This window comes from Heptranchias perlo, chromosome 19, assembly GCF_035084215.1.
Source record: "Heptranchias perlo isolate sHepPer1 chromosome 19, sHepPer1.hap1, whole genome shotgun sequence".
Lineage (NCBI taxonomy): Eukaryota > Metazoa > Chordata > Chondrichthyes > Hexanchiformes > Hexanchidae > Heptranchias > Heptranchias perlo.
The window spans coordinates 40,030,670-40,102,758 of record NC_090343.1 but is presented as its reverse complement, the minus strand read 5'-3'; positions in this window follow the sequence as shown (position 1 = coordinate 40,102,758).

The following is a 72,089-nucleotide window of genomic DNA, read 5'->3' as shown; positions in this document are numbered from 1 at the left end:
AATTGAGGAGCAAATATGTAAGGAGATTACAGACAGCTGCAAGAAAATTAGGGTGGTAATAGTAGGGGACTTTAACTTTCCCAACATTGACTGGGACAGCCATAGCATTAGGGGCTTGGATGGAGAGAAATTTGTTGAGTGTATTCAGAAGGAATTTCTCATTCAGTATGTGGATGGCCCGACTAGAGAGGGGGCAAAACTTGACCTCCTCTTGGGAAATAAGGAAGGGCAGGTGACAGAAGTGTTAGTGAGGGATCACTTTGGGACCAGTGATCATAATTCCATTAGTTTTAAGATAGCTATGGAGAATGATAGGTCTGGCCCAAAAGTTAAAATTCTAAATTGGGGAAAGGCCAATTTTGATGGTATTAGACAGGAACTTTCAGAAGTTGATTGGGAGAGTCTGTTGGCAGGCAAAGGGTTGTCTGGTAAGTGGGAGGCTTTCAAAAGTGTGTTAACCAGAGTTCAGGGTAAGCACATTCCTTATAAAGTGAAGGGCAAGGCTGGTAGAAGTAGGGAACCTTGGATGACTCGGGAGATTGAGGCCCTAGTCAAAAAGAAGAAGGAGGCATATGACATGCATAGGCAGCTGGGATCAAGTGGATCCCTTGAAGAGTCTAGAGATTGCCGGAGTGGAGTTAAGAGAGAAATCAGGAGGGCAAAAAGGGGACATGAGATTGCTTTGGCAGATAAGGCAAAGGTGAATCCAAAGAGCTTCTACAAATACATAAAGGGCAAAAGAGTAACTAGGGAGAGAGTAGGATCAACAAGGTCATCTATGTGCGGAACCACTAGAGATGGGTGAGATCCTAAATGACTATTTCGCATCGGTATTTACAGTTGAGAAAGGCATGGATGTTAGGGAACTTGGGGAAATAAATAGTGATGTCTTGAGGAGTGTACATATTACAGAGAGGGAGGTGCTGGAAGTCTTAACGCGCATCAAGGTAGATAAATCTCCGGGACCTGATGAAATGTATCCCAGGACGTTATGGGGGGTTAGGGAGGAAATTGCGGGTCCCCTAGCAGAGATTTTTGAATCATCGACAGCTACAGGTGAGGTGCCTGAAGATTGGAGGGTAGCAAATGTTGTGCCGTTGTTTAAGAAGGGCGGCAGGGAAAAGCCTGGGAACTATAGACCGGTGAGCCTGACATCTGTAGTGGGTAAGTTGTTGGAGGGTATTCTGAGGGACAGGATCTACAGGCATTTGGAGAGACAGGGACTGATTAGGAACAGTCAGCATGGTTTTGTGAGAGGAAAATCATGTCTCACGAATTTGATTGAGTTTTTTGAAGGGGTAACCAAGAAGATAGATGAGGGCTGTGCAGTAGACGTGGTCTACATGGACTTCAGCAAAGCCTTTGACAAGGTACCGCATGGTAGGTTGTTACATAAGGTTAAATCTCACGGGATCCAAGGTGAGGTAGCCAATTGGATACAAAATTGGCTTGACGACAGAAGACAGAGGGTGGTTGTAGAGGGTTGTTTTTCAAACTGGAGGTCTGTGACCAGCAGTGTGCCTCAGGGATCGGTGCTGGGTCCGCTGTTATTTGTTATTTATATTAATGATTTGGATGAGAATTTAGGAGGCATGGTTAGTAAGTTTGCAGATGACACCAAGATTGGTGGCATTGTGGACAGTGAAGAAGGTTATCTAGGATTGCAACGGGATCTTGATCAATTGGGCCAGTGGGCCGATGAATGGCAGATGGAGTTTAATTTAGATAAATGTGAGGTGATGCATTTTGGTAGATCGAATCGGGCCAGGACCTACTCCGTTAATGGTAGGGCGTTGGGGAGAGTTATAGAACAAAGAGATCTAGGAGTACAGGTTCATAGCACCTTGAAAGTGGAGTCACAGGTGGATAGGGTGGTGAAGAAGGCATTCAGCATGCTTGATTTCATTGGTCAGGACATTGAATACAGGAGTTGGGATGTTTTGTTGAAGTTGTACAAGACATTAGTTAGGCCACACTTGGAATACTGTGTACAGTTCTGGTCACCCTATTATAGAAAGGATATTATTAAACTAGAAAGAGTGCAGAAAAGATTTACTAGGATGCTACCGGGACTTGATGGTTTGACTTATAGGGAGAGGTTAGATAGACTGGGACTTTTTTCCCTGGAGAGTAGGAGGTTAAGGGGTGATCTTATAGAAGTCTATAAAATAATGAGGGGCATAGATAAGGTAGATAGTCAAAATCTTTTCCCAAAGGTAGAGGAGTCTATAACAAGGGGGCATAGATTTAAGGTGGGAGGGGAGAGATACAAAAGGGTCCAGAGGGGCAATTTTTTCACTCAAAGGGTGGTGAGTGTCTGGAACGAGCTGCCAGAGGCAGTAGTAGAGGCGGGTACAATTTTGTCTTTTAAAAAGCATTTGGACAGTTATATGGGTAAGATGGGTATAGAGGGATATGGGCCAAGTGCAGGCAATTGGGACTAGCTTAGTGGTATAAACTGGGCGACATGGACATGTTGGGCCGAAGGGCCTGTTTCCATGTTGTAAACTTCTATGACTCTATGACTATCATTCCCAGGTGATTGTTTTGTATACCAAGTAGTCTTGTTTATCAGGTCAACATATATGATCAAATTATCAAGTCCACATTGTAGTATAAGAAATGGCAGAAAGGACTGAAAATAGCAACCAACAATTACACCATCTGGAATTTGATTGGCAACAGTTAAAATGGCATTAAGCTGAACAAATAGAAAGCAACACTGCCTTAGATGCTTCTTGGTAAAGTACTGAAATATTACTTCTAAAATGCTTGCGATATAAATTTTTAAAAATGCACATCTCAGCAATCTCAGATATCATTCCTTTTCTTCAGCACAAAATTATTGATCTTTTTGAAAATAAATGGATTACAGTTTTGAATCTTAAAAGGAAATGGTATTACCAAATTTTTGCATATCATCTATTTTTTCTAAACCATAGTTTTTTCTAATACAAAGTGCCCATTGAAAGACTAGGCTACAAATCTGGTGTAAAGGATAGATTACACACACAATGCTTTGAGAGTGTACAAGGATTTAACTAAGATTGTTTTGGGAAGTCCCTCCATTCCCTTATTTTCGCCTGCAAGATGCTTTTGGAATCAATGACTTTTGCAATTTCTGATTCGAATTTTCTGTATTACAATCCCCTCTAGCTAATGATCATGGTGCACAAAAACCATCGGTGAATTTATAAACTAAACGTTCCAGTCCATCCAACGGAAGGTGAAGTCTACAGACTAGTTCCAAAAAGTAGAAGTCATTGCATGATTTGTACTAATGTTTTGGTTACATGATGAAATGAGGCACCTAAACTCTTTAGAGGGAATGGATGCCAAATGATAAAGACAACTTTTCAATGTTTCACTTTTTGCTACATTGTATGCTGTACCTGGAAAGGTGGTGCAAAAATTAATATGAAAGAGATTAGATACCTTTCATATCCATGAATACAAGATGCTAACTGAATGAGAGACAAAGAGAAAACCCTAAACAAGTTATATCCATGACTCCTAGTTAGCGGTGCAGTTGATGATTTATCCTTTGACACCCCCCTCCCCTATTAATTCAGAGATTTCTCAGAGCGCTCTCTCTCTCTCTCACACTCTATTCTTTCTTTGCATTAATGACCTCTTCCACTTACCACCTTACCACTCTTTTGCTGATTCTCCTCGACATTCATCAACTTCCTTCAGATTGCACCACCTCAATGCACACAATCTCAATTTGCCTCACAGTACACTGGCTGAATCACCACATGTTGATCTCCATACTCTTCATTGGAGGACTCAAAATCGTTTCTTTTATTTCTTCAAAGATATCTTCAAATAATTAGATATCTAATACACAATGCCTCTCTCACCTCCAGCCTCTGTTGCAATCTTTTCTGTCTCTATCTTTATTTTTTTTTGAGGAATCTTACAACACCAGGTTATAGTCCAACAATTTTATTTTAAAATCACAAGCTTTCGGAGATTATCTCCTTCTTTATTTTTTTTATTCATGGGATGTGGGCATCGCTGGCAAGGCCAGCATTTGTTGCCCATCCCTAATTTCCCTTGAGAAGGTGGTGATGAGCCTCCTTCCTGAACTGCTGCAGTCCATATGGTGAAGGTTCTCCCACAGTGCTGTTAGTTAGGGAGTTCCACGATTTTGACCTAGTGACGATGAAGGAACAGTGATATATTTCCAAGTCGGGATGGTGTGTGATTTGGAGGGGAACGTGCAGGTGGTGTTGTTCCCACATGCCTGCTGCCCATGTCCTTCTAGGTGGTGGAGGTCGCGTGTTTGGGAGGTGCTGTTGAAGAAGCCTTGGCGAGTTGCTGCAGTGCATCTTGTAGACGGTACACAATGGTGTGCCGGTGGTGAAGGGCGTGAATGTTTCGGGTGGTGGATGGGATGCCAATCAAGCAGACTGCTTTGTCCTGGATGGTATCGAGCTTCTTGAGTATTGTTGGAGCTGCACTCATCCAGGCAAGTGGAGAATATTCCATCACACTCCTGACTTGTACTTTGTAGATGGTGGAAAGGCTCTGGGGAGTCAGGAGGTGAGTCACTCGCCGCAGAATTATTGATACAACTATGGTCAGCACTTTTCTGAACCATCCTCTCTTGTTCCTTCCAAGGTCCAAATTTTTCATCCTATGCACTGTGCTGTAACCATTCTATGATTCTATTACATTATGGAACTAGTGGTTCATTGCCACAAATGCTGCCATTTTCTATATCCAACTGTGCACAAGTTAAGCACTAAGGAGAAGCTGGGATTGTTCTCCTTCGAGCAGAGAAGGTTGAGAGGAGATTTGATAGAGGTGTTCAAAATCATGAGGGATCTAGACAGAGTAGACGGAGAGAAACTGTTCCCATTGGCAGAAGGGTCGAGAACCAAAGGACACAGATTTAAGGTAATTGTCAAAAGAACCAAGGACGACATGAGGAAAAACTTTTTTTTACACAGCGAGTGGTTGTGATCTGGAATGCACTGCCCAAAAGGGTGTTGGAGGCGGATTCAATAGTGGCTTTCAAAAGGGAATTGGATAAGTACTTGAAAGAAAATATTTGCAGGGCTACAGAGAAAGGGTGGGACAGTGAGACTAGCTGGATTGCTGTTGCAGAGACAGGCTGAATCACCTTCATCTGTGCTGTCACCATTCTATGTTTCTATGATATTATGGAACTAGTGGTTCATTGCCACAAATGCTGCGATTTTCTATACCCAACTGTGCACAAGTTAAGCACTATCTGCCTATATGTAGAGTAAGCAGCATATATCTTCAACAATATGTCAACGACATATATAAGCGATGAAAACTGAGAATAATACAAGTAAAAAAGGTTCAAGAACTTTGCAGCAAAACAAATGCCTAGTCAGTGGGAGTGAGGCTGGACCTAATTATGCCAACAATATTTTGTGTAGAAATAAAACAACTTTTCTTTCACACTAACTAAAATTTAAAAAATATTGAGTGGAGAAAAAAAAGAAACAAAATCTGCTCAGTTAAACTACCCAAGAGTGAAATCTTATTACACTACCCACATTATGTTTTAATAGCAATAGGAAAACTAAATCAATAAATTTTGTTGCAGTAACATTTCCTAGCAGATCAATCCTAAATGCATATAGTATTGAATCAATCATCAAGTCGCAAGTCCAGATGTGGATTAAATACAATTATGGACAATTAAGCAAAACAGGTTATGTTAGGTAGAAGATTAATCTGCATTGTACCCACAATTATCCTTAAGTACATTCAGGTGCACTGTTGGCAATTCACTAATGAAGATAAACATTTAAGTTGCGGTCAAATTTTTTATAATTAATGTCCAACCCAGGCTAAAACTCCAAAACAGATTGCCTACTTATTACAATATTACACATCATAGCAATCACATTATATTGAAGTTAATAACATTAACACCAACCCCCTCCCACCAACCCAACATACAATCTTTTTTGCTTAATTGTTGTAAATCAGTCCATAATTGCATCGGAGCAGGCTATGCCAAGTGCCTATCAGCATACAGTAGAACAATCTTCTCTCTGTGCGTAAGACAGAGTTCAAAAGACAAGTAGATGTTAATTCAGGTCATTCAAACTAGGCCATATTACACCCTGAATTCACTTCTAATGTGGCACTTCATTTATTACACAAAAAGAGAAAGATCCCAATCTTTGGAGAACTGCAGTCTCATTTTCACACCAAACTAATGACTAAAGAAATGAACTGAATAAATACCGTGACTGAAGGCTTACACATCTTTCTCCAATTTTACAGCTTTCAAGATTCAGCAGGAGACAAAAAAATCCAATTTTAGACTTACATTTTGAACAGCAGTTTAAGAAATACTTGAAGAGTAAACATGCTATGGCATCCAAGGAGACATTTCACTTAGCAATAGTGAACATTCCATTTTCACCACACCAGAGATCATTTTGATGTAACGAAACACACACACCCATTTGAGATCAACAAATTCATTGCTGTCCAACTCAACTTCACCACAACAACTTTCTGATAGAAAAGAGACTGAGACAAAGTGTGAATGTGTTTATTGAACATCTTACAGGGATTCTTTGCCACTTTCTTGGCCACAATTACATTCAGGTTTTATTTGACTCTCGGCACCTCCTTCTTCACCCATTTCATGGGGTTCTAAGTAGGGGAGGGGCATTTTGATAAAATGTATCTTGTTCATTAATAAGTTCGAATCTATACAAATGTCCCTGGATACAAAGAGGTAATAAACAGTGGTAGTAGATCAGTTACGAAATAAGGGTACATTTTTTGGGTTTGTTGGAGAATTAACTTTTGAGTGCCGTAATCTTGTAAGAACATTAGAAATAGGAGCAGGAGTAGGCCATCCGGCCTCTCGAGCCTGCTCCACCATTCAACAAGATCATGGCTGATCTTCCACCTCAACGCTGTTTTCCTGCACTATCCCCATATCCCTTGATGCCTTTAATATCTGGAAATCTATCAATCTCTATTTTGAATGTACTCAATGACTGAGCCTCCACAGCCCTCTGGGGTAGCCAAATCCAAAGATTCACCACCCTCTGAGTGCAGAAATTTCTCCTCATCTCAGTCCTAAATGGCCTTCCCTTTATTCTGAGACTGAGTCCCCTAGTTCTAGATTCCCCAGCCAGGGGAAATTCATGATGCTGGGAAGAGTTGCCATATGGTCTCCAAGAACAAGCTTCCATTAAGGACCACAATTTCAACAACTGAAGCAATATTCAATTTGATTTTATCAGACCACTATCAACTCTTCAAATCTGTTACTATTGAGAGATAAGAGCAGAGTCACCCTCTGTCAGCAGCATGGATGGAGATTATGTAGAATTTTACTCCCTTTGTTTTGTGGTCAGAAGTCTGTTCCACCCAATGGATCGAATCATGGGTGAAAAGGTTAATGGACATGTTAATTTTCTCGCAAAAGAAACTGCATTTCACTTTTATCCTAGCAAAATGCTAATTAATGTGGATGAGGATACACAAATGCTGGTCTTATTAAATATTTGAAACTACATTTTTAAATCAGTTTTCACATTAGATCTCTCAGGTGCCTCCCATGGCCAAGTTTCTCATTCAGCAGACAGGTCAGTATTGCTTATTGTGGGCTTCTCCAGGGCTTGAATAAATCTAAATGAGGACACAATGGCAAGGTAAATCATCAATGAACTGGGTTTGGCTGAGTTTTCCTTGTGCCTGAGATGGAGAAATGCACTATTATAAAGTGGGCCAGTCAGTGAAGGGTCAGAGCCGTTAGTTGAGCAGGTGTGGCATTCAAAATAGAACATCTGCTTCTCTAAAAAGGATTTGAACTGTTGACCCCAAGGATTATGGGCTGTTTTCCCACGAGATTGAAAGTTCAATGTATAGAATGGCAAATAAACTAAGTGTGAATGAGATCAATGGGTTCAGTATATCAGTGTAATCTCAATCTAGCCCGTGAGCACATTCCAGCCTATTGTTATTCCTTATAATATACACAGATTTTATATTTTTTTTATTCGTTCATGGGATGTGGGCGTCGCTGGCGAGGCCGGCATTTATTGCCCATCCCTAATTGCCCTTGAGAAGGTGGTGGTGAGCTGCCTTCTTGAACCGCTGCAGTCCGTGTGGTGACGGTTCTCCCACTGTGCTGTTAGGAAGGGAGTTCCAGGATTTTGACCCAGCGACGATGAAGGAACGGCGATATATTTCCAAGTCAGGATGGTGTGTGACTTGGAGGGGAACGTGCAGGTGGTGTTGTTCCCATGTGCCTGCTGCTCTTGTCCTTCTAGGTGGTAGAGGTCACGGGTTTGGGAGGTGCTTATGAGCCACTTATGAGCCCAAGCCTGGATGTTGTCCAGGTCTTGCTGCATGCGGGCTCGGACTGCTTCATTATTTGAGGGGTTGCGAATGGAACTCAACACTGTGCAATCATCAGCAAACATCCCCATTTCTGACCTTATGATGGAGGGAAGGTCATTGATGAAGCAGCTGAAGATGGTTGGGCCTAGGACACTGCCCTGAGGAACTCCTGCAGCAATGCCCTGGGCTGAGATGATTGGCCTCCAACAACCACTACCATCTTCCTTTGTGCTAGGTACAACTCCAGCCATTGGAGAGTTTTCCCTCTGATTCCCATTAACTTCAATTTTATTAGGGCTCCTTGGTGCCACACTCGGTCAAATGCTGCCTTGATGTCAAGGGCAGTCACTCTCACCTCACCTCTGGAATTCAGCTCTTTTGTCCATGTTTGGACCAAGGCTGTAATGAGGTCTGGAGCCGAGTGGTCCTGGCGGAACCCAAACTGAGCATCGGTGAGCAGGTTATTGGTGAGTAAGTGCCGCTTCATAGCACTGTCGACGACACCTTCCATCACTTTGCTGATGATTGAGAGTAGACTGATGGGGCGGTAATTGGCCGGATTGGATTTGTCCTGCTTTTTGTGGACAGGACATACCTGGGCAATTTTCCACTTTGTCGGGTAGATGCCAGTGTTGTAGCTGTACTGAAACAGCTTGGCTAGAGGCACAGCTAGTTCTGGAGCACAAGTCTTCAGCACTACAGCTGGGATGTTGTCGGGGCCCATAGCCTTTGCTGTATCCAGTGCACTCAGCCGTTTCTTGATATCACGTGGAGTGAATCGAATTGGCTGAAGACTGTGTGCAGGTGTTTCGGGAGTGCGGGAGTGAGGGCGCGGCGGGGGGTAATGCTTTTTCATTTTTGAGAAGGTATCTTTTGTCAACATCGAGTGCCATGACAGAGGGTAAGAAACAGCAGCCTCTCATAATAGAATCATGCAATTTGACCACAGATATTATACCATGTAATTTGGCCAACAGCACAGAGCTTTTAATTTGTTTGTTACAGGAGGAATTTCACACAAGTCAGAGAAAATGTATTGAGATTTTACGCCTTTTCCAAGTCATATTTTGAAGCATTGAACCATTAGTAAAACACATTACAATAGAAAAGATGTACATTTTAAAAGTTCTACAGCATTTGGTTATTTTTACTGCAGTTGAAAATACAACAGAAGCATAGGAGCTGACTAACTCATTAAACAGGGCACCCGTCATTGCTTCCTTTGTGACACTTTAGAACTTGTATCCATGGTGTTTAATATTAGCCAGCAGCCCTTTCAAAATAGTCTATAAGGATTCTTTTAAATCCTCCAAAGATTTATTCCATCTTTCCCTGAGCATATTGCACTGGTGTGTCAGCCACAGCTGCTGGTTATTCAACAGAATGTTGTCCTTGTCATTTTAAGACAGTTGACAAGCTATATCAGTGGCCAAAATAACAAGAATATCTCATCCATAACTAGATAAAATAGTAGAAAATGGTTGCCAGCACATCACCCTTAGCAGCTAGACAGTTGGACTGGGAATTATACCAATGATTTTTCAATTTACCTGGGGCTTGGAATCAATCCTTAAGAATAAGTTAGCGAAATGATATTAAAGGAGTATGCAAGATTTTGCTAGGTTACTCATTAAAAAGATGCTCTTTCAAGCATTGTGCGGAATAGAATTTCAGCTGATACAATCAGTGTTGAGCCACTATTGTTTCTCCTTCATCCAGCACACACCAACCTTATGATTACGTAGAATCGTGCACTGAGTTTTGGGTTAGATTTTAAAATTAAAACCAAAACTGAAATGTGTAATCTATTGAAATTACAAGTACATTTCAGCTCATCAAGATAACATATCTTCTTTGGGCTACTGAGCCGTTTTATTCACATTTTGATTTCTCCCGGTTGTTCAGATTTATTTGCATTTTGCCCAACAGCATTTTTGGTTCCAAATTTTTAGTGAATTGTGTGGTTTACACACGTGCTTGAGTCATGACACATTACATGTTACTTGCGTGTACACATACTGAGGATCTTGCACAGTCCTGTACACTGCCAGCGCACGTTTCATTCTCGACAGGCAATTTAAATCAATCATGAGGGTAGGTCAGAGTCGAGAGGAGGATATATAAGTAGGAAACATTTTCTCCTCAATTCTTCACCATTGAAAGGTCTTCCCTCTCCCAATACAGAGCAATTCATAAGTCTGGTGTTTGAGTGAGCTGTTCTGACAAGGATTCCAAGGCTTGAATCCTAACCTATGTTGATTTAGCTGATCTAAGTTAGGGTGCAGTAGGGGTTGCTATAATTGGTCCCAGTGCCCCTGGGTTAGGCAAGGGATGGGGGAAGAGGTATGGGGAAAAAATAAATCAGTTTCCCAGTCTTGATCTCGGTCCAGTAACCTTTGCTGGAAAGTACGCATCAGATGAGGACAGGATTGGCATCAATTGTGATATCACCTCTGGTTGAATAGCTGCTGACACTGTCTAGGGTCACAAACAAAGAGTGGCCACTTAAGCAATACACCATCAGCCAGCCAGCATCCATGTTAAAGTGCTACAAGCAGGTGGGTAAGGGAGAGAATTGGATGGAAATATCAACTGTAATCGATGTGTACCAGTAAAAGGCAGTGGTGTGGGATTATCTAGATTACCAGCAAACCTCTCATTTTAGTGAATTATTTTGCTCATTAAGGGAAAGAAGAAGAATACTAGTTTTACTTTTGCCACCAATTATAGACAAAGGCTCTTTATTTTGCTCCAGCGATGTGACATGCCCCAACCTCAGAAGAGAACCCTTTAGTGCCCCATTGTGATATTTCCATTTCTCATAGCAGTCATTCTTATGGCTTCTCAGAGTGTGACTGCAATTTAGTGATAAATTATGAGCAAATATACAGATAATAAGTCTGTATTATCTGTATATTTGATACGAACCGGATTTTTGCTCATTCACAGAATCCGTGCGGATTCTCGTTCATTCACATGCATTGCCGCAGAATCTGGGGTGGATTTATGCACCCATATTTCAGAAATGAAAGAGTGCTCCATCCCTTTATATCATTGAGTCTTAAAAGTATTTGGCCATTAATTACTTATGCAGATCTCTGCTTTGAAACTTGTTATTTGGTACACAAGAACATGGAAACATTAAGCACTCTTTTAATGAAAGACGTATGCATGTGCAGAAGTTATCCTGGGAGAAGATAAAATGAACTGAAACCTTATGGACTACATATGGAAGAAAATAACTGAATTTTATCAAGTAAAAATCCAATCCTTAGCTCTGATTATATGGAAGCTTAAAAAAGTACAGTTTGCCCATCATTGCAGCTACTCAAGAGTACATTGGATGAATACAATGCAATGTTACATACAGTGTTTCTCCATATAGGTCACTTGGAAGAATGTACTAGTGAATAATCTAAATAACAGTCAGGTTACATTCCCCTTCATAGTTTTCAGGGGTGCCTTTGGGTTGGTAAAGATGGTACAAACATCCTCATACAGTACGCTGAGACTTATAAGGCTTTAGTTCTCGGCTCTACTTCTTACAAACATACCAAAATGACGGGCAGGAATAAACCAGCTGGCCCATCAAGCTTGCCCCACACTCCTGATGGCTGGAGCATGACTAAACACTACCAACACAACCCCTCCTCTCTCGCAGTTAGTTGTAGACCTTTTTGGGGGTCGGGGGGAGTAAGGAGAGAAGGAATGTATCATGGTCCAATGTCCCCAAATAATGAAGAGTTGAGAAGGGGATAGACCATCTTCATGGAAAACTTGATGGAATCACATAAATCATGCTGGGATTCATCACTCTGATAAAAATAATGAATTAAACTGGTCTCACCTCAAACTATATAAAAAAGGATTATCTAAAATTCTTTAATAAAGATGGTCTCTTTGTCAGTAGGATTTAGATTTAGCTTTATATAAAGACATGCAACTTTTATCTGTCAGGAATTTCACTGTTTTGACCTTTATATTTCCAGAATCTACATGATGGGGGAAGATTTTCATTGTGTTTATTGCGTGTAACAAAATCATAAACTGGTTCTTTATAAATAGGCTTACAATTCCATTATACATGGCGCACAAAGGAAATCTTTTCCAGTGAGCCAATTTCCTTCAAAGTAAATTGAAATCTTACAGGAAGAAATGTGAAGCGTGCAGTTTTGACACGTTATGGGTATCATAACTTCAAATGCATATTGTCGGCAGTGGGAGTCATTGCCTGAACTAATAACCTTGTAAGAGATAGAGGCCGGAGTTGATATTTGAAAGCGTACTTATATTGTTAATAGTGTTTCAGTTTCAACCTTGCAGGAGATTGTTTGCATGCCTGTCAGTATAGACTGTACCGTCAATCACAGTGTAAGAAATGGGAAAGTATCAAACACCAAGCAACACATTCACTGATACTTCAACTCAGTAATCACTAGACAACAAAAGGAAAAGTTCCAACATCAATAAACTAAATTCAGCCCAAATCCTTAGAAACCAATTTGTACACTGGAAGGAATTCGCAATTCAACAGAAAATAGTGGCCTCGAGTTGGGATAATTAGGACGCTGTCAAGCTTAATTCCCAGACAAATATGATTTTTTAAAAAAAATATATGGCAGGACTCCTGACCAGCTCAAGAGTCACAAGCAAAATTATTCTATTTTCCTCCATGCAATTCTTTCTCTATCCCAAGATTTTAAAAAAAAACTTTTATATAGCATAATGATCTAGTAATCTTATGGAAATGTCAACCCTGTTTCCCACACAGTAACAATCTCATAAAATGGCAACACATAGTGAAATGGAAATTAGATTCCAGTAGGAGTAACTACATAGCTCACATCAACTTTTAAGTATGTTTAGAGGATCAAAAGAAAATGAACAGCCTTGTTTGATCAAATGCTTCTTTGCCCTGGGTTACACCACCTTCCTAAGATTGAGTGAAAAAGCTCTAGCTTGAATTGCTTTATTCCAGTGTCCAACCAAATGTAAAGACAAATCACAACCACTGAAAGTGTTGGGCATTAGTCAATAGTATAAGTGGAGATTTGGCTCAGTTTTACACTAGATAAGATCATTTATTTTTTTCCAGAATCACCTCAGCTTATATTGACTCTTAAAGGCTTCTTGAGAATTAGGCAGCTGAACTTCAGCCTATGACTTTTCAACCAGGAACCACAGTTTCCTTTACTTCTTCCAGTGTTCAAACTGTACCAAGAAGTCCACTTAAACAGCACATTAACAGGAAAGTTTCATATTCCAATTATGCTATTTGGAGCCAACATTCCATTTGATACCAGACAGTTCAATCAATAACTTCTTTTTATAGATCATACAGTCATATCATGGACTTCAGTTTGTATTTTCCGAATGGCTGTTGGAGTTTGTCTTCTTTTTTGAAAAATAATTCAGTGAAGAGAATTAGGCACTAACAAATCGTCATCACTAATTTGCTTTGATGATACATCTCCTACCTGGTTTTGGAACTTCCACTGTAGTCAGGAGAGAATGGTCTCTGTACGCCGTTACTTCTGATGGTTCATTTCCATTAGAAACACTGCCTTCTTTCCTCGTCTCTGCAATATTACTTTGAGCCCATGCCACTTCATCCTCTCCACGGATAGAGGTAACCGTGAACCTCTTGCTCATCAAGAAAATGAACAAATGACACTGCAACAGAAAAGTATCTTAAAAACAAGAGCAAACCAGACCACTGAACACACAGCAGCAACTGTCTTCAGCACCTCCTCACCACTGAATGAATTACATGCTACTGGGCTTTATAATTACCCTGTCCTCTCTGGGTCTTAGTGCCCAACTGGTTCTTTTGAAGCCTGAGCAAATAATAACAGAGCAAATAATATCAGTGATTTAGTTCCAGAATCAGTTCGACAAAAAGTTCAGTCAAATTTTAATGATATTTAGTTATTTTGTTACCCGTTTTTTTTCCCTGAATGTTGTGCATAAAAATGAATAACAATTAAAGACTTCTCTGCCACAAACCATTGTTGAAGCAGAGGCTATGAATTCTGTTAAAGGGTATGGAGAGTGGGTTTGGACTAGGTGGTTAATGTGAAGGAAATAAATACTGGCATGGACGCAATGGGGTGAGTGGCCCATTTCTGTGTGTAAATGAATTTCAAATCATTGTAATCAAAAATCAAATAGAAAATATTAAGGATTTGCATTCAAAACATCATAACATGTCTTTTCTCTTTATTGGTGCTGACCGATGTGCTGAGTATTTCTGCCATTTTCTGTATTTATTTCAGATTTTCAGTTTTTCCTTTTTATTTTAACTGCAATCAACATTTTTGGGGGGAGGGATATACATGTATTTCTTAGGGGGGAAGAGAGGAATATACATGTATTTTTTGGGGGGGAGGGAGAGAGGGATATACGTATATTTTTGGGGGGAGCGAGAGAGGGATATACATGTATTTTTTGGGGGGAGGGAGCAAGGGATAAACATGTATTTTTGGGGGGAAGGCAGAGAAGAATATACATATATTTTTGGGTGGGAGGAAGGGAGGAATATACATGTATTTTTGGGGGAGAAGGAAGAGAGGGATATATGTGTACTTTTGGATGGGAGGAAGAGCGTGATATACAGGTATTTTGGGGGGAGGGGAGAGAGGGATATACATGTATTTTTGGGGGGAGGAGGAGAGGGATATACATAAATTTTTGGGGGAGGGAGAAAGGAATGTACATTATTTTTAGGGGGGGAGAGGGATGTAAGAGTATTTTTGGAGGGAGAGAGAGATATACATGTATTTTTAGATGGGGGGGGAGAAGGAGAGAGGGATATTCATGGATTTCATGTTATTGGATGTTGCTCGATGTCACATTATTTACTCCGGATTCAATGGTTACATGAACCACTTGATGAGCTGAGGGACTAATCAGATCCAGAGCTTTCTGCATATCAAATAAAAACAGAAAATGTTGAAAATGCACAGCTGGTCAACAACCACCTGCTGGATAAAGAGATTAAAGTTTTCTGTGCAACGTTAACCTATCTTCCTCTTTCAGATGCTGATCGAACAATTGTGCATTTCCAATTATTTTTATTTCAGATTTCCCGACATTCCCAGTTTTCCTTTTGCTTCAATACATAACCCGAATGTACAGAACAGCACCCCCTAGTGAGCCAGCATTATTTCTCCATTTTCCAAATTGCCACAATAGATGAGGGCAGATTTTCATGGCAGTTATCTCATAAATGGGTATGCATTGGGCATAACTGACTGGAATCATGGGCAGAGATTATTTATATTGGATCTCCTCCCACAAGATGTACAATGTCCAAAACTGGGGAGCAGGAGAGTGTGCATCTGGTGCAGAAAGTTCCCAGAAATAGGTGGGAGTTTCAGTTCAATATGTTCATGCAGAATAGTGACATCATTAGGACTTCAACATGACTTCTGTCTCCACTGACTGGAGGGTGTAATTACAGCATGACAGGGTTACATAGGCAATTTCCATTATCAAATGTGGACATAAAAGCATGACAGAAATGTGACAACAGGAAATAAGGTTTTGCAGATAGGAAGTATACAAAATTGTAAAATGTTTAATATATGATTGATTTACCCATCCCCACAGCTTCTCTATTCAACCTATGCCTGCTGCCTTCCAGCCAATATTCATGTCCAGCAGCAAAAGATCCATGTTTTCCCTGGAGCAGTAGGTCATCTCAGGCTGTTATAATCTTAAACTGTTTTACCGCAATTTGTGTTAAGTTGTGTCTGCTGTAAAACTGCTGAAAAGAGTCAGGGAGAAACAAAATGGAAGCATGTCCATATATGGGTTAAATGGGCCACAGTGTCACTGATTGGCTGAGGGTGGATGATGTCGTGGTCATGTGGATACCACGTGGCGTTGGGGGTATATAAAGAACTGCCTTAAGGGGGAAGGGCAGAACAGGAGCAAAGAATAAAGTAATAGATAGTATCAACATAGGACTGGGGTAAAATCCAGCTTTTGGACTTATTGCTGTGGAACTGCTTGTAGCTAATTGTACTGTAATCATTAAAGTTGTTGATTTCACTGTATTGGTTGTCTTGTTGAACTGATCTAGATAAAGTCTATCCCCAAAGCCAACAATCATGCTGATTAAACAATAATTACTTTTTTGGGGGTGGGAGAAGCAGCCACTTACACATAAACCTATCACCATTCTTAAGAATCTCCAAACCAAGCTCCTGAAAATCCACACAGGTAGTTTTTATTTGCCTCAATATAGATTGCTCACTCCCCCATTGGGACTTACTCAGCTCCAGGGATCTTAGGTACAGAAAGGCAAGATCTAAAGCTTTCACTCAGAGGATGGTGAACCTGTGGAATTCTCTACCACAGAAGGCAGTGAAGGCCAAGTCATTAAATATGTTCAAGACGGAGATAGATATATTTCTTAATGCTAAAGGGATCAAGGGATATGGGGAAAAAGCGGGAACAGGGTACTGAGTTAGACGATCAGCCATGATCATTTTGAATGGTAGAGCAGGGCCGAATGGCCTACTCTTGCTCCTATTTTCTATGATTCTATGAATGCTCAAATATATATAGGAGGACTGCTGGAACTTCAACCAGCTAAAACCATGTAGTTTACCATGCTGCTTGTCCACCTCATGCTTTAGGGCACTGCCCTGCAGAGTTATCTGGAACCGGGTGAGAAGAAACCAAAGCCTCAGTGACAGGTCCACCCCTCTGTGTTCCATTAATGGTGCAGGCTGGCTGATCAATTAGTGATTCAGATATTGGATTAGGGAGTTTGTCACTCAGTGTTGACTATTCTAATTTTCCATCACTTCATATGTCATCTTGACCCCAAAAAGACATGCTAGGAGGACAGTCACTTGCTGGACAAGTGCAGGTTAAACCCTTTCATACAAACAGACTTAAGAATGTTGACGAAAACAATTTAAGTGGGTTTTCCATGAGCTTTACATCATTAACAATAGCAACAACTAATGAATAAGTATGAATTTCCCAGTGACGTACCAAGCAAGCAACAGTATTGTAAAGAAGAAAACAAGTTAAGAAACAAGCTGATTTCATTATCACCTGTATTCTGATCATTGTGTGAATTAGGATTGGCAGAAAAACCATTAGTAAATCCGGATTCTGGTACCTAATGATCGATCACTATTACTTAGTGAAATGTTAACCATTTTTATTTCACAATGATAACCAACTCCAGACAAGAAAATGGTTAATTGATATATTGAGTCATGTTTGTTGTACACAAAAAAACAATTTTGTTAAAAATTAAATTCATCAAACCATTTCTCTGACATCAGTTTGAGCTTTTATGCATATGATGTTTTTGTTGACATGTAGTAATGGAAACAAAATACAGTCAATACGGCCCTGCTCCTCTGATAGATCATTGTCTTGTGAGGCAGTACAGTTATTGAGGAGCCTGGAAGGAGCAGTACCTTTACTGGAGTACTCCCAACACTGTTTTGGCAATTAAAACAAAACTATATTAATCACCAGTAAAATGACTGGATAATTTACCCTGGCAGCCTTGAGCTTCTATTATTATTGTGAGAATCTCATTTTCACAGACAAATCTGTACACCTTATCAAGCTTTGGAGTATAGACGGCACAACATGTATTGAATCTTTGCAACCTGTGCCATAAAATACTTCCAGGATTGTGGACAAGACTGAATTAATTGTAAGCCAATAATTAAACTGACTGGTGGAAATGACATCATTAAAACAAGTGAGTGAAATTCATTTAGAGATTATAGATTTTTACTTATATTATATTTTAAGTTTTGTTCGATTGATTATTGCATTGTGCCCTGGCTGTCAGTATGACGTGGGGTGTCTCTAACGTCATTTAAAGCTAAAATTGTCCCCTCTTATCAAAGGTACAATCAATTTAATGAGATATAGTAGCATATGCATCTATGTGTAATTGAGGTATAGTGGATCACATGAGAGAATCTACAGTATTGTAAGGTGATTTTTAACAGATTACAGAAAAGGTAACGTCATTTTCTAATGCTTATTAATTACTATAGAATATTTGTGACCATATTCTTTGTGTAATTTAGATTACCTATGTAAGTCATTGCACTGAAAGTAATTCATAGGATGCAAAGTGCTTTGAAATGTTTTGGAGAGGTCTGATAAGGTGCTTTCTAAAAATGGGTCTTCTGAGTTAGACTGTGCTGCAAATTGATATACATGTGCCACATCCTGATTCTCTCTGCCTTCAATTATCTCACAGGCATAGATACAGTGTCAGCCTTCGCAGTTTGATGGGCACCCCAATGTCAAGTGACGAATATAAAGCATCTGACTAACGACTTCTAAATCAAACAAAAAAATTCACATAGATTGTTTGCCTGGGATTATTGGTGGTTTTAGAATTCATCGAGACCCAAGCTCTCACCGTGTGACTGGATACTGTAGTCAGTCAGAGAGCTCTCACCGTGTGTCTGGATACTGTAGTCAGTCAGAGAGCTCTCACCGTGTGACTGGATACTGTAGTCAGTCAGAGAGTTCTCACCGTGTGACTGGATACTGTAGTCAGTCAGAGAGCTCTCACCGTGTGTCTGGATACTGTAGTCAGTCAGAGAGTTCTCACCGTGTGACTGGATACTGTAGTCAGTCAGAGAGCTCTCACCGTGTGACTGGATACTGTAGTCAGTCAGAGAGCTCTCACCGTGTGACTGGATACTGTAGTCAGTCAGAGAGTTCTCACCGTGTGACTGGATACTGTAGTCAGTCAGAGAGCTCTCATCGTGTGATTGGATACTGTAGTCAGTCAGAGAGCTCTCATCGTGTGATTGGATACTGTAGTCAGTCAGAGAGCTCGCACCGTGTGACTGAATACTGTAGTCAGTCAGAGATCTCTCACCGTGTGACTGGATACTGTAGTCAGTCAGAGAGCTCTCATCGTGTGATTGGATATTGTAGTCAGTCAGAGAGCTCTCATCGTGTGATTGGATACTGTAGTCAGTCAGAGAGCTCTCACCGTGTGTCTGGATACTGTAGTCAGTCAGAGAGCTCTCATCGTGTGATTGGATACTGTAGTCAGTCAGAGAGCTCTCACCGTGTGACTGGATACTGTAGTCAGTCAGAGAGCTCGCACCGTGTGACTGGATACTGTAGTCAGTCAGAGAGCTCTCACCGTGTGTCTGGATATTGTAGTCAGTCAGAGAGCTCGCACTGTGTGACTGGATATTGTAGTCAGTCAGAGAGCTCTCACCGTGTGACTGGATACTGTAGTCAGTCAGAGAGCTCTCATCGTGTGTCTGGATATTGTAGTCAGTCAGAGATCTCTCATCGTGTGACTGGATACTGTAGTCAGTCAGAGAGCTCGGACCATGTGACTGAATACTGTAGTCAGTCAGAGAGCTCGCACTGTGTGACTGGATATTGTAGTCAGTCAGAGAGCTCGGACCATGTGACTGGATACTGTAGTCAGTCTGTCAGAGATCTCTGAGCCACCACCAAAAAAGAAAGGAAAGGAAGGGATATTCAAGCCTTCACTCTGAACCACTATGTGTAAGATCCCCCCACCCTCACCTCAATGTCTTAATGTTACACCATACCAAAAGCTCTTTGGTTCAATCTCCGATCTGATTAGCAAACCACCCACCGGGTACATGGTTCATACTCCTGTGACTCGGCCAACATTGTCTACCTCATACGTTGCAGGAAAGGATGCCCCAGAGCATGGTACATTGGCGAGACCATGCAGACACTGCGACAACGGATGAACGGACACCATGCAACAATCGCCAGAGAGGAGGGTTCCCTCCCAGTCGGGGAACACTTCAGCAGTCAAGGACATTCAGCCACCGATCTTCGGGTAAGCGTTCTCCAAGGCGGCCTTCGAGACACAAGACAACGCAAAATCGTTGAGCAGGAATTGATAGCCAAGTTCCGCACCCATGAGGACGGCCTCAACTGGGATCTTGGGTTCATGTCGCGCTACACGTAACCCCACCAGGGGGAGAAAAAGTTATCTGTTTTTAATACAACTGGTCGTTCTCTCTCTTTCTCTTCCTTTCGGATGTTTCTCTCTCTCTCTCCCTCTCTTTCTTTGGTTCTGGCCGTTTGTATATTCAGTTGTCTGGGGTATCTAAGGTTTCTCTGTCTGAACACTATTCAATTCATTTGATGACCTTGATAACGGGCAGTTGGAAAGATTATCTGTAATCACCAGGCATTGTTCTATGACTATATATGCGGTAACTTTCAATGAATCTCGACACTCACCTGACGATTTTCAAATAAAACTGTTGGACTATAACCTGGTGTTGTAAGATTCCTTACATTTGTACAAAATAATAGATTAGCATATAGATTGTGACCATTTATTGGGTTTTTTCCACTCATGGAACTGGTTAGGATATTAACTGTAAATATAACAATACTACTGTTATACATTTGCTTATTGTCCAATAAACTGTTTGTTAAAAGCTGAAACAAGATCTAACGTTGCGATGTTCTACTGCTTTCGAAAGATATGAGACAAGGTACAATTGTAAACAATTTTACAACACCAAGTTATAGTCCAGCAATTTTATTTGAAATTCACAAGCTTTCGGAGGCTTCCTCCTTCCTCAGGTGAATGTGGAAATGAAATCCTCAAACCCTTCGCATTTATAAATCACAGAACAATACTTGGTGATTACAGACAGTCCTTTCAACTGCCCGTTGCCAAGGCAATCAGTGTGCAGACAGACAGGTGTTACCTACAAGGTCTCCGAATATACATGATGTGGAGATGCCGATGATGGACTGGGGTTGACAATTGTAAACAACTTTACAACACCAAGCCATAGTCCAACAAATCTACCCTAAACCTCACAAGCCCTCGGAGGCCCCCTCCCCCCCCAGGCGAATGCCGCGGAAAATCCACAACATTCACCTGAGGAAGGAGGAAGCCTCCGAAAGCCTGCGAAATCCAAAATAAACCTGCTGGACCACAACTTGATGTTGCAAAATTGCTCTGAATATACAAACCACCAACAAAAAAACACAGAGATAGAGAGGCAGAAACATAGAAAAGACAGCAAATGACCCGTTATATTAAAAACAGATAACATTTGTTCGCTGGTGGGGTAACGTGTAGCGTGACATGAACCCAAGATCCCGGTTGAGGCCGTCCTCATGGGTGCGGAACTTGGCTATCAATTTCAGCTCGACGATTTTGCGTTGTCGTGTGTCTCGAAGGCCGCCTTGGAGTACGCTTACCCGAAGGTCGGTGGCTGAATGTCCTTGACTGCTGAAGTGTTCCCCGACTGGAAGGGAACCCTCCTGTCTGGCGATTGTTGCGTGGTGTCCGTTCATCCGTTGTCGCAGTGTCTGCATGGTCTCGCCAATGTACCATGCTCTGGGGCATCCTTTCCTGCAACGTATGAGGTAGACAACGTTGGCCGAGTCACAGGAGTATGAACCATGCATCTGGTGGGTGGTGTCCTCTCGTGTGATGGTGGTATCTGTGTGGATGATCTGGCATGTCTTGCAGAGGTTACCGTGGCAGGGTTGTGTGGTGTCGTGGATGCTGTTCTCCTGAAAGCTGGGTAATTTGCTGCGAACATTGTCCACCTCATACGTTGCAGGAAAGGATGCCCCAGAGCATGGTACATTGGCGAGACCATGCAGACGCTGCGACAACGGATGAACGGACACCGCGCAACAATCGCCAGACAGGAGGGTTCCCTCCCAGTCGGGGAACACTTCAGCAGTCAAGGACATTCAGCCACCGACCTTCGGGTAAGCGTACTCCAAGGCGGCCTTCGAGACACACGACAACGCAAAATCGCCGAGCAGAAATTGATAGCCAAGTTCCGCACCCATGAGGACGGCCTCAACCGGGATCTTGGGTTCATGTCACGCTACACGTTACCCCACCAGCGAACAAATGTTATCTGTTTTTAATATAACGGGTCATTTGCTGTCTTTTCTATGTTTCTGCCTCTCTATCTCTGTGTTTTTTTGTTGGTGGTTTGTATATTCAGAGCAATTTTGCAACACCAAGTTGTGGTCCAGCAGGTTTATTTTGGATTTCGCAGGCTTTCGGAGGCTTCCTCCTTCCTCAGGTGAATGTTGTGGATTTTCCGCGGCATTCGCCTGGGGGGGGGGAGGGGGCCTCCGAGGGCTTGTGAGGTTTAGGGTAGATTTGTTGGACTATGGCTTGGTGTTGTAAAGTTGTTTACAATTGTCAACCCCAGTCCATCATCGGCATCTCCACATCATGTATATTCGGAGACCTTGTAGGTAACACCTGTCTGTCTGCACACTGATTGCCTTGGCAACGGGCAGTTGAAAGGACTGTCTGTAATCACCAAGTATTGTTCTGTGATTTATAAATGCGAAGGGTTCGAGGATTTCATTTCCACATTCACCTGAGGAAGGAGGAAGCCTCCGAAAGCTTGTGAATTTCAAATAAAATTGCTGGACTATAACTTGGTGTTGTAAAATTGTTTACAATTGTCAACCCCAGTCCATCATCGGCATCTCCACATCAAGACAAGGTACAGGGGAGGCACAGGATAGACACAGTAGCTAAAGCAATTTGCAGACGGGTTTTCTGTTCATTGTCCTAGACTTGCTAACCTAGATATCAGGGCTATTGAAAGTATACTCAAGACCATAGGGAGTTAAGAGTCACCCATGAGAATAACTGAAAATACAGAAGCCAAAGTATCTCGGATAAGGACTGAAATGACCAAAAATGAAACAGTAATCTATACCAAATGCTCTTCTAGTCACTGCCCACCTACTTATAGAAGCAGGAAGAGGAATGTTTCTAATGAAAATTCCTCCTTTTAAAGCAAGATTGTATTCTGCTAGTTACTGATTTATTGTCACTGTGCAATGTCATTTGCTTTTTTATTGAAAAGCTCATCAAATCCCTGTCTCCACCTCTATTGAGTCTTGACCTGGGTAGGTTTGTCTCAGCAAAGGAAGATGCTTTAGTAGTGAGGGAAGGATTGGTTAAACACTCAGCTGCACATGTTATGCAAGCACAGAACATGTTCATATGCATGAGGAAACTGGACAAATAGGCCTTGTACATGTTCTGTGACCATTTTTTCGTCCAGCTGCATTCTGCGTGCTAGAATGCCTGCACGCTCTTTATGCCAGATCCCCAGAACATGGAAAAATATTTAAATGATCATTTGGCACAATTTCCCAGCTTCTGTGCCAGGATTGTGCTTTTTGCCTTCAAAGCCCATTGTGAATGAATGCTTGGGAAGCTCCATGTGCGACCAAGCTCTTAAAGGGAACTGGGTATGGATGGATGTAATATTTACAATATGTTTAGTATTGTTTCTATTACAGATTTTTTCAATTTTTAATACATCTTTATTAATGATATGTAATTTGGAATTTTGAGGGGGCAAATCTTAACTTACTCATCGTGGTAAGTTTGTTTTTCAATGTCTCAAAAACAATGATTCATTATGGCCCACTAAATCGCTGGAAAGCAGACTTCAAATGATACATTTACAGAGCTTCAGCAGATTAGGAGCAGATGAAAAACAGGGAGCACCAAAAGGAGGTCTTCCATTACTAACTTTCATGAGCGCTCAGAGAGGCACAAGCCAAATAGGTACAAGCTACAGGGTCCTGTTACAGTCAGCAAGTGCAGGTAAAGTTAATGATGGGCATTGGTTTGGATAGATCCCATTCAGTATTTAATGGGTGAAGTGGAACATGATGATGTAGAGGACTATGTTAAAGATATTTTGGGCTCCTTTGTTGTGGACATGTGAATGGGAACATCCCTTAAAGGGGCAGCATAGTACCTAACTAAATGTATCTTGTATGAGTGCCCAACACACCAGTCTTCCTGGCTACACTGGTGTTCAGGAGCTACATCCTCATGGTTGATATCTGCCTCCTGGTTTGGCCTTGATTCAGGATTGTCCTCTCTTCCTCCATTATTAGACTTCTTCCTTTAACAAACTATGGAGCAGATGATGATGACCATAGAGACCCTGGGTGGGATCTACTATAAGCTGCCCCTGATTGTCCCAATATCTGAAGCACTGCTTCAAGTTGGAAATTGTATGCTTAATAAAGATTCTAATGGTTCCTTGTTCATATCCGCACTCTGCTTCTGTTCACGGCTATTGCATGGTGTCATTAGCCAACTGAAGAGGTGAATGTTGAGGAGCTTTCCTTCCAGTCTCCTTCGAATAAGCCTAGTAGAGATAAAAACAGATAACAAATAAACAGATTATTCGTAAAATCTAATCTAACCGATCTTTATAGCCATTCCATGCCTATTAAGGGGGTTAACAGGTGAGTTGGAACATTAGCAGCATTATTGCAGTGCACAAGACTGGCTCAGTTGTGCATTAGTTGTTATGTGCACATCCTCCAAGAAAGTTTGACGTTCCCCCGAGTGGGCTAAAGAGAGAAAAAATAAACTTTCCTTTAATGGATGCCCACTTCACCAGTGTGAAATCATTCCACTAGAATTCGCTATTTACTCCTATTTTTTTTAATTACATCCCCTAGTGTTTCAGTTCTTCATTAACAATCAAGTTGCATGGATCAATTTTATTGATCCCCTTCATAATTTTGAGGGCTTTCCTTGGGTCAGCTCAAAACGTCCCCTTTTTCAATGAGGAAGAGCCCAAACTCCTTAATATTTCCCCATAACTTAGATGCCTGAGACCTAGCATTATTCTTGTTGCCCCACACCAGACCCTCTCAAGGGTAATAATATATTTCCAATGACATGGTCTATACAGTACTACACATGGACTCTAAGTAATGCCTTATACACTTACCTCTTAAAACTTGTATGCTACTCCTTTGCTATTGCAATACATTTTTTGTACTTTTCACTGCTTTTCATTACAGCCAAACACTAGGCTGATGGTTTTGATGATTTGACAAATTATCCCTAAATCCTGTATATCAATTCACTGCCATTCAACAAATATGTTCTGACTACTGCTCCCATATGTTGTTTTACATTTGTATATCTTGAATTCCATTTACCATCCTGTTAAATTATTCAAATTCTTCTAAATCCGACCACTTTGTTCCTCATTACTTGCTTTGCTTCTAATTTTAGTATCATCTGCAAACTTATTGCATTTGATACCGTTATCCAAAACCCAACCCCTGGAAAATCACACTCACAATCCATTCAATGTATGAATCCTATAGACAACCCCTGGAATACCACACTCACAATTCATTCAATGTATGAATCCTATAGACAACCCCTGGAATACCACACTCACAATCCATTCAATGTATGAATCCTATAGACAACCCCTGGAATACCACACTCTCAATCCATTCAATGTATGGACCCTATAGACAACCCCTGGAATACCACACTCACAATTCATTCAATGTATGAATCCTATAGACAACCCCTGGAATACCACACTCACAATTCATTCAATGTATGAATCCTATAGACAACCCCTGGAATACCACACTCACAATTCATTCAATGTATGAATCCTATAGACAACCCCTGGAATACCACACTCACAATCCATTCAATGTATGAATCTTATGGACAACCCCTGGAATACCACACTCTCAATTCATTCAATGTATGGACCCTATAGACAACCCCTGGAATACCACTCTCTCAATTCATTCAATGTATGGACCCTATAGACAACCCCTGGAATACCACACTCTCAATTCATTCAATGTATGGACCCTATAGACAACCCCTGGAATACCACACTCTCAATTCATTCAATGTATGGACCCTATAGACAACCCCTGGAATACCACACTCACAATCCATTCAATGTATGAATCTTATAGACAACCCCTGGAATACCACACTCACAATCCATTCAATGTATGAATCCTATAGACAACCCCTGGAATACCACACTCTCAATCCATTCAATGTATGAATCCTATAGACAACCCCTGGAATACCACACTCACAATCCATTCAATGTATGAATCTTATAGACAACCCCTGGAATACCACACTCACAATTCATTCAATGTATGAATCCTATAGACAACCCCTGGAATACCACACTCACAATCCATTCAATGTATGGACCCTATAGACAACCCCTGGAATACCACACTCACAATTCATTCAATGTATGGACCCTATAGACAACCCCTGGAATACCACACTCACAATCCATTCAATATATGAATCCTATAGACAACCCCTGGAATACCACACTCACAATCCATTCAATGTATGAATCCTATAGACAACTCCTGGAATACCACACTCACAATCCATTCAATGTATGAATCTTATCGGCAACCCCTGGAATACCACACTCACAATCCATTCAATGTATGAATCCTATAGACAACCCCTGGAGTACCACAGTCACAATCTATTCAATGTATGGATCCTATAGTCAACTGCAGGAGTATCATACTCACAATCCATTCACTATATCAGCGTTTGAGTGAATTTGCTACCTAGTATCATAGTATCATATAGGTACAGCACAGAAGGAGGCTATTTGGCCCATCGTGCCTGAGCCGGCTCTTTGAAAGAGCTATCCAATTAGTCCCATTCCCCTGCTCTTTCCCTACAGCCCTATAAAGTTTTAAGAAAATAACAACATAAGAAATAGGAGCACGAGTAGGCCAAATGGCCCCTCAAGCCTGCTCCCCCATTCAATAAGATCTTGGCTGATTTACTACCTCAACGCCACTTCCCCATCCGATCCACATATCCCTTGATTCCCTTAGAGTCCAAAAATCTATCGATTTCAGTCTTGAATATATTCAATGACTGAGCATCCACAGCCCTCTGGGGTAGAGAATTCCAAAGATTCACAACCCTCTGAGTGAAGAAATTTTTCCTCATCTCAGTCCTCAATGGCCAACCCCATGTCCTGAGACTATGACTCTCCAGCCAGGGGAAACAGCCTCTCAGCATCTACCCTGTCAAGCCCTCCCAGAAACTTATATGTTTCAATGAGATCACCTCTCATTCTTCTAAGCTCCAGAGAATATAGGCCCAGTCTACTCATTCTCTCCTCATAAGACAACCCTCTCATCCCAGGAATCAATCTAGTGAACCTTTGTTGCACCCCCTCTAAGGCAAGTATATTCTTCCTTAGGTAAGGAGACCAAAACTGTACACCAGGTGTGGTCTCACCAGAAACCTTTATAATTACAGCAAGACCTTCTTACTCTTGTACTTCATTTTTCCAGAGTTTCCAATTTCAACCCCTGGGGGCTGAGATTCCCAGGCCTTCTCTTTTACGCCACGTGAAAGGAGGTGAGAAGGCCCGAAAGTAACAGTTTGGCATAGGTTGTGAGCCCAGAGGAGCAGGAGTGCTTCCCTCAGGCCCAACAAGCCTAACTACAGCGACCACCCAATGATTGCGGACCTCCCCCCCAATCTCCAACCCCCCCACCAACGATCACAGACCCCCAGGTATCCCTTCCGCAGTTTAACCCCTCCGCCCCCTTCCCAGCTCAGGGTCAAAATCATGCCCTTTGTGTCCTCCTCACAGCTTACTTTCCCACCCAGCTTTGTATCGTCAGCAAACTTAGGCACATTACACAAGGCTGAAGCATTTGCAACCATCGTCAGCCTGAAGTGCCGAGTGGATGATTCATTTTGGCCTCCTCCTGATATCCCCACCATCACAGAAGCCAGTCTTCAGCCAATTCGATTCACTCCACGTGATATCAAGAAACGGCTGAGTTCACTGGATACAGCAAAGGCTATGGGCCCCGACCACATCCCGGCTATAGTGCTGAAGACTTGTGCTCCAGAACTAGCTGCGCCTCTAGCCAAGCTGTTCCAGTACAGCTACAACACTGGCATCTACCCGACAATGTGGAAAATTGTCCAGGTATGTCCTGTCCGCAAAAAGCCGGACAAATCCAATCCGGCCAATTACCGCCCCATCAGTCTGCTCTCAATCATCAGCAAAGTGATGGAAGGTGTAGTCGACAGTGCAATGAAGCGGCACTTACTCACCAATAACCTGCTCACCGATGCTCAGTTTGGGTTCCGCCAGGACCACTCGGCTCCAGACCTCATTACAGTCTTGGTCCAAACATGGACAAAAGAGCTGAATTCCAGAGGTGAGGTAAGAGTGACTGCCCTTGACATCAAGGCAGCATTTGACCGAGTGTGGCACCAAGGAGCCCTAGTAAAATTGAAGTCAATGGGAATCAGGGGGAAAACTCTCCACTGGCTGGAGTCATACCTAGCACAAAGGAAGATGGTAGTGGTTGTTGAAGGCCAATCATCTCAGCCCAGGGCATTGCTGCAGGAGTTCCTCAGGGCAGTGTCCTAGGCCCAACCATCTTCAGTTGCTTCACCAAAGACCTTCCCTCCATCGAAAGGTCAGAAATGGGGATGTTCGCTGATGATTGCACAGTGTTCAGTTCCATTCGCAACCCCTCAAATAATGAAGCAGTCCGAGCCTGCATGCAGCAAGACCTGGACAACATCCAGGTTTGGGCTGATAAGTGGCAAATAACATTCGCGCCAGACAAGTGGCAGGCAATGACCATCTCCAACAAGAGAGAGTCTAACCACCTTCCCTTGACATTCAACGGCATTACCATCGCCGAATCCCCCACCATCAACATCCTGGGGATCACCATTGACCAGAAACTTAACTGGACCAGCCATATAAATACTGTGGCTACAAGAGCAGGTCAGTGGCTGAGTATTCTGTGGCGAGTGACTCACCTCCTCACTCCCCAAAGCCTTTCTACCATCTACAAGGCACAAGTCAGGAGTGTGATGGAATACTCTCCACTTGCCTGGATGAGTGCAGCTCCAACAACACTCAAGAAGCTCGACACCATCCAGGACAAAGCAGCCCGCTTGATTGGCACCCCATCCACCAACCTAAACATTCACTCCCTTCACCACTGGCGCATTGTGGCTGCAGTGTACACCATCCACAGGATGCACTGCAGCAACTCGCCAAGGCTTCTTCGACAGCACCTCCCAAACCCGCGACCTCTACCACCTAGAAGGACAAGAGCAACAGGTACATGGGAACAACACCACCTGCACGTTCCCCTCCAAGTCACACACCATCCCAACTTGGAAATATATCGCCGTTCCTTCATCGTCGCTGGGTCGAAATCCTGGAATTCCCTTCCGAACAGCGCTGTGGGAGAACCATCCCCACACGGACTGCAGCGGTTCAAGAAGGCGGCTCACCACCACCTTCTCAAGGGCAATTAGGGATGGGCAATAAATGCCAGCCTCGCCAGCGATGCCCACATCCCATGAACAAATAATTTTTAAAAAGTCCCCTCGTCTAAGTCATTGATATGTAATGTAAACAGCTGAGACCCAAGCACTGATCTTTGCGGCAGCCCACGAGTCACACCTGCCAACTGAAAATGACCCGTTTATTCCTTCTCTCTGCTTTCAAGTATTTATCCAATTCCCTTTTGAAAGATACTATTGAAACTGCTTCCACCACCCTTTCAGGCAATGCATTCCAGATCATTACAACTCCCTGCGTAAAAAAATGTTTCCTCACGTCACCTCTGGCTCTTTTGCCGATCACTTTAAATCTGTGTCCTCTGGTTACTGGCCCTTCTGCCACTGGAAACAGATTCTCCTTATTTACTGCTTCAAAACCGTTCATGATTGTGAACACCTCTATCAAATCTCCCCTTAACCCCTTGACCTGGCTCAAAAAAGGGCAGGATTGGGTACTAAATATTCCTGGATTTAAGGTGTTCAGGAAAGATAGGGAAGGAAAGAAAAGTGGGGGGGCGGTGTCGGCAGTATTGATTAAGGAGAATATTGCAGTGCTGGAGAGAGAGGATGTCCTGGAGGGGTCAAGGACAGGATCCATTTGGTTAGAGTTAAGGAATAAAAGAGGTGCCATTATACTATTGGGTATATTCTATAGGCCACTAACTAGTGGGAAGGATATAGAGGAGCAAATTTGCAGGGAAATTACAAAGAGGTGCAAAAGCTATAGAGTAGTGATAAATGGGGACTTCAACTGTCCTAATATTGACTGGGATAACAATAATAATATAAGGGGTACAGTGGAAGAGGAATTTTTGAAACGTGTTCGGGATAACTTTCTTAATCAGTACATTGCTGGCCCAACGAAGAAAGAGGCATTGCTGGACTTGGTTGTAGGGAATGAGGTGGGCCAAGTGGAGCAAGTGTCAGTGGGAGAGCATTTAGGGAACAGCGATCAGAGTATCATAAGGTTCGAATAGCTATGGAAAAGGACACGGACCACTCTAAAGTAAAAATACTCAATTGGAACATAGGAACATAGGAACAGGAGTAGGCCATTCAGCCCCTCGTGCCTCCTCCGCCATTTGATAAGATCATGGTTGATCTGTGATCTAACTCCATATACCTGCCTTTGGCCTATATCCCTTAATACCTTTGGTTGCCAAAAAGCTATCTATCTCAGATTTAAATTTAGCAATTGAGCTAGTATCAATTGCCGTTTGCGGAAGAGGGTTCCAAACTTCTACCACCCTTTGTGTGTAGAAATGTTTTCTAATCTTGCTCCTGAAAGGTCTGTCTCTAATTTTTAGACTGTGTCCCCTTCTCCTAAAATCCCCAACCAGCGGAAATAGTTTCTCTCTATCCACCCTATCTGTTCCCCTTAATAGCTTATAAACTTCGATCAGATCACCCCTTAACCTTCGAAACTCTAGAGAATACAACCCCAATTTGTGTAATCTCTCCTTGTAACTTAACCCTTGAAGTCCGGGTATCATTCTAGTAAACTTACGCTGCACTCCCTCCAAGGCCGATATGTCCTTCCGAAGGTGCGGTGCCCAGAACTGCTCACAGTATTCCAGGTGCGGTCTAACCAGGGAAGAGTGCCAATTTCTGGCCCAGGTAAATTGGAATCAAAGATTGGCAGGCAAAACTGTAATTGAACAGTGGGTGGCCTTTAAGGAGGAGATGGTTCAGGTACAGTCTAGGCAAATTGCCACGAGAAAAGGTAGGGCAACTAAAGCCAGATTTCCCTGGATGACAAAAGAGGTAGTGAGTAAGATGAAACGGGTAAAAAAGAGGCGTATGACAGATGTCAGGTTGATTACACAAATGAGAACCAGGCAGAAGATAGAAAGTTCAGAGGGGAAAAGTGAAAAAGGAAATAAGAGGGGCAAAGAGAGAGTATGAGACTAGACTGGCGGCCAACATAAAAGGGAATCCAAAAGTCTTCTACAGGCATTAAATAGTAAACAGACAGTAAAAGGAGGGATGGTGCCGATTAGGGGCCATAAAGGAGATCTACTCATGGAGGCAGACGGGATGGCTGAGGTACTAAATGAGTACTTTGCATCAGTCTTTACCAAGGAAGAAGATGCTGCCACATTCTCAGTAAAGGAAGATATAGTTGAGATACTGGATGGGCTAATAATTGATAAAGAAGAGGCACTTGAAAGGCTAGCTGTACTTAAAGTGGATAAGTCACCCAATCCGGATGGGATGCATCCTAGGTTGCTGAGGGAAGTAAGGGTGGAAATTGCAGAGGTACTGGCCATAATCTTCCAAACATCCTCAGATACGGGGGTGGTGCCAGAGGATTGGAGAATTACAAATGTTACACCCTTGTTCAAAAAAGGGTGTAAGAATAAACCCAGCAACTATCGGCCAGTCAGTTTAACCTCAGTGGTGGGGAAACTTTTAGAAACGATAATCCGGGACAGAATTAACAGTCACTTGGCTGAGGGTGGATTGATTAGGGAAAGCCAGCACGGATTTGTTAAAGGCAAAACGTGTTTAACTAACCTGATAGAGTTTTTTGATGAGGTAACAGAGAGGGTAGATGAGGGCAATGCAGTTGATGTGATGTATATGGACTTTCAAAAGGCATTTGATAAAGTGCGGCACGGTAGACTTATCATCAAGATTGGGGCCCGTGGAATAAAGGGGGCGGTAGCAACATGGATACAGAATGGGCTGAGGGACAGGAAACAGAGAGTAGTGGTGAACGGTTGTTTTTTGGACTGGAGGGAGGTGTACAGTGGTGTTCCCCAGGGGTCAGTGCTGGGACGACTGCTTTTCTTGATATATATTAATGACTTGGACTGGGTGTACAGGGCACAATTTCAAAATTTGCAGATGACACAAAACTTGAAGGATAGTAAACGGTGAGAAGGATAGTGATAGACTTCAAAAGAGTAAAGACAGGCTGGTGGTATGGATGGACACATGGAAGATGAAATTTAACGCAGAAAAATGCGAAGTGATACATTTCGGTAGGAAGAACGAGGAGAGGCAATATAAGCTGGAGGGCACAACTCTAAAAGGGGTACAGGAGCAGAGAGATCTGGGAGTATATGTGCACAAATCATTGAAAGAGGCAGGGCAGGTTGAGAAATTGGTAAGAAAAGCATATGGGATCCTGGGCTTTATAAATAGAGGCATAGAGTACAAAAGTATGGAAGTCTTGATGAACCTTAATAAAGCACTGGTTCGGCCACAACTGGAGTATTGTGTCCAGTTCTGGGCACCACACTTCAGGAAAGATGTGAAGGCCTTAGAAAGGGTGCAGAAGAGATTTACTAGAATGATTCTAGGAACGAGGGACTTTAGTTACGTGGATAGACTGGGGAAGCTGGGGTTGTTCTCCTTGGAACAGAGACGGTTGCGAGGAGATTTGATAGAGGTATACAAAATCATGAAGGGTCTAGACAGAGTAGATAGAGAGAAACTGTTCCCATTGGCAGAAGGGTCAAGAACCAGAGGACATAGATTTAAGGTGATTGGCAAAATAACAAAGGTGACATGAGGAAAAATGTTTTTTACACAGTAAGTGGTTAGGATCTGGAATGCACTGCCCGAGGGGGTGGTGGAGGCAGATTCAATCATGGCTTTCAAAAGGGAACTGGATAAGTACTTGAAAGGAAAAGATTTGAAAGAGTTGGGGACCCAGCACCGACCCCTGCGGAACACCACTGGCTACTGGTTGCCAGTCCGAGAATGTACCATTTATCCCAACTCTCTGCTTCCTGTTAGATAACCAATCCTCCACCCATGCCAGAATATTACCCCCAATCCAGTGATTCTTTATCTTGAGCAATAATCTTTTATGTGGCACCTTGTCGAATGCCTTCTGGAAGCCCAAATACAGTACGTCCACTGGTTCCCCTTTATCCACCCTGTACGTTATATCCTCAAAGAACTCAAGCAAATTTGTCAGACATGACTTCCCCTTCGTAAAGCCATGCTGACTTTGTCCTATTAAATTATGTTTATCCAAATGTTCCGCTACTGTCTCCTTAATAATAGACTCCAAAATTTTACCCACCACAGATGTTAGGCTAACTGGTCTATAATTTCCAGCCTTCTGCCTACTACCCTTTTTAAATAAGGGTGTTACATTAGCAGTTTTCCAATCTGCCGGGACCTTTGCCGAGTCCAGAGAATTTTGGAAAATTATTACCAAAGCATCCACAATCCCTACTGCCACTTGCCTCAAGACCCTAGGATGTAAGCCATCAGGTCCAGGGGATTTATCCGCCTTGAGTCCCATTAATTTACTGAGTACCAATTCCTTAGTGATTTTAATCATATTTAGCTCCTCCCCCCCTAGAGCCCCCTGTTTATCCAGTGTTGGGATATTCTTAGTGTCCTCTACCGTAAAGACTGAAACAAAATATTTGTTCAGCATTTTTGCCATCTCCATGTTTCCCACCATTAATTTCCCGGTCTCATCCTCTAAAGGACCTACGTTTGCCTCAGCCACCCTTTTTCTTTTTATATAACTGTAGAAACTCTTGCTATCTGTTTTTATATTTTTTGCTAATTTATTTTCATAATCTATCTTCCCTTTCTTAATCAATCCTTTCGTTACTTTTTGAAGACTTCCCAATCTTCTATCCTCCCACTAAGTTTGGCTACCTTATATTTCCTTGTTTTTAGTCGGATACTATCCTTAATTTCTTTACTTAGCCACGGATGGCTGTCATTTCTTTTACACCCTTTTTTCCTCAGTGGAATATATATTTTTTGAAAGTTGTAAAATAACTCCTTAAATGAACACCACTGTTCATGTACCGTCTTACCCTTTAAACTATTTTCCCAGTCCACTTTAATCAATTCCGCTCTCATACCATCATAGTCTCCTTTATTCAAGCTCAGTACGCTTGTTTGAGAACCAACCTTCTCACCCTCTAATTGGATATGGAATGTAATCATGTTATGGTCACTCATTCCAAGGGGATCTTTAACTAGGACATTATTAATTAATCCTGGCTCATTACACAGGACCAGGTCCAAGGTTGCTTGCCCCCTTGTAGGTTCAGTTACATACTGCTCAAGAAATCCATCCCTAATACACTCAATAAACTCTTCCTCAAGGCTACCCTGCCCAATTTGATTTGTCCAGTTAATATGATAGTTAAAATCCCCCATAATTATAGCTGTTCCCTTATTACATGCCCCGACTATTTCCTGATTAATACTTCTTCCAGCAGAGTTGCAACTATTAGGAGGCCTATATACTACGTCCACGAGTGTTTTTTGCCCCTTATTATTGCTTATCTCTACCCAAACTGTTTCATTATCCTGATCCTTTGTCCAAATATCTTTTCCCTGTATTACAGTGATTCCTTCCCTTATTAACATAGCCATCCCACCTCCCCTTCCTTCCTGCCTGTCCTTCCTGATTGTTAAATACCCTGGCATATTTAATTTCCAGTCGTTGTCACCCTGCAGCCATGTTTCTGTAATGGCCACAAGATCATACCCATACGTCGTTATTTGTTCCGTTAACTCGTCCATCTTGTTACGAATGCTACGTGCATTCAGATAAAGAACTTTCAAATATGTTTTGTGACACTTAGTTCCTGATTTTTCCTTTTTTAACACTTTACCTTTTACTCCATACCTTCTGTCCCTTCCTAATACACTTTCCTCTGTCTCCCTGCTCAGGTTCCCAACCCCCTGCCACAGCTTTGATGCTGGGTTAATCGCCTTACGCCTTCTAGTTTTCATTTTATCTGTTGTGCCTAAAGTACCTAAAGTGCCTAAAGTACACTTTCTTTCCGCTGCTCTATGCTTTTCCCTTTCACTTGTTCTTGAACAACTGTTTGTACTATTTGTATTGTAGATTTCCCCTGGGTCTTCCCCTCTCTTGCTGCTCTCAATTTTATTCCCTTCTGACTCCCCGCTCAGGTTCCCATCCCCCTGCCACTCTAGTTTAAACCTTCCCCAACAGCACTAGCAAACACCCCCTTGAGGACATTTGTCCCGGTCCTGCTCGGGTGTAACCCGTCACGCTTGTACAGGTCCCACCTTCCCCAGAACCGGTCCCAATGTCCCAGGAATCTAAATCCCTCCCTCCTACACCATCCCTGCAGCCACGCATTCATCCTGTCTATTCTCCTGTTCCTATACTCACTAGCACGTGGCACCGGTAGTAATCCTGAGATCACTACCTTTGAAGTCCTGCTTTTTAATTTATCTCCAAACTCCTTGAATTCACCTTGCAGGACCTCATCCCTTTTTCTACCTATGTCGTTGGTACCAATATGGACCACGACTACTGGCTGTTCACCCTCCCCCTCCAGAATGCCCTGTAGCCGCTCCGTGACATCCTTGACCCTTGCACCAGGGAGGTAACATACCATCCTGGAGTCACGTTTGCGGCCGCAGAAACGCCTATCTGTTCCCCTTACAATTGAATCCCCTATCACTATAGCCCTGCCACTCTTCTTCCTCCCCTCCTGTGCAGCAGAGCCACCCGTGGTGCCCCGAACCTGGCTCTTGCTGCTTTCCCCTGATAAGCCATCTCCCCCAACAGTATCCAAAGCAGAATATCTGTTTGAGAGGGAGATGGCCCCAGGGGACTCCTGCTCTACCTGCCTAGTCCTTTTACTCTGCCTGGCGGTCACCCATTTCCTTTCTGCCTGCATATTCTTTACCTGCGGTGTGACCACCTCACTGAACGTGCTATCCACGATAGTCTCAGCATTGCGGATGCTCCACAGTGAATCCACCCGCAGCTCCAGCTCCGAAAGACGGTTAGCCAGTAGCTGCAGCTGGACACACTTCCTGCACATATGGTTGCCAGGGACACTGGTAGTGTCCATGACTTCCCACATTGTGCAGGAGGAGCATATCACGGGTGCGAGCTGTGCTGCCATGACTTGCCTTAGACTCTCAGACTCTCTTCCCGCTCTAGGTCTCCCCTTTTATACTGTGCTCACCTCTCGGACTCTCCTGCCTCACCTGTGATGTCGCACAGTAGTTGTCTCTTGTTGTCGGTCTGCTGCTGCTTTTATTCCCCAATCTCAGTCTTCTACTCTCAGGTCCACTGCCGCTCTGCGGGAAAAGTTCGGAAAAGCAAGGCAAAGCAGCACCTCCTTCCCCCACTTCACCGAACTCCCACACTTACCAAACTCTCAGCAGCACACTGTGTTGTCCGCACACCGCCCTGTCGCACTGACAGGCCCCTGTATTTCTACAGTTTGTGACTCAGATAAGTCAGGCCTGCCCCACCTTCAGGTGCCAGTTTAATCTGGCTAACCAATTAACTTGCTACAGCAGCTCTCTCTGCTGAAGCCTGACAGAAACTTAAAAATTTAAACTTTTAAATTGAACTTAAACAGTTGAAGCAATATGCACTAGATTTAAAGAGATTAACCCTTAAACTCCCACACTTACCAGTTTCGTCTGCCAATCTTTGATTCCAATTTACCCGGGCCAGATCTGTTCTCATCCCACTGAAATCGGCCCTCCTCCATTTGAGTATTTTTACTCTGGATTGCTCCTTGTCCTTTTCCACAGCTAATTTAACCTTATGATACTATGATCACTGTTCCCCACTGACACTTGCTCCACTTGGCCCGCCTCATTCCCCAGAACCGGATCCAGCAATGCCTCCTTCCTCGTTGGGCTGGAAACGTACAGGTCAAGAAAGTTCTCCTGAACACACTTCAAAAATTCCTCCCCCTCTTTGCACTTTATACTATTACTATCCCAATCTATATTGAAGTCCCCCATTATCACTACTCTATGACTCTTGCACCTCTCTGTAATTTCCCTGCAAATTTGCCCCTCTCTATCATTCCCACTAGTTGGTGGTCTATAGAATATACCCAGTAGTGTAATGGCACCTTATTGTTTCTTACCTCTAACCAAATAGATTGTGTCCTTGACCCCTCCAGACATTCTCTCTCTCCAGTACTGCAGTATTCTCCTTATTCAATATTGCCACCGCCCACCCCCCCACTTCTTTCCTTTCCTATCTTTCCTGAACACCTTGTATCCAGGAATACTTAGTACCTAATCCTGCCCTTTTTTGAGCCAGGTATCTGTTATCGCCACAGCATCATATTCCCATGTGGCTGCAGCTCACCAACCTATTTACTACGCTTCGTGCATTTATACACATGCACTGTAAACCTATCTTAGACCTTCTTGTATTCTCTCTTAGTCTGATCCCACCCATTACTGTGCTATTTCTTACTCTAGTGCTATCTGTATCTGTATATATATATATATATATATATAATCTAAAAGAGCAGTGTTCCTAATACTGACCCCTGGGGAACACCACTTGTACTCTATTGTCTAATGGTTATAGAATACTAGAATAACCTCCAATGTGGAAATTTGTCAAATACTTTTTGGAAATCTCAGTTGATGTGTTTCTTGGAAACATCAGTAGAGTCTGCCACTGAATTGACAAATTATTAATTTTGTTTTGTTTTTAATTTGTTAACACTCAGGCAGTTTTCAGCCATTTCAAACAAACAAATCTATTAGTGCCAAGTACAACACAGTCTAGACTTATTGCGAACAATCCTGAGTACATAGGAAGGAAAAGGGTCAAGGTCCTGCAGTCAGAGTTTCAGGAGCTAGGGAGTAAGTTAAAAAGCAGGTCCTCAAAGATAGTAATCTCTGGATTACTCCCAGCACCATGCACTAGTGAGTATAGGAATAATAGGATAAGACAGGTTAATGCATGGCTGGAGCAATGGTGCGGGAGGGAGGGCTTCAGATGCCCGGGGCATTGGGACCGGTACTGGGGCAGGAGGGATCAGTTCAAGATGGACGGGTCGCACCTCAATAGAGCTGGGACCAATATTCTTGTGGGGAGGTTAACCAGTGCTGTGGGGGAGGGTTTAAACTAATTTGGCAGGGGGATGAGCAGCAGGATGAAACAACAGGGAGGAGAAACAAGGTGCACAGAGGACTGAGAGGGACAAGTAGTACTAGAGTAAAGAATAATTCAGAAATAGGAGGAATCAGACAGGGGCCAAATGCGAGGCAGTGAAGGAGATTGGAATGCATGTACGTAAATGCACATAGCGTGGTAAATAAGGTTGGTGAGCTGCAGGCTCAAGTCGCCACATGGGACTATAATATAGAGGCAATAACAGAGACCTGGCTCAAAGAAGGGGAAGATTGGGTACTTAATATTCCTGGTTACAAGGTATTCAGGAAAGATAGGGAAGGAAGGAAAGGGGTGCGGGGGGGGGGTGGCAGTATTGATCAAATAAACTATTATCGCACTGAAAAAAGATGGTATAATTGAGGGGTCAAAGACAGAATCTATTTGGTTAGAATTAAGGAACAATAGAGGAGCTATTACACTACTGGGTGTATACTAGGCCACCAAATAGTGGGAAGGAGATAGAGGAGAACATTTGCAGGCAAATTACAGAAAGATACAAGAACTATAGAGGAGTGATAATGGGGGACTCCAATTATCCCAATGTAGATTGGGACAGTAACTCTGTAAAGGGCAAAGAGAAGGAGGAATTCCTGAAATGTGTTCAAGAGAACTTCCTGCACCAGTGTGCTTCCAGCCCAATCAGGAAGGAAACAGTCCTGGATCTAGTTCTGAGGAATGAAGTAGGGGAGGTGGAGATTGTTTCAGTGGGGGAGCATTTGGGGCACAGTGATCATAAGGTTTAGAATAGTTATGGAAAAGGACAAGGAATAATCAAATGTGAAAATGCTTAAACTGGACGAGGGCAAATTTCAGTGAGTTAAAAAGGGATCTTGCCCAGGTGGATTGGAATCAAAAATTGGTGGCAAAACAATAATTGAACAATGGGAGGCCTTCAAGGAGGAGATGGTTCGGGTACAGAGTAGACACATTCCTAAGAGGGGGAAAGGAAGGGCATCAAAAGCTAGAGCCCCCTGGATGACTAAAGATATAGAGATTAAAATGAAACAGAAAAAGGAGGCTTATGACGAATGTAAGGTTCATTATTCAGTACAGAACCAGGCTGAATTCAGAAAGTACAGAGGAGATCTAAAAAAGGGAATAAAAGGGACAAAGAGAGAGAGCATGAGTATTGATTAGTGGCTAACATAAAAGGGAACCCAAAAGTCCTTTATAAACAAATAAATAGTAAAAGGGTAGTCAAAAGAACCAAAGGCGACATGAGGAAAACCTTTTTACACAGTGAGTGGTTATGATTTGGAATGCACTGCCCGAGGGGGTGGTGGAGGCGGATTCAATAATGGCTTTCAAAAGGAAATTGGATAAGTACTTGAAGGAAAAAAATTTGCAGGGCTACGGGGAAAGGGCGGGGGAGTGAGACTGGCTGGATTGCTCTTGCAGAGAGCCGGCATGGGCTCGATGGGCCGAATGGCCTTCTTCTGTGCTTTAACCATTCTATGATCGTATGGGCGTTAAATTGGGCCATGTAGCGCCCATTGTTTTGGCGCTACACGGCCTCTCCGACATCCAAGATGGCGTCTTGGATGCGCATGCATGTTTCCTGCGTGACGTGCGCCAGACGCCATCTTGGTATAGAAGTTTGCGCAGGCGCAGAGAAGAAACGCTAGAATCATGTAAAGTAGGGAAAAATGGCTTCAATCAGTGTGCAACGCTGATTTAAAGTGATAGATACCATTTTGCGACTGAATGCTCAACTCAACGCAAAGTCTTAACCCCGACCATCTGAACGTGCCTTAGAGTGCCTGGAGGAACCCCCACTGGTGCTATTTAGAGGGACCATGCAGGATTTATAGATTAGTGGCTGGATTATTGCCTCTGGCTGCCGAGACATTTGTAACCATTCTTGGAGGTCTCCTAGACTTCAATACTAGGACGCGGGGACATAGCCTAACATTTAGAGCCAGGACATGCAGGAGTGAAGTTAGGAAATGCTTCCACACGCAAAGGGTGGGAGACGTTTGGAACAATCTCCTACAGATGGCAGTTGACACTAGCTCACTTGTGAATGTTAAATCTGAGATTGATAGATTTCTGTGAACCAAGGGTATTAAGGGATATGGGGCTAAGGCGGGTATATGGAGTTAGGTCACAGGACCACCATGATCTCACTGAATGGTGGAACAGGCTCGAGGGGCTAAATACCACTGCCACTTGCTGCCTCTTGATATGCGCCACCCTCTCCTGCAAGAAAGCGAGGCGTGTGCCTGGGTGATGTGCCTGTCATGGTTGAATAGCTGCCAGTGTGTGTGGCCTGTGAGTTGTGGGTGGGCGGCTTGAAACAGTGGTAATGTGTAAGGGTGAGAGGAAGCATCTGATTGGAAGAGTTGAGTACTGATGGAAAGAGTTTGTTGGTATGTGGGGATGGGGGGGGCGGGGGTGTAGTGCGTGGTGCAGTTGGTAGGAGACGCCACTTGCCAGTTGACCTCACTCACCTTGACCACTCATGTCAAAACATTGGCATTCTTCCTGCACTGCATCCATGTTCATGATGCTATGCGCCTGGCATTGACTTCGTCCCCCGCTGCCTCCCACTGCCTTTTGAGCATATGTCAGGAGGACCTCTTGCCCCCACCACCACCCCCCCCACCACCTGGAGATATAGGATGTCCCTCCTTCTGTCCACTTCTTGCACCCAAGGTCTCGAGTGCATCAGCAGAGAACCTTGGTGCATGCACTCTCACAGGCCTGGTACCAACTCAGATTGTTGAGGTCTGGTGTGCAGATTGGAGGATATGGGATTTAGTAATGCACAACCTCAATTCAATGTTTTAAAATAACTCATCAGTATGTAAACATAGGGATGGGATCTGCATCTGTGTCTTACGTGTGTGATGTCTGATCTCTGTTCAGACTCCATGCAGACAGTAGGCTGTTATATTTCAGCAAATAACAGGTCCAAGGTACCTTTAAGAGATTTTTAAGAAACATCTTCCCTTTAAGAGATAGAGCTCCCTCTGGTGGTGGAAAGTAGAAATTGAATTCATTTCACATGCAAGGCCTGGAAAGGAACGCTGATTGCAGGTAAGTGCTCCCTTGGGACCAAACTTGTGTCCTGCCCGCCCACGGTCCGTCGGGCACGGGGTGTTAGTGCATCACACTAACATCGCCCAGAACGGACCCATAACCAATTTTTCCTCCTATGATTCTAAGTAATGGAGAGGGCTGATGAAGGTAGCTCGCTTGATGTTGTGTATATGGACTTTCAAAAGGCATTTGATAAAGTACCACAAAATAGACTTGTTAGCAAAATTAAAGCCAATGGAATTAAAGAGGCAGTGGCAGCGCGGATACAAAATTGGCTAGGGGCAGAAAACAGACTGGAGGGAAGGATACAATGGTGTTCCCCATGGGTCAGTATTAGGACCGCTGCTCTTTTTGATACATTTAATTTTTTTTTATTCGTTCATGGGATGTGGGCATTGCTGGCGGGACCAGCATTTCTTGCCCATCCCTAATTGCCCTTGAGAAGGTGGTGGTGAGCCGCCTTCTTCAACCGCTGAAGTCCGTGTGGTGAAGGTTCTCCCACAGTGCTGTTAGGAAGGGAGTTCCAGGATTTTGACCCAGCGCCGATGAAGGAACGGCGATATATTTCCAAGTTGGGATGCTGTGTGACTTGGAGGGGAACGAGCAGGTGGTGTTGTTCCCATGTGCCTGCTGCCCTTGTCCTTCTAGGTGGTAGAGATCGCGGGTTTGGGAGGTGCTGTCGAAGAAGCCTTGGCGAGTTGCTGCAGAGCATCCTGTGAATGGTACACACTGCAACCACAGTGCACCGGTGGTGAAGGGAATGAATGTTTAGGGTGGTGGATGGGGTGCCAATAAAGTGGGCTGCTTTGTCCTGGATGGTGTCGAGCTTCTTGAGTGTTGTTGGAGCTGCACTCATCCAGGCAAGTGGAGAGTATTCCATCACACTCCTGACTTGTGCCTTGCAGATGGTGGAAAGGCTTTGACCTGCTCTTGCAGCCACAGTATTTATGTGGCTGATCCAGTTAAGTTTCTGGTCAATGGTGACCCCCAGGATGTTGATGGTGGGGGATTCGGCGATGGTAATGCCGTTGAATGTCAAGGGGAGGTGTTTAGACTCTCTCTTGTTGGAGATGGTCATTGCCTGGCACTTGTCTGGCGCGAATGTTACTTGCCACTTATGAGGCCAAGCCTAGATGTTGTCCAGGTCTTGCTGCATGCGGGCACGGACTGCTTCATTATCTGAGAGGTTGCGAATGGAACTGAACACTGTGCAATCATCAGCGTACATCCCCATTTCTGACCTTATGATGGAGGGAAGGTCATTGATGAAGCAACTGAAGATGGTTGGGCTTAGGACACTGCCCTGAGGAACTCCTGCAGCAATGTCCTGGGACTGAGATGATTGGCCTCCAACAACCACTACCATCTTCCTTTGTGCCAGGTATGACTCCAGCCACTGGAGAGTTTTCCCCCTGATTCCCATTGACTTCAATTTTACTCGGGCTCCTTGGTGCCACACTCGGTCAAATGCTACCTTGATGTCAAGGGCAGTCACTCTCACCTCACCTCTGGAATTCAGCTCTTTTGTCCATGTTTGGACCAAGGCTGTAATGAGGTCTGGAGCCGAGTGATCCTGGCGGAACCCAAACTGAGCATCGGTGAGCAGGTTATTGGTGAGTAAGTGCCGCTTGATAGCACTGTCAACGACACCTTCCATCACTTTGCTGATGATTGAGAGTAGACTGATGGGGCGGTAATTGGCCGGATTGGATTTGTCCTGCTTTTTGTGGACGGACATACCTGGGCAATTTTCCACATTGTCGGGTAGATGCCAGTGTTGTAGCTGTACTGGAACAGTTTGGCTAGAGGCATGGCTAGTTCTGGAGCACAAGTCTTCAGCACTACAGCCAGGATGCTGTCGGGGCCCAGAGCCTTTGCTGTATCCAGTGCACTCAGCCATTTCTTGATATCATGTGGAGTGAATCGAAATGGCTGAAGACTGACTTCTGTGATGGTGGGGATATCGGGAGGAGGCCGAGATGGATCATCCACTCGGTACTTCTGGCTGAAGATGTTGGAAACACTTCAGCCTTGTCTTTTGCACTCATGTGCTGGACTCCGCCACCATTGAGGATGGGGATGTTTACAGAGCCCCCTCTTCCCGTTAGTTGTTTAATTGTCCAGCACCATTCACGACTGGATGTGGCAGGACTGCCGAGCTTTGATCTGATTAATGACCTGGACTTGGGTATAGAGGGTATAATTTCAATGTTTGCAGATGATACGAAACTCAGAAATGTAGTCAACAATGTGGAGGATAGTAACAGACTTCAGGAGGACATAGACAGACTGGTGATATGGGCAGACACATGGCAGATGAAATTTAACGTAGAGAAGTGTGAAATGATGCATTTTGGTAGGAAGAATGAGGAGAGGCAATATAAACTGAATGGTACAATTTTAAAGGGGGTGCAGGAACAGAGAGACCCGGGGGTGCACATACACAAATCTTTGAAGGTGGCAGGACAAGTTGAAAAGGCTGTTAAAAAAGCATATGGAATCCTGGGCTTTATTAATAGATGTAAGGAATCTTACAACACCAGGTTTATTTGAAAATCACAAGCTTTCGGAGATTATCTCCTTCGTCAGGTGAGTGAGTGAATGAGAGGTTCTCAAATCGCATATCTTATATTAGGCTGGGACACCATCACACCAATCAAAGGTGTCGTTGGTGTTCAGACAGGTTAGCCACGGAAAACAGTAGGTCCCAGTATACTGAATACACAATGGGTCAAATTACACAGACAAAGAGAGAAAGAGACCCGAAAGGCAGAGAGAGAGAGAATGTCCAGTTGTATTAAAAACAGATAACTTTTTTTTCCCTGCTGGTGGGGTTACGTGTAGCGTGACACGAACCCAAGATCCCGGTTGAGGCCGTCCTCATGGGTGCGGAACTTGGCTATCAATTTCTGCTCGACAATTTGCGTTGTCATGTGTCTCGAAGGCCGCCTTGGAGAATGCTTACCCGAAGATTGGTGGTTGAATGTCCTTGACTGCTAAAGTGTTCCCCGACTGGGAGGGATAGAGGCATAGAGTGCAAAATTAATAGAGGCATAGAGTGCAAAAGCAAGGAAGTTATGCTAAACCTTTATAAAACACTGGTTAGGCCTCAGCTGGAGTATTGTGTTCAATTCTGGGCACCACACTTTAGGAAGGATGTGAAGGTCTTAGAGAGGATGCAGAAGAGATTTACTAGAATGGTGCCAGGGATGAGGGACTTCAGTTATGTGGAGAGACTGGAGAAGCTGAGGTTGTTCTCCTTAGAACAGAGAAGGTTAAGGGGAGATTTGATAGAGGTGTTCAAAATCATGAACAGTTTTGTAAACAAGGAGAATCTGTTTCCAGTGGCAGACAAGTCGTTAACCAGCGGATACAGATTTAAGGTGATCGGCAAAAGAACCAGAGGTGACATGAGGAAACATTTTTTTATGCAACGATGTTATGATCTGGAATGCACTGCCTGGAAGGGTGATGGAAGCAGATTCAATAGTAACTTTCAAAAGGGAATTGGATACATACTCGAAGGGAAAAAAATTTACAGGGCTACGGGGAAAGAGCAGGGGAATGGGACTAATTAGATAGTTCTTTCAAAGAGTCAGCACAGGCACAATGGGCCGAATGGCCTCCTCCTGTGCTGTACCTACTATGATACTATGTAAATAGCTTGCATGTGAGTCTATTGAACCAGCCCGAGAAAAATGGAGGATGTTAATCTTGTATTCTTTGTTTATGTGGGATATAAAATATTACCATAGTCTTGTAAGGTTTATTAAGATAATGATTTCTAAAATTATTTTCATAGCAAACGTAGAGTTGGTTGATGTGAAACAGACTGTGATCTGAACAGTTCCGCACTGTCATTAACCTACATAAAATTGTAAAGGGCCCAAGTTCCCATCCATTAAAGATTGACTAATGGGTTTGTCTCCGTGTAAAGCTGCTGTAGTTGGAAAGGATGTGGTCCTTGTAAAGAAATATAGTTTTCACACAAATGTATGAGGAATTCAAAGAGTTAGCCTTAACGGGGTTATGGTTGAGAAATAACAGCCCTGGTACAGTAATACTCATGGTTAAAAACATACAACCGTGCTACCTGAGGCAAAAACAGTAAAACGAAGGATGGGCCTCTGTGTCCGAACATGTTGCTAAGCAACTACATTCTAGAATCAAGGAAGAACGATTGATGGGCCCTTAAGAGTGCTGATAAGGGAACCATCTTTAAGTGGCTTAAATTTGCTGCAGTGAAAAGGGGGCCAGGGGTTAACTCAGTGTTTAAGTAGCCAGCCCCTACTCAGGGTAGAGAACAGAAAAGTACCAGGTGGGTAAATGAGAACGAGAGTACGTGAATGAAGGTCACGGCTTCTACCCAAAAGACAACGGGGTAATATAATTCTCAATTGTGCTTTGTAAACTACTGTTTAAATAATGTATTGATTCTTGCTTGTGCTAAATAAGTCATATGGCTATTAACTATTACGGTGTCAGTTACAAACAATTAAACAGAGAGTCAAATTGATGAGCCTGAGCCAGGACGCCTGCAAAATAGCCGTTGGCATATTTGGTGTAAGCAAGTTCCTAGGTCTGACGTGAACTGATATCGCCTAGTCAGTTAAGTAAGGGAATCTTTGAGGAGTGTAGGACATTGCTACCAGTAGTATAGTGATGGTTCATCAACACTTTAGTGTTGACAGAATGGCTAGCTCAACTGATGTTGAGAGAGCCCGAGATAAGAATTATGTGTAAGAACATTTAATGTCGTTTTTGACCAGCCCTGAAGGGGACTCGTGTCAAAAGGTGACAAAATGGATTCAAAGTCAAGTAACTGAGGGTAAGATTGTGTAGGAGGACAAGGAGTTAAAATAGGAACTTGTCTGACTTTGCATGAGGTGGAGACTAAGATGAAGAAACTGGTAAAGGAAAAGGAAGTTACAAAAGAGGATTGGAAAGCAGGAGTCGTGTTGTTTGAGCCACCGGAGTTAGGGAAGTTGAGAGAGGAAGTTGAAATTCGAATGGTCGGTTCAAAGGTGAGGAAGAAAGAAGAAAAAAAGAAGTATAGAGGGACCTTCACTGCACCAGGCTAGGGTGAGGACAAGCTTAACACTTTGAGTCGGTACAGAATGAGGTTCTATGATGGAATCAAGAAGGAGAAAGGGGAGGGAATCATAAGCTACAGAAAGTGTTCTTTTATTTTCAGTGTACTGTCTCTTTAAAAAGCCTCACCATTGTGAGTGCTTTCTTTTCGCTGTTGCGGGCTACGGCCCCTTATTAATGCTTGTTATATGTTTTCCTCTTTTCAGTAATATAACAAAGATTTTGTTTAGCTGTGAAAGCAGTTATTTCCAATATTTTCACAGTTGTTGGGTGAGTGTGAATTGAGCTGATTAAAGTTGTGCTGAGTATTGGTGAGTGTGAATTGATGTGTAAGGAGTTAATGTTGCATGTAACTCAATCAAAGAACGATATCTTGTTATCTAGCACAGGGCATCAATTTTGGTAATTTTGAGATAATCACCTTGGTTGCACTAAAATGTGACAGCTGTTAGCAAAACTGACAGCACCCTTTTCATCTTAAGATTGGCTGTAGTCAGAAAAAAAAGTGACCCAAAAAAACAGAAAAGATTAAATAAAGGATATCTCGTATCTCCTTGATAACAAAAGCAGAAAATCTAGAACAGCCAGGAGAGTTGGTTAAGATGATACCCACGAATTGCAAGTGAAAAAGGAAAATTGGAAAAAAGATGGACAGCAAATTATAAAACTTAAGAAACAATTAGAAACCGAGAGCAATTTCAACAAAAAGTTGATGGATCAAAAATTAGAGGTGGAAAATCAATTAGCTCGTACAACTACTTACAGCATGACTTTGGCTGCGTCTGTAGATTACCTTCAAACCGAAGGTGCAAATTGAGCCAGAAAATTAGTTGCATGTAATGCCGGACCACAATGACAGGAAGGTCAGGCTAAAATGTGATAACAAATTTATCTAGATCACCGGATTAGATAAAGTTGTACTTATGACCGCCCACGCCCCCACCGAGTTGTTACTGTCAGGTGTATTAAAAAAATTAACTGGAGGCCGATCAGCACAGCAAGCTGAATTAGCCACAAAGGCCTATGTCCTCCAGATGGATGTTGGGGAACGAGCCCTGACCACTTTCTCCGACAGCCATTTTGTTTGTTTGTCACTGACTGTTTATTTATCTATCTGGGAGAAATGAGGGTTCACCCTCAGTGGATGGAAAACCATTGCTGACCGTTGACCTCTTACAAAGAATTTTGGAACTGGCCCGAGATCGAACACATTTGGTAGCTATTGTAAAAGTAAAGGCACATTCTAAAAACACGCCATGGATGGCAGAAAATGAAAAGCTGATTTATTGGCTAAAGCTTTCCAAAAGAATGGCGAATGGTGGGCCCCGCCCATTAGCGAGCGACTTCGTATGGCTCCTGGCAGAGTGGCTTGCGAACAGTTAAATTTGACACATTTGCAAAACAAGGATCCCTGGATCCAGCAGCTGCAGGCTGCCAGACAGGGCACAGGCCCATGGCCTCAGGGATGTTCTAAAAATGGGGAGGACATTACCCTAGACGCCAATAAATTGGTACATTATCAGAACCGAATGATCATTCCCACAGAACTCAGAAAAGAGATTGTCTGATGGGCTCATACATCCAGCGGACATCAAAGCGGAGAGAGCTTGGTCCAACGACAGTTTGAATAAGAATTATCTTAAATAAATGCTGAATGCTTTAACAAACAATTGGAATTTAATCTGCAACATTTGTAGATAAAAAGGCCAGGCACAAGTACTCTTTTTAAAACAAAAACTGAGATGAACAAAGGGAAATGCTATCTTCCGACGTGAAGGTTTTTTTAAAATTACATGAAAGCTACATTGAGCTATGCTGAGAACACTGTGTGCATCTGATGATATCTGGCTCCGTCGTTCTGTTTCTGTAAAGAAGTTAACTCGTTCCAAGAACACCGACATTTGTTTTTAATTCACTAAGCAACAACCTTTGCATTTATTTAAAATAATTGGCATAATTTAATTCGATATTTCCCCAGGGTAACAGAATGAAATCATAAAATCATGAATTGACAAATTAAACCCTTGGGCTCTCAAGAATAGCCACAATGGATTTTCTGTGTTTCTTTTTAAACAAGGAACTATGGTTTTCGGGGTTGCATGAGTGTTGATGGTGAGGATTACCAAGAGTAGTTCTTTGCCATATATTTTAAAATAAAAGAAGTGGTTTCTGCCCATTGCTGTGTATCAGGAAAGAAATTTTTTGGGGAGAGAATAAAATTGTACGTTGACAAGTCCTGTCAGTCCAAAAATACTGCTGTCTGGAATTAGGATAATTTTGAAATGATGGAATGGACTCAGGCATAATGTAACGGGATATTTTGGGAAATGAAAAGCATCCAAGAAAGGTTTAAGTAAAATAAACCAAAAATGTATTGAGATATTGGACCAGATGGTAAATATTGTATTGGACAATTAAGTTCCTCCAGGGCTCATGAATGAGATGAAATGATAATATAGTGGGATGAGTAAAATTGGATGAGAGGAAGTGATTGAGAATTAAAGTATAGAAACAGAGAAATTACACCACCAAATGGGAATTTCTCTAAAGTTATTGACTTGGACATGATTTACCACAAGATATCGATCTGGTATAAATGTACAATCCAGAGAAAGTCAGGAAGTGTAGTTGAGAATAGTTAATTGATAGGTTTCTCTTGGAGATTTGGGCTCGATATTACCAGGGCTGCGGGTTCACGGCGGGGGGGCTATTGGGTGCGCCCGGTGAAATCAGTCTGCCCTCCGCGCGATCGCAGCCCAATTAGATCCACTTACCTGCTCCTCCGGGTTCCCCACTGCTGATCTGTGCGTCGGGCGGGCTGCGCATGCGCAGTAAGGTCTGTCAGCTGGAGGAGCTCTATTTAAAGGGGCAGTCCTCCACTGACAGATGCTGCAACAAATAGAAAAAATTACAGCATGGAGCAGCCCAGGGGGAAGGCTGCTCCCAGTTTAATGATGCCTCACTCCAGGTATCATTAGATGGGGTGAGGAGGAGGGGGAGGACAGAGATCTTCCCCCCGGCGGGCGGGAGGAAGCGGCCTGCCTCTGCCACCAGGAAGGCCTGGCTCGAGGTGGCAGAGGAGGTCACCTGCACCACCAACGTATCGCCCACCTGCATACAGTGCAGGAGGCGCTCCAATGACCTAAGTAGGTCAGCCAAAGTGAGTACACTTACTCATTCCCCTACACTCCATCTGCCACATCACCGCCCCCACCCCACATCTCCTTCTGCACTGCCAACACTACTCTGTCACATCATCCCTCATACCCACTCAAACCTCATCCTCATCTTACCTGCACTTACTCACCTCGCCAGTACTCATCCCGCCACTACCACTCAACCCAATCCTCATACAATCTCATGGCTCTATCTCATACTCACCCTCTCGTGCATCTCTTTCACGGCCAGCCTCAACCAACCTGCCACTACCTGTGCTGCAGCCACAGTGCATGCATCACATATGTGCAGTAGGCAGTGTAAGGCAAACGTGTGATGAGTATGAAGGGGATGCACAAGGGTGTTTGAGGGTTTGTCATGGTTGTTACTTATATTGAATTTCAGAACAACTCACATCACATATTATATTGGCACCACTACTACCACGTCTTTGCAAATCTTGTCTGGTTTGTGCAATAATGCCCTTTCCTGAGGATCACAATGAAGACCCACAACTGATGCCACCCATTGTGTCACTGCAGAGTGGGTGTAGGTGTATTTGCAGGGCTCTTTTGTGCAGACGACTGAGAGATGTCGGCGATGTCCCTGGTGGCGGAGGAGAAGTTGTTGAGGGCAGTGGTGACTTTGACAGCGACAGGTAAGAAGATGGTGCTCGGGACAACCGGGAGCAGCTCGGCATGAAGGAGGCTGCAGATGTCCACGACTACATGTCGAGTGACTCTGAGCCTCCGTGTGCACTGCTGCTCAGAGAGGTCCAGGAAGCTGAGCCTCGGTCTGTGGACCCTGTGGCGAGGGTAGTGCCCTCTGCGACGCATCGCTCTCTGCGGTTGCCCTCCCTCCTGCTGTGCAGGTGGATGTGTCACAGCACTGTGTTGTGGAGCTCCACGTGTCAGAGGTGGACGGCGAGGCTGGTGATGCTGTTCGCCCTCCGAGGAGGTCATGACTGCAGCTACGGCAGCCCCCATCCGGAAGATGTACATCTGAGGGGGTCCGCAAGGTAGGTAAATGTGTCTGGACCCCGGGGTAAGTGTGCAAGTTGGTGAATTTGATTGTCAGGAGGAGGGTGGTGGAGGCCAAACTTTGTCCCAAGTGACAGAGTGGCCTCCTGCAATGAGTGAGGGTCTTCCCCCACCAACTGTCAAATGGACCTTTGCAGCTGCCACAGGCTGACAGCTGCAACACGTCCATTTCAACTGGGAGTGTTTCCCCCAGTATGGGAAACCGTCCCAGTTGTTTGTAAAATCCCACCCCTCCTCACATTATCCCTTAATGAGGTCAGTTCATGACCTGAAATAGCTCAGTAAATATTGTTAAGTGGCACCCCGCTGGCTTTAATTGCCGGCGGGAGTCCCACATGCGGGGGCTGCGTGTGCACGTCGGCGCGTCTGTGGGGAACCCGGAAGTGGGCGGGTTGGAACCGGGCTCCGGACCCGCTCCGGGATTCCCCGATTTTCGGAGCCCCCCCCGCCAGGAACGCACCTGATAGCAGGTGCTAAAATGAAGCCCATTGTGTCCTTGCCTATACTGAACAATGAGAAAACTGGATTTGATACCTGGCCACTACCTGAGACATCAGGACCATGCAGGGGGAGATAAGGAAAGACCTCTGGACACCCCCCCACCCCGATACCCTTTCAGATAACCTGAAAGCCCAAGAATGGCTACATTGCCCACGAAAGATACAAATGTATGTTGCCATCAATTGGAAACAGAGACCAGGATGAAGAACATGATTATGGCCTGGTGAGCTTTTGGAACCACTCTTCAAACAGTGCAGCTGCTCTTGCAGGAGTGAATGTTACTGGACATATGGGGCCCGATGTTAGCAGGGCTGCGGGTTTTCGGCAGTGGGGCTATCGGGCGCGTGGGTAACGCGCCCGGCAAAATTAGTCAGCTCCCCGCGCGATTGTAGCATCCAATCCACTAATTGGATTCACTTACCTGGTCCTCCGGGTTCCCCACTGCTGATCTGCGCGTCGGGCGGGCTGCGCATGCGCAGTAAGATCTGTCAGCTGGAGGAGCTCTATTTAAAGGGGCAGTCCTCCACTGACAGATGCTGCAACAAATAGCAAAAATTACAGCATGGAGCAGCCCAGGGGGAAGGCTGCTCTAAGTTTAATGATGCCTCACTCCAGGTATCAATACATGGGGTGAGGAGGAGGGGGAGGACAGAGATCTTCCTCCCGGCGGGCGGGAGGAAGCGGCCTGCCTCTGCCACCAGGAAGGCCTGGCTCGAGGTGGCAGAGGAGGTCACCAGCGCAACCAACATATCGCCCACCTGCATACAGTGCAGGAGGCGCTCCAATGACCTAAGTAGGTCAGCCAAAGTGAGTACACGTAGTCTTTCCCCTACAGTCCGTCTGCCAATGGGTGAGGGTTTCCCCCCGCCACCTGTCAAATGGACCTTTGCAGCTGCCACAGGCTGACAGCTGCAACACGTCCATTTGACCTGGGAGTGTTTCCCCCAGTGTGGGAAACAGTCCCAGTTTGCTCTAAAATCCCACCCCTCCTCACATAATCCCTTAATCAGGTCAGTTAATGACCTGAAATACCTAAATAAATACTTTCAAGTGGCATCCCGCTGGCTTTAATTGCCTGCGGGATTCCCACCAGTGGGGGCTGGGCGCGCACGCCGGCGCGTCAGTGGGGAACCCTGAAGTGCACGTGTTCGGGGCGGGCTCCGGTCCCGCTCCGGGATTCTCCGATTTTCGGAGCCCCCCCGCCAGGAACGCACCCGATAGCGGGTGCTAAAATGACGCCCATGACGTGTGCCATGGAAAACACTTTCGGAAATACCATGAGGAAAAAGAAACTGGCCAGCAGAAAGTTTACCTGCGATATGTTGCGTGCGAGGCAACTAGTATGTGGAAATGCGTGATGAAGATGGACTGAAGAACGAGTCTCAGACATGCTCAGTTACTGACAGCAGCACGACATGAAATGGCTAATGTGACCCAGAAGAGTAAGAAAACCTTTTAAGCAAGGCACTGACACATGCTCCATAGAGAAACCAACTAATAAATGAAACAATCAGGATAGAGTTAAACACTGGCACCTATCAAAGGGATTGAAATAAAGAGGGACATAGGAATTTGGATTTCCAAAATTCAGGGTTAGGTTCCTTTGAGTTAACAATGAAATTGGGACAACTGAGGAAAAATATCCACAAGATGGATATTAGTAAAAGGAGAGCTGGAGAATCTTGTAAGTCTATGATTTCTTGATATTATGATACAATGTGGGTTTCTGTATTAACCAAATGAAACTTAGAAGCAATATGTATATGTCTATGTGTGCTTATGTAAACATAATGTTGATAAAATGTGAACTCAAGGTTTCATTCAGGTTCAAAGAGAGGGAGATGTAAGAATATAGTTTAAACTGAGCATAGCCAAGTATCCCATCTCACATCGCGTCTGAGTATTTAGCAAGAGACAAAATTGCTGCGTCTGTGTGAACAAAAGCAGCTTGTAAGTCAGGAGATAAAGGATGAGGTAGTCACGCCACGTGGTACAGTTCATCTGAAGTTGTTTGACATGGAGTCAGCATGGGAGTGGGATAATTTACGACTAGGAGATAAGACCAGAGATGCATATGAGCAACCTCAACAGCCGAATAGTATAAAGATAGGGCACTCTGCACCCAAAAGTTACAGCTCTTGGGACAGTTGGAAGTCCATATCCCACTTAGACTAGAAGAGTAAATGGCTCCGATGGGTGTGTGATGCTGACAAGGTGAGAAGTTAGTTAAAGCCATGTGGCTGTTGGAGATTACGATTGAAAGACTGAAATGAAACAACGCATATTGACATTGAAAAAGGGACATTTACCCTTTCGAATCATGAATGATGGGAAACAGTGTATAATGTTGGGCAGAATCCATGGGTAAAATTACCCTCATATGGCTTTGTGCTCGTCCAAGGGATCATGATAATCATTTTAATCGTACTATTAATATGTGTGAAGCGAACCCTGAAGAAAGTCAACCATAGACAGAAGTCCTCAGAAACTACAGCTTTGCTCAGAGGAAAACAGGATCAATGTGAGGATTCGAGAACCAGACTCTCTCGGCCTCAAGGTGGGGACTGTAAAGGAATATAGTTTTCACACAAACGGATGAGGAATTCAAAGGGTTAGTCTTAATGGGGTTATGGGTGAGAAACAACAGGAACCAGCCCTGGTACAGTAATACTCATGGTTAAAAACACACAACCATGCTACCTGAGGCAAAAACAGTGAAACAAAGGATTGGCTTGTATGTTCCAACATGTCACTGAGCAACTGCATTCCAGAATCAAGGAAGAACGATTGCTGGGTCCCTAAAGGTGCTGATAAGGGAGCCATCAATAAGTGGCTTAAATTTGCTGCAGTGAAAAGGGGGGCCAGGGGTTAATTCAGTGTATAAGTAGCCAGCCCCTACTCAGACTCAGGGTAGAGGACAGAAAAGAAAGTACCAGATGGGTAAACGAGAAAGAGAGTACACGAATGGAGGAACGAGGTCGCAGCTTCTACTCAAAGGGCAACGGGGTAATATAATTCTCAATTGTGTTTTGTAAACTACTGTTTAAATACTATAATGTATTGATTCTTGCTTGCGCTGACTAAAGTCATATGGCTATTAACCATTATGGTGTCAGTCTCGAACAATTGAACACAGAGTCAAATTGATTACATCCTCATTCAGGATTTGGACAGGAGAGAGAATGGGAACAGGTGAGGGCAGCACACACCCTATTTTCTTCAGAACTCTGCCCTAAGTAATTCCATTGCATCATTACCTGAATTGAACCATAAATAAAATTTGTTCCAAATATTTTATGAAGCAATCTAATTGATAATGACATGACATTTTAATCATCAAAAGGGAATAAAATCCAAGGTGGTCATTTTGACCCAATCTGCCAGGCAGGAAATGGTTGGGTTTGTATTGGCCTGCTGTTTTACATCACATGCGTGAAGTCAAGAGAGTAGAATAGTGGGGCCAGTGTGTGTAAAACGGGCATCTAACCTGATCCAGTCAGCTTCCCATCAGACGTTAAACCGAGGCCCTGTCTGCCCTCTCAAGTGGATGTATAAGATCCCACGACACTATTTCGAAGAAGAGCAGGTGAGTTCTCCCCAGTGTCCTGGCCAATATTTAGCCCTCAACCAACACTTAAATCTGATTATCTGGTCATTTACCTCATTGCTGTTTGTGGGACCTTGCTGTGCACAAATTGACTGCTGCGTTTCCTACATTACAACAGTGACTACACTTCAAAAAGTACTTAATTGGCTGTAAAGCGCTTTGGGACGTCCTGAGGTCATGAAAGGCGCTGTGTAAATGCAAGTTCTTTCTTTTCTTTCTTATCCACAATCGAAGAATGGCTGAGTTCTTTTATGAAGTGAAATAAATCACAGTACAGTACCAGAGACAAATCATCACTATATCAGGAGATTGTTTTCAACTTTATCAGCTGAATTGAGCATTACTGACAGAGCTTTGTAAATTTGGAGAAAGCAGCAAGTTCAGTGATAGCAAACAGTTAGTTCAGTTTGAACGTTCTCCTTTCTCAACATAGTCTCCGTGCTCCTTAATACAGAAGGTACTGCATTGTTTGCATCTACAACAGTAACACAAAAAAAGATCTGATGCTGTACATATCCACCCAACAAATTGCAATCCTGACACAATTTTCTGATCTGTGATAAAAGACTGACTACCTCATTCTCTATTTCTTCAGTGTATTACCCTGTCCTGTAATTACTGATTGAAAATTAAGAACAACCAGACAATATCAAGTACGTTGCTGGTTTCCCACTCCTTGCAAGATGCAACAGCAAATTCCAACAAAATGGAGAGGGTGGCATTTCTTCTGCTCATCTCTCCATCCCGATTTCAGTTAGGGGGAGTGTCAGGGAGACATTCCTGGGATCCTCCAGAAATCACACCAGTTAAGAAAGAAAGAACTTGCATTTATATGGCGCCTTTCATGACATCAGGAGGTCCCAAAGCGCTTTACAGCCAATGGAGTACTTTTTGAAGTGTAGTCACTGTTGTAACCTAGACAACACAGCAGCCAATCTGCACACAGCAAGGTCCCACAATTAGCAATGTGATAGTGACCAGATAATCTGGGAGAGGAGGGGAGGAAAGAACAAACGGGAAGTTCTCTGATAGGGTGGAGGGCAGGAGTGAGTAAATGACAAAAGGGATGATGGTGCAAAGCAAGGAGGGTGATAATGGGACAAGTAAAGTAACAAAAGATGGGTCCAGAGGAGCTGTAAATTCCAGCAGCAGAACCATTACCAGCACCTGCTGTCCAAAAAAATAGGAGCAGTGGTTATGATCTGAAGTTATTGAAATCAATGTTGAGTCCAGAAGGTTGTAAAGTGCCTAATCGAGGACAGAGAGTCCAGAGTGGGAGTGGGACGGAGAATTAAAATAGCAAGTGACCGGAAGCTCAGAGTCACGCTTGCGGACTGAATGAAGGTATTCAGCAATAGGTTCTTGGTTTCTGTTCAATCAAATTCACATGACACCTAACCCAATATGGTTCCACCATCTACTCGGTGAGGACTGTAATGGTTTTACAATTGTGATTAAATGATGCAAATCCAATTTGTGGTTTGCACAGATTCAAGAATTGGTGTTGAGCAGAGCTGAAAAGAAAAGTTGTTAAATTGAATTCCCAGCAGCAAACACATTTTCTGCTGATGGCTCCCCTCCGACTCATCAAAGGGAATCCCTGTTCCTTCAGTTGTCTCCTGTGGAGAGAAGACATCATTTTACCAACTCTGAGTCAATCGGATGTGTTGATGAACTGGGTATAAGTAAACCGTGGTAATTATGTCATTCATCCTGGAAGTATTCGGGTAGAACTCCTGAACTGTTATATAAACTGCAAAGAAATTGCTAAAGAGGAAATGGTCTGACTAATGTTAAGACACAGATGCTCTGAAGTTTGGTGAGCAAATCAAATCCAAATAGTCAGTTAGCACAGATATCATATGAGTTATCAATCATTGCCATCAGTTCATCAAGACACATCAAGGCCCTCTAGTGTTTACCTAGTTAACAAGTTTATTTGTAATCTTTGTGCTTTTCTACTTTGTCTGGTTTCCCCTGATTGATTTGATTTTCTCGTTGAGTAATCTGACTACATTCCCAGACAAACCCCTAACAAAACAGCTAATAATAGTATGTACCTTCACCATGTCAATAAAATAAAAACTGCTGAAAGAAATGGTCCACATCTAAATACCGCTCTGTTCTATAGTGTTGAGTTATTCACTAGCTCTTGGATATTAAGATATACCTCCTCACATTAAAACACACCCTGTGTTGATTACCGTATGTGATAAGAAAGTTGTGTTAATGGGGGCCAAACTGCTTCGTCCTGAGAGTAAATGGTGGGGTTGCTTGTATTCCCCCAGATCAGACTGCTGAGATCATTTTTTGAGACTAGGAACATGTTCCCCACCATGACTTCATTCAACTGGGTGGGACTACCCTCGCCTGATTCCATTCCTATCTATCCAATCACATCCAGAGAATCGCCTGCAATGGCTTCTCTTCCTGCTCCTGCACTGTTACCTCTGGAGTCCCCCAAGGATCTATCCTTGGCCTCTCCCTATTTCTCATCTACATGCTGCCCCTCGGCGACATCATCTGAAAACACAATGTCAGGCTCCACATGTACACTGACGACACCCAGCTCTACCTCACCACCGCCTCGCTCCGCCCCTCCACTTTCTCTGATTTTTCACGCTGCTTGTCCGACAAACCATTGTCTTCGGTCCCCACCACAATGCCGTTCCTTAGCCACAGACTCCATCCCTCTCCCTGGCCACTGTTTGAGGCTGAACCAGACCGTTAACAACCTTGGCGTCCTATCTGACCCTGAGCTGAACTTCCAACCCCATATCCACTCCATCACCAAGACCGCCTACTTCCACTTCCGTATACTTCCACCTCCATGACATTGCCCATCTCCGCCCCTGCCTCAGCTTACCTGCTGCTCAAACCCATATCCATGCCTTTGTTACCTTTGACTTGACTATTCCAATGCTTTCCTGGCCGGCCTCCCATCTTCCACCCTCCATAAACTTGAGCTCATCCAAAATTCTGCTGCTCGTATCAAGTCCTGTTCACCCATCAACCTTGGGCTCACTGAATTACATTGGCTCCCGGTCCGGCAATGTCTCGATTTAAAATACTAATCCTTGTTTTCAAATCCCTCCATGGTCTCGCCCCTCCCGATCTCTGTAACCTCCTCCAGCCCTACAATCCTCCAAGATCTCTGTGCTCCTCCAATTCTTGCCTCTTGCGCATCGCTGATTATAATCACTCCACCATTGGCGGCCGTGCCTTCAGCTGCCTAGGCCCTAAGCTCTGGAATTCCCTCCCTAAACCTATCCACCCCTTTACCTCTCTCTCCTCCTTGAAGATGCTCCTTAAAACTACAAGCTTTTGGTCATCTGTCCAAATATCTCCTAAAGTGGCTCAGTGTCAAATTTTGTCCGATAGCGCTCCTGTGAGGCACCTTCGGCAGTTTTGCTACATTAAAGGTGCTATAGAAATAAAACTTGTTGTTGTGTTTGGTGTTACAACAAGGACCTGTAAATATAGGTATTGCTGAGATGGTAACAAAAGCATTGTACATGTTTGTATGATACAGCAATGAAGGGCAGCGCAGTAGCCATACAAACAAATAACAGTGAAGAGCCAAAATATATTAACGTTACAAGAGTTTGAAGTAATCAGTAATCAGCCACTTCCTCATTCAGGAGGACTTCCTGAGATGGATATTCCATCTACACCTCATGCAGAAGCAAGATATACCAGGAACGCTTGATGATCTCACAACATGTCAGTGGTGTGTACTGCAGATCTCCTGTGGAGGATCCAGCTATCAATGTTTTAACATCTTTATAGCTGAGGCATGAGTTTCATTACAGTGTCATTCTGATAATGAATTTAGACTGTGGTGTGGCAACGACAGCAAATTTCGCTGTGACTATCTTGTTTGCCAAGATTCAATGATTAAACAAAGATATCTTCAAATTTCATGAATTAAAGTTGGAATATGTACTGACCACGTGATATCCTAGTAAACAACTATATTCACATCCAGTAATTAAATCACAAGTCATGAAGCCTTCAGTCTGAGTATTATTGTGCAGGGCCCAATGGCCATCAGTGCTTGCTAAAGCACTGTCTATTACCGTATATTAAGTTGTAAAACAGACGAAGGATGAAGTCATCTCTGTATCGAGAGAGCAGGACAGAAAGAAACTTTTCACCACCCAGGAGGAAGGATAAAGATATCTGCTCCTTTAGTAAGCATGGGATTAAAAGAACAAAGTGGCATGCAAATAGGAAGGTGCTATAGTGTCAGTAAGTGTTTTAGCACATGGTGTAGAACCACTGCTCCTCACATGTTTCTCACTCTAATTTTAAGAATGAGGTGATAAGAAACAGAAAAGTCAATCAGATCTTATTGTCAGCTTGATATAGAGTGTTTGGACCACTAGAGGTCCCTGCACATCTATCCTAACAGTCACCAGGACGGCAATTTGGAGCTCTAACCCAGTTTTCCGAAGGCATGTAGTGTTTGTAGATTCTAAAGTCTAATGCAAACAATGGCTCCTTCAACCATGAATCCTTTTGCCAACCAAACATGAGTAACACGGGACAGGGGCTCATTCTGGTTTAAGTGAGAGAAACTTTCGGCACAAGTCAAGCCACTTTAAACACACAAAAAGAATTGAAAGCAGACTCCGATACAAACATGTGATCCTCCTTGCCCAATTTTCCTCTATATGCTCCACCCAAGCGATGCCTTACACCCAGGCACCACATCACCTCCCAATAACTCCCATTGTATAGAATTCCAATAGACCACCTATTTCTGCTGCTGAAACTCTTATACATGCCCTTGTTACCTCCAGCTTTGACCATTACAACCCTATCCTTTCTGGTCTTCCATGCTCCACTCTCCACAAAGTCCAATTTGTCCAAAACTCTGCAGCTAGTTTCCAGTCCTGTACTAAATCCCAATGACCTAAAAGAGCTCCCCAGTCCCCAAGGCACTAATTCATCTATTAATCTGTCCATGACCTTGTCTCACTGTATCTCTATTATCTAACCCAGCTCTATAACCCCTCCTGAATATTTTATTCTTCTGACTCCAGTCTCTTCTGCATCCCCACCCTCCCCACCCCCGGCTTCTGCCCTAGGATTGGTGGCCACTTTTGGCGACCCGGAATAAAAGTACTACCATGTCCCAGTTCGCACCTGCGGACCTCTGATGATCCGATCTGTCAATTCCCATCCTGCACACCCTACTTGCTTCCGTGGTGCTGGAGGTGCTGTCTATTACAAGATTGAGTGACTCCCCGCTGGAATATCCCGCATGACTGGCCGTTGGTCCTGCCCCCACTGCCCTTAAGTTCCCCGGAGAGACGGCTTGCCCCACTTCCTGCAAAATTAGAGTAGTGGAACATGAACAGCCACAAGGAAATTTGTTCTGCAGCAACCTGCCTTGCTTGCTTTATTGAACTGAACCGGTGAGAGCAAGACGACCCACACCTGGTGGAGGAGCCAAGTAACGAAGAGAACACAGTCTACAGTTATGAAGACAAGTTCAGTGATGATGAATTTGCAAGCTAACTATTAGCTTCTCGGGTTACCAATAATACAGAATATGCACTGCCATCCTTGAGTTTCAATTTTAGCATTATCATACTCAAGTTAGTCGTTTAAAATGATAGCCTTCATTGCCAGTCATTGGCACCCTCAGCAAAGCACATATATCAAGCCATTAAGTAAATGCAATAACATTTGCCAAAGCAGCAAATATTATGTGACCAAATGTCATGTGACCAAATCTCCAGGGATAGGTCCAACCAGAGTTGGTAACTCTTGTTCCAACGGGGATTTTGCAAAATTGGCAAACAGCAAAAATAGAAAAAAGCCAATTAGAAAGGAGAAAAATGCAAAGACCTAAACATTTAACCAATGAGCAAGAAGAATATTGACCACTAGTTTGATGTAGGTTTCAGACTTTACACACAACAGTTACAAGAAATTTTATTTTAAAGATAGTAAGTACATTATAGATTTTCTTTTAAGCAAATTCAATATTAATTATAAAAATAAATTGGACACTTTAAATAAGATGTCATTTTGCAATGACCTGAAGACATGATAAAGAGAATACTCCCACAGAATTTCATTTACTACCTGGTAGTCATAGCATTTTCTCATATTACATTAAATGAGGATCAGGCAAAGAGAGATATCATCCTCACAGGGAAATTAAATACAACAGTAACAAATTTTAAACGTTTTAAATGTGGCATTTACTACCCATTACTACTTATCAAACATTTATGAACCAGTTATATTCCTATATTTACTGGTTTGTTGAAATATTACGATTTCAAATCATTAGTTTTATAGCAATGTTGAACAATGTTATTAAGGGAATAGGTTTGTTTATAGTCGAGATTTTTTTGTGCAACCTTTGAATGAACTGTTACCCACTTTGATACAAAATCCTGATCCAAATACAGAATGTTCCCAGTTATCTAATCCTTAATGGTTTTACAGTCAATGATTGCTAAGTTTCATTTGGAATCAGCTGAGTATATCTCATTTTTGCAAGAAAAACATGCTTTTGTTCAGTGTTTTCTGTTTTTGGTTAGTGAATTACTGAATAATTGAGTGGTACAAAGCTGTCTGAATTGGATTTTTCCCATCCTCGGGTTGTACAGATATTGACCTTAGCACATTTCTCAACTAATTGGTTACAAATTTACCAGAATGGAGCTGTGTTGTATATTTTACAAACCATACAGGCAAGTATCTGTGAAGTGAAGATATTCAGCCACATATAAAACTGGTCGGGCAGTTTGCTCACATCTCAGAACAAGAGAGTGTTTTCCTCAAGATATTCAGCAAGTCAGGCAGCATCTGTGGAGAAAGAAACAGAGTTACTTGCTGAGTATTTCTAGCATTTTCAGTTTTTATTTCAGATTTCCGCAGTATTTTGCTTTTGAGAGGGTTTTCCTCATTAAGCAAGTTTCCCAATGAGCAGATTAACAAATTGTTAACCAATTAGTTTATTCAGAACATAAAGTGCATGAATGGTCATCAGTGTGTCCCTTTTCTGATTAGTTAACAGGTCAAACAGCCTGATCTGCTGTGCACAGGCATCCCACAGCATCATCTTATATACAAAGGATAAGAAAAAGAAAGACTTGCATTAATATAGCGCCTTTCATGACCTCAAGATGTCAAAAAGGGCTTTAAATCCAATGAAGTATTTTTGAAGTGTAGTCACTGTTGTAATGTAGGAAACTCACAGTATGGTCCCACGCATAGAAATGTGATAATGACCAGATAATCTGTTTTATTTTGATGATGTTGGTTGGGGGATCAATATTGGCCAGGACACCAGGGAAAACTTCCCTGCTCTTCTTAGAAATAATGCCATGGGATCTTTTACCTGAGAGGGCAGGTTTAACATCTCATCCAAAAGACAGTGCAGCACTACTTTAATATTGTACTTCCTTGATTATTTGCTCAAGTCCCTGGAGTGGGACTTAAACCCACAATCTTCTGACTCCGAGGCGAGAGTGATACCACTGAGCCACAGCTAACACCGTGAGCACATCCACTTCATGGGGTTAGTCCATAGTCGTGCATATTTTTTTTTATTCGTTCATGGGATGTGGGCATCGCTGGCAAGGCCAGCATTTATTGCCCATCCCTAATTGCCCTCGAGAAGGTGGTGGTGAGCCGCCTTCTTGAACCGCTGCAGTCCGTGTGGTGACGGTTCTCCCACAGTGCTGTTAGGAAGGGAGTTCCAGGATTTTGACCCAGCGACAATGAAGGAACGGCGATATATTTCCAAGTCGGGATGGTGTGTGACTTGGAGGGGAACGTGCAGGTGGTGTTGTTCCCATGTGCCTGCTGCTCTTGTCCTTCTAGGTGGTAGAGGTCGCGGGTTTGGGAGGTGCTGTCGAAGAAGCCTTGGCGAGTTGCTGCAGTGAATCCTGTGGATGGTACACACTGCAGCCACTGTGCGCCGGTGGTGAAGTGAGTGAATGTTTAGTGTGGTGGATGGGGTGCCACTCAAGCGGGCTGCTTTATCTTGGATGGTGTCGAGCTTCTTGAGTGTTGTTGGAGCTGCACTCATCCAAGCAAGTGGAGAGTATTCCATCACACTCCTGACTTGTGCCTTGTAGATGGTGGAAAGGCTTTGGGGAGTCAGGAGGTGAGTCACTCGCCGCAGAATACCCAGCCTCTGACCTGCTCTCGTAGCCACAGTATTTATATGGCTGATCCAGTTAAGTTTCTGGTCAATGGTGACCCCCAGGATGTTGATGGTGGGGGATTCGGTGATGGTAATGCCGTTGAATGTCAGGGGGAGGTGGTTAGACTCTCTTTTGTTTTCTCAACTATATCTTCTCTACTATAACAGAATGCAGAGAGTAGTGGTGAATGGTTGTTTTTCAGATTGGAGGGAAGTGTAGTGTGGTCTTCCCTTGGTGTCAGTATTAGGACCACTGCTCTTTTTGATATATATTAATGATCTGCACATGGGTATAGAGGATATAATTTCAAAGTTTGCAGATGACACAAAACTTGAAAATGTAGTAAACAATGTGGAGGATAGTAACTGACTTCAGGAAGACATAAACAGACTGGTAAAATGGGCAGACGCATGGCAGATGAAATTTAATGCAGAGAAGTGTGAAGTGATGCATTTTGATAGGAAGAATGAGGAGAGGCAATATAAACTAAGTGGTACAATTTTAAAGGGGGTGCAGGAACAGGGAGACCTGGGGGTGCACATACACAAATCTTTGAAGGTGGCAGGACAAGTTGAGAAGGCTGTTAAGAAAGCATATGGAATCCTGGGCTTTATTAATAGAGGCATAGAGTACAAAAGCAAGGAAGTTATGCTAAACCTTTATAAAACACTGGGTTGGCCTCAGCTGGAGCACTGTGTTCAGTTCTGGGCACCACACTTTAGGAAAGATGTCAAGGCATTAGAGAGAGTGCAGAAGAGATTTACTAGACTGATGCTAGGGATGGGGGACTTCAGTTACGTGGAGAGACTGGAGAAGCTGGGGGTTTTCTCCTTAGAACAGGGGAGATTTGATAGAAGTGTTCAAAATCATGAACGGTTTTGACAAAGTAAATAAGGAGAAACTGTCTCTAGTAGCAGAAGGGTCGGTAACCAGAGGATACAGATTTAAGGTGATTGGCAAAAGAGCCAGAGGCAACATGAGGAAACTTTTTTTTAGCCAGTGAGTTGTAATGATCTGTAATGCACTGCATGAAAGGGTGGTGGAAGCAGATTCAATAGTAACTTTCGAAAGAGAATTGGATAAATAATTGAAGGGAAAAAAATTACGGGGCTATGGAGAAAGAGCAGAGGAATGGGACTAACTGGATAACTCTTTCAAAGAGCCGGCACAAGCACGATGGGCCAAATAGCCTCCTCCTGTGCTATACCTATTATGATACTATGGTAAGGCTGTGTATTTCACCCATCGCTACATTTACCCTTATGTCCTCCCAGCAAACAATAGAAAACCATTTTAAATTTGTCCACTTTGGACCTAGCTAAAATTATATTAAAAATGTTCAAAAGTTTTGATTAGAACAAGAATGAATCTTGTTCCATCACAAGTAGCTAAGACACAGAAACTTGGAAAGTCCTTCTTTCAATTCCCAAACTGCTGGTCTTAGCTAGTGCAGAAATTGATTGCTGCAGCTAACCTCAGCATCACCGAGCTAGGAAGAGGAAAAATAAACAATCATCCAAGGTTCCAGCTGCTGACCATCATCCATTGTCCTTCTGGAAGCTGGGCCTTGCACCATGACAGGATCAAACTCAGCTGTGGTATCCCCACACAGTCAAATAGTCGACCTACAGTCACTGGGCTCACAAATGGCCAGTTGGACAAGGTACCAGAGTTGACATGGAACTGTACCCCAATAAGAATTGGTGCATTCATCAAAGGGAGAACACTCTCTCTAATGCCTTGACATCTTCCCTAAAGTGTGGTGCCCAGAACTGAATACAGTGCTCCAGCTGAGGCCAACCCAGTGTTTTATAAAGGTTTAGCATAACTTCCTTGCTTTTGTACTCTACGCCTCTATTAATAACTGATGTTAATTATGATGTCCCAATGTGAATCATTATCTTTGTGGTCTCAAGTCTGAGATGAAAAGGGAAGCTATCCAGATTGAGTGAATAACCCCACACCAGTCACATTGGCCAGCTTGCTCCAATTCTGTAACAAATTTGCAACACATGTAGTATAAAATTGGTTGTTTTGAAAACTGAGGCAGTGCCAGATGTTTAGTGGCCACTGATGAATGAATCTTTCTGATAGTTGTGGCTCACTAATCTGATCACAGCCTTAAAGCCGTACACACACTCGGGGAAATTTTGTTTCTGCTCACCCTGACATTCAGTGGGACTGGATTTATTCATGCAAGTCAAACACGAAAGTTCAGCACAACGTGATGGGCTGTGCGGATTTGGTGAGTCAGGTGGATTGTGAATTTTCGCTTTTGCTCTCGCTGCACATGGCATTAATCAGTATTTGTGGGCTGTAGAATTTCCATTAGATCCTCCAACCTTAGGCCAAGAAGAACTACAAAACATATAAGAGATAGATTTTCCACCACTGACTACATACGGGCAGAAATTTAGCTGTTAAATTTCCAGAAATGACTCACACAGACTACTGCATAGACGATTTAGTAAACTAGTATCGCTTAGCTATGTTAGCAGCAAGATATTACACCATCTTAAGTGATCCACAAGGTAAGGGTTGAAAATGATAAAAACTGTTCCCAATCTTATGCCTGGCATAGTATCAGGTTTTACAAAGTAATAAAACAGATGCAGTACAGATATCTCCCTACAAAGCCTAAACAGATCACCCTAGTTTCTCCTACCCTTCACCATGACAATTAAAGCTTTATTTGGACTAATTTAGCATGATGCGTCCACTTCCTGGCATTCTATATTTTCTTGCTGTACCGGCTGCACAATGAATGAACTTTTTGTCACTAAATTAATTTTGCTTAAGTTCACATATTCACGCGAGCAAGGGTAGTCTTTTTGGGGTGCTGAAAGATTGGATTTATTATACACAGCAAACCATTGGTGCAATTTTTTCCCCGTCCCAAAACAGTCAGAAGAGAAGTTACATTTTTTTTTAAATGAACAACCCACCACAACATTGTGTTCTGTTTAAATCAGATTTTGGTCCTCAACATGCAACCCAAGGAGAAAATTAAGAGGTTAAACTAATTTTTAAGGATCACATTTTTGTAAAAGCAGAACAGAAAGTAGAAATGTTCATGTTTATATGGAGCATGAATTGCAGAAATACTCCAATGCTAGACATCGAATGAATTATTTTGAAGTGCAGTCACTGTTGTTATGTAGATCAGCACATTAAGATAGACAGTTTATGTGAAGTAACCACTTATGCCCCATCCACCTCAGTCATCAGCCTGCACTAAAACCAACCATTGGGACTTGTACGTGACTGACCGACTGATTACTATCTCTCCGATTTTCAATTCCTCACGATGGGCATGCTCCTGGACTCCACTCACACCTTGCTCAGTGAAGTCAGGAACTCAGTGCATGGGTGAGTGGGGGGAAGAAACATGGATGCTAATTCACAGCCCACCACCTCCATGGCATAACGTGTTGGAACACCAACATGTTGCACCGCTACACAGCAGTTTAGCTATTACTTGAACCAGAGCAGATGTAATCATGTGAATTTAACCAACTTTCACCAAACTCACAGTTTTAAATGTAAGGAGCCATCACAGAAGTGACACTTGGAATCATAGATTCATACAGCACAGAAGAAGGCCATTCTGCCCATGTGTCTGAGCCCTTTGAAAGAGCTATCCAATTATTCCCACTCTTCTGCTTTTTCCCTATGGCCATGCAAATTTTTCCTTTTCAAGTATTTATCCAATCCCCTTTTGAAAGTTACTATTGAATCAGCTTCCACCACCCTTTCAGGCAGCGCATTATAGATCATAACAACTCGCTGCATAAAAAAATTTCTCCTCATCTCCCCTCTGGCTCTTTTGTCAATTATCTTAAAACTTGTGGTGTATGGTCATTGCTGCACACAATGTTGAGCCAAGTTTCACTTAAGTATTTAACACATTTTCATGATTTCATTCTACGCAAGCTCTTCCTTTGATGAAAAGCCACAAGAAAGCCATCAAGAAAATACACAAAGTTCATGATAAACAAAAACCACTCAGATTATGACCAGGGAACATTGGAATTTCTCAGCACATTTCTATTTCCTATAACCTGACAACTATTCAAGAAAAAGTCGATAGATTTGGTCTGCAGTGGTTAGAATGGGTTTGGAGGGGGCAGGGGGGAGAGGGGGGAGCAATGTTTAAGATTATGAAATTGAATATTACGAACTCTGAAATTCAGAAGTGTTCAGGATAAAAGTATCTAATAATATTGCTGAACAAACTAGAACGGATCCAAATGGCCTTGTGGCATTGATGTGGAAAAAAGTAACGTTTTGCGGTCAACAGTGAAGGAAAAGAAGTCAATTAGACCTATTTTTCTGACACCGTTATGTCTGAAATGTTAGCTGGCTCTCCTCCACCTGACATCCGTGTCCATCATAGGATCAGCGATGGAGTTTGGAAGAGTGAAGGTTGGGGTGGAAGCTGAGGCTGAGGATGTTTTGATATGGTTTGATTGGCAACCTTCAGGGTCAACAGTCTGAGGACAAACGTGGTAAAATGCGGTTGGATTTTGAACTCTCCTCCATTTTTTTTTCCCTCTGGGCCCCGGTCTGTTCAACACACTCTCTCATTCTGTTTCCAGGCCTGTGGATAATGTCACATTTGTAAGAGGTGGAAGGTCAGCCAGTAATGGTGTAATACGTATAAATATAGTCAATTCAGGCAACTTGTTTAACTGTATACATGATGGAGGTGGCTTAAACTGGCCCAATGAAATGTGTCTGAGAGGTGTCTGGTACTGTAGTTTTGAGTTGCATGGTATGGCTTGTGGCCAGTCTTGAGCTGTTTCTTGCTTCCTAATAAAATTATTGGGGTGATATTTGATAACCCCCGAAAACGGGCGTTGGGATTGCGGTGTGCGATTAACCTGGTCGTAGCGATGCAGGCAGCACGTAACATTCATGCTGCCTGATGATTTAAATGATTGCTGCGCTAACTGCTCTGTTGATTGGCTGCACACATCAGTAAGGAGCCCCGATATCGGGAGTAGCTAGCACTACTTAAAGGCAGCCTGCACCTCTTAAAGGGGAGGTGCACTGTGGCTGCAGGAAGTCCTGGAAGTCCACTGAGAAGTAAATCTGTGCTGGAATTTTGTGAAGAATGGCTGGGCCTGTGAGAGAGCGTGTAGGTTCTTGGATGGTGCACGAGAGGCCTTGATGGAGGAGGTGGATAGAAGGAGGGGCATCCTATATCCACAGGGAGGCAGGAGGCCCTCCAGACATAAGCCCAAGAGGCAGTGGGAGGAAGTAACGGACGAGGTCAATGCCAGGAGCATCGTACCATGAACATGGCTGCAATGCAGGAAGAAATTCAATGATTTTGACACAAGTGGTCAAGGTGAGTGAGTTCAACTGTCGAGTGGCATCTCCTACCAACTGCATCACTAGCCTCATCCACTGCTCCACACATGACAACCCCCCCGTCACCCACCTACCAACAAACTCTTTCAATCAGTAAGCAACTCTTCAAATCAGATGCTGCATCTCACCCTCATACATTACCACCCTTGCAATCTACACACCCACAACTCACAGGTCACGCACACTGGCATCTAGTCAACCATGACAGCCACATCACCCAAACATCTTGCAGGACACTCACTGACACACCCTCTTCATTGCAGGAGAAGATGGCGCACAACAGTAGGCAGCAAGAACGAGCTGGAGGAGGACAGGCACACCCACACGTCCTCACTCCCATGGAGGAGGTGGCCTCTCACTCCAAGTATAAAATTATTGGGGTGATATTTGATAACCCCCGAAAACGGGCGTTGGGATCGCGGTGTGCGATTAACCCGGTCATAGCGATGCAGTCTCAGTTTGTTGAATCATTTGATGTGTCAATCTATAAATGTGGTTTTAAATTTACATTTGGTGTGGTTTTTATTTCTGTGATGAGCTGAGGGAGGAAGCAATGTGTAAACATAATGAGGACAATTTGATGGTCATGTGGGAGAGGAAAGATAAGGAGTGTGGGACTGTTGGTGAATGGGGAGGTGTCGTTGAGGTTATTGGTATCGCTCATTAATAATCAGATCATGCAGAGCCCTGGCAGACAGGGCCAGTCTACATTGTTGCCTCCCTGCCTCTTCCTTACTTCCTCCACCTCCTCCTCCTCCACTTCTTCCTCTGCTTCCTCCATCTTCTTCGCCTCTTCCTCTGCCTGTTGCTCAGGTTCTTGCCTGATAGGCAGTGGCAAGGGCTGCTCCCTCATAATGGCGAGGTTATGCAGCATGCAGCATACAATGATAAATCTTGATACCCGCTCAGCTGAGTACTGCAGGGCTCCTCCAGGCAGCGAAAGCATTGCTTGAGGATGCCTATGGTGTGCTCGATGATGTTCTGTGTGGCACCATGGCTCTTGTTGCTGTGCACGTGTGCGCGGGTTCATGAGCCACTTCATGAGGGGAGAACCCTTGTCACTGAGTAACCAGCCTTTAACTTGCCGTGCTGGTTGAAATATAGGTGACACGTTGGTCTCCCACAGAATGAAGAAATCATGACTGCTGACAGGATAGCGGGCATTGACCTGCATGATGCACTGCGTGTGGTCGCACACCAGCTACACATTGAGGGTGTGGAATCCCTTTATGTTCATGAATATGGCCGAGTTCAGATGTGGAGCATGCATGGCAATATGCGTGCAGCCTGCATAATGGGGAAGCCTGCAATGCGAGCAAACCCTCGTGCTTGCTCCCGTTGCTTGTCTCTGTCAAGAGGTTAATGAGATAAATTTGTTTTGGAGTGTGCATAGGGCCTTAGTGACCTCCCTAATACAGCACTGCACTGCAAATTACGAGATGTTGCTTATATCTCCAGCAGCAACCTGAAAGGAGCCAGAGCCGTAAAAATTAAAATGCCACGGTTACCTTGACAGCCACAGGCAATGCTGTCCTTGCCCTGCTCTGAGGCTGGACTTGTGGCTGCAGCAGTTGACAAATTTCAGGCATGACCTCTTTAGTGAACCATAGTCGTCTGATGCACTGGTTGTCGCTGAAGTTGAGGGAAGAGAATTGGTCCCTGAAGGCCCTCATTGGAAATGGCCTCCTGCTGAGTGCCCTCATCCTCTTCCTCCTCCTCCTCCCTATTCTAGCAGCTGGTCCTGCTCTGCATGGCCTCTCTTCATGCTCCCAGTCATGTTCAATTCCCAGACGAAACCCTAGCAGGCCACCCATGACTGGAAGCAACTTTGTTCAGTGCACTATTTTAAATGCCACTCCCAGTAATGCAAACACCACCCAGACCACTCCCGATAGAATATTGCAACTTTCTCCAAGTATAAGAAAGTTCCACCAACACCTACAATTGTACCAGCAGCCAGAATAACTAATCCAGCAACTAACCTGTAACTCCTGCTGTTTTTTTATACATTCATGGGATGTGGGCGTCGCTGGCAAGGCCAGCATTTATTGCCCATCCCTAATTGCCCTTGAGAAAGTGGTGGTGAGCCGCGTTCTTGAATCGCTGCAGTCCGTGTGGTGAAGGTTCTCCCGCCGTGCTGTTAGGAAGGGAGTTCCAGGATTTTGACCCAGCGACGATGAAGGAACGGCGATATATTTCCTAAGTCCTGTTCAGCTGTGCGAGGTGAAGACAGTGCGTTGGCTGGAGGGTGGAATTCCAAAATGTCGGTGGCTGCTTCAAATCAGCGATGCACACTGATTCGCATCATAATCCCCCGACTCTACATGCTGCCAGCATTCGTTAGGCGCGAGTGGGCAAACGCCTTTACCAAGATGGCATCCTGCGCACTTCAAGTCAGAAGTGTGCATGCGCATCTCGGACGCCATTTTCGGGTCTATGTAACGCCTACAAAATGGGTGCAACATCTATAGGCCTACTCTGGACTCGAATCGGTATGAAAATGTGGGTTTTCAAATGGATTGCTGGGACCCGAGGGAGTCAGAGAAAAAACCCAGGGGGTCTGTGAGATTATTAGATTTCTGAACTTCATAACATTCTAGCACATATTTCTGTTTCGAAATGCTAATAAAATCTGTTTTTCCTTTGGGTAGCTGGCGCTGTCTTTCAGAAGTGAAGAAGCAATGAATTACTGAACTGTATAAATAGATATAGAGGATCTCTGGGAATGTATTAATATCTGCAAGAGTCTCTGGGAGTGTATTCATTTTTGCAGGATCACCTGGAATACATTGATATTGGGTAGTTGAGGAACATTAACAAAATAGGGTACACAATTCATGATGAAAGATGGAAATAATCGCTGAATGGCTTATGTCCAGCTTATACTTGAAATCAGCTTTGAAATCATCCACAATCTGACCTCCAAATAACCGAAATTATGGTGTTGGTTCAATAACCGACTGTTATCATGGTGTTAGATTCAATAACTGATTGTTATCATGGTGTTAGATTCAATAACCGACTGTTATCTCTGTGTTAGATTCAATAACCGACTGTTATCATGGTGTTAGATTCAATAACTGACTGTTATCATGGTGTCAGATTCAATCACTGACTGAGATCATGGTGTTAGATTCAATAACTGATTGTTATCATGGTATTAGATTCAATCACTGACTGTTTTCATGGTGTTAGATTCAAATACTGATTGTCATCATGTTGTGAGATTCAACAACTGATTGTTATCATGGTGTTAGATTCAATAACTGATTGTGATCATGGTGTTAGATTCAATAACTGATTGTTATCATGGTGTTAGATTCAACAACTGATTGTTATCACGGTGTAAGATTCAATAACTGATTGATGTCATGGTGTTAGGTTCAATAACTGATTGTTATCATGGTGTTAGATTCAAATACTGATTGTTATCATGGTGTCAGATACAATAACTGACTGTTATCATGGTGTTAGATTCAATAACTGATTGTTATCACGGTGTTAGATTCAATAACTGATTGTTATCATGGTGTTAGATTCAATAACCGACTGTTATCATGGTGTTAGATTCAAATACTGATTGTTATCATGGTGTCAGATACAATAACTGACTGTT